Consider the following 70677-nt stretch of genomic DNA (forward strand, 5'->3'; position numbering starts at 1 on the left):
AGAAGGCAGGGTGCACAAAAACTGGAACAGCTGAAAAACCCTAAAAAACTCTCCCCAGCTGGACAGCCTGCCAGCAGGAATGAATTACAGCAAGGGGAGCTGCCATAGAGCTATCAACACAAGGGATTTGGGATCAGCTGACTGGTGTTGACAGGGTCTCCTTGGCCTTAAGCACTGAGGAAAATCCATAAACCACACTTTCCTTACATGTCCACATGCAAAAGAAACAATTCAAAAGAAGAAAGAGCTATGGACATCCTCAGGACAGCATCACACTGGAGCAGGTAAGCAAAGTGTCCAAATGATTTAGGAGCCTTGACCATAACTGCTCTTTCCACAGTGCCCAAGTGAAACACTTGAACCCCACTTCCTCCTTCAGTTCCTCCATCATTTCTAAGCAATAGGTTCACACTGTCATGCTCTGGTTTCCACACGATTTCCAAAGCAAGCCAGGCTTTTGCAAGCTGCCCTGTGGGCTGCAGGTCTCACCTGCTGCTGCACTGCCTGAAACTCCTGGCTGACCTGGACCAAAGTTTACTGACATCTGCCGTAACACAGAAAAACCTGGAAAAAAGCCAGGCAGCTGGGTGGAAAAGAGACATCTAAGAAACATCCCCTGGGAGTGACCATTCTTCAGGAAAGGCCAAGATTGCATCTTACTGAACACCTGGGAAGCCAGGAGAGCAAATTAGGAAGAGAAACAAAACAAAACAAAACAAAACAAAAAACCAACAAAAAAAACCAAAAACAAAAAAAAAAAACCACCTCATGAAGTCTTGGCCCAGGGGAAAGTTTCAATCAGAGCTGGCAATGAAGCACAAGACAAAGCCATTGGAAACCAAGCTCCATTACTTCTACCCCACACAGAACTACTTATTTAAAGCATCTCTTATTTGAAGATCTCAGCAATTTAATTAAGCCAATGGCCCTCAGAGGCAGGTAAGTGTCATGATGCTTATGTTACTGATGGCTTGCACTGAAGCACAGAGCAGTTAACTGAGTTCCCCCTGACCACACAGGAACCCATGAGTCCTGCCTTTCTGGTCTTTTTCTCCAACTAATAAAGGCACTCCACTTGGTTCACATTTGCAGGTCTTTACAGCAGTCCCTCAACACAAGACCCAGGCAGCCCCTTCTGCACAGGAGGCCAGAACACTGCAATGACCCGGCAAGTCCTGACTTCTCCTGAGCCTCTTCCCACTTAGCCCAATCTAAAGACTGCCACACCACTCAGCAGATCTGCTCAGCTGTACCTCTGCTCTGGTTCTGCACAAAGAACCACAGCCATGGCCAGGAGAGGCCTTACAGCTGGGGGCAAGAGCAGCAGGCAATGCTGGGCAACAAGCAGCTCCCACCTGTGCCTGTGAAACCTCTGCCTGCCAGGGGGCTTCAGCCATCCTGGGCACAGGCTCTGGAAACCACCCTGCAGGGCCAGCCCTGTGCCCATGGGCAGCCACTCTGGCCTTGGATGCAGTCCCAGAACTCAGAGCAGATGGAGTTCCTCCTGTAGATGCCCAGGACACTGGTAATAAAAGCTTGTCCATGTTTCCATCAGCTGTCCATAGTAATTAGGATTTAATTTTTGCTTTAAGTAATTCCATCATATCAGGTCTATTTATTGCCAAATTGGGGGTTAGGTTGATTTTTTTTTTTCCCCAGCTTTTAACCTTGGGATTTTTCTTCAGGGACAAAGCACTCAAAGCTGAGACTTACCCAAAGTCAGAGCACTGCTTCCCAGCTGACTAGAGGTAGGCAGATAGCCCCTCTGAGACCAAAAATTAAAATATAAGAGCATGAAAAAAATAAAACAGATCCTCGCATTCCTAACTTTATATCTCCCATTGCTATAAAAGATGTTAAATGTTCATCACAATCTGCTTCTTCCAGCAGCTGGAGAGCTGGATTTTGGTAACTAAAGACATCAGAAATGTCTTGCATGGAATAATTTCAGTTCCCGTGAGAAATCAGAACCCTAGAATGACAAACTCCAGCCTTGAAATCTATCATTCATTAAAACAATACCATTGTAACATCATTATGGCTAAATATGGTTTTAGCAAATAAAACAGCATGAGATACAAACAGCAGAAGGATTAAATCAAAGAAAAGAAAGAGTCTGTGTGCATGGAGTAAATATTTAAGTATGACAAATTATAAAGATTAAACAGAACAAAAACATAACTGGAGAAATATATTTTGATTCTATTAGGCCACAAAAATTTGTCACTGGAAACAGAATCATCTACAGTTGGACCAGGCAAACTATGGGATGTCTGACAGCAGAAAACAGGCTCTTGTTGAGCAGTTTCCATATTTGTGGTCTGTGGGGCCACACAGCCTCTACAGCCCACAGAGAAATTAACTGCTGGGCTCCCACCCTGCACACAGAGCTGGAGCTAGAGAGATGTCCACTCACCCAAAGATAAAGTACGTCAGCTTCATTATCTGGTCCTGTGACAGTCTGCAGGACTCTTCTGATGCTAATGATGCAACTGCAGTATGCCAGTGTTTAAAAAAAGCCCAAAACACATTAAACCCATGCTCAGCTTTGTATGGGTATTTATTTTAATTAAAGCACTACTAACAATTAATTACAAAGTAATAAACCCACAGCTGGATAAGCACTAGTTAACACACCCATGCCACTTTAACTTTACTGAAGTGAAATTTGTTCAGTCTGATACAGCAGTTCAATTAAACTTAAGGAATGCTGATTTTTCTGCAGCTATTCCTCATCTAACTCAGTTTTCCAGAAGTTAAGTGGAAGACTGCTTTGTAACTTCTCAGAGACTGTAAAATTCTAACTGATAAAAGGAAGGAAGCACACAGTGTGTCACTTCCAAGCAATGTCAGTAACTGGTGGATGCAAAGGAGAATTTCTGATGATGCTGAAGGAAACACAAACCACATTGTGCAGCTGCTGTTTCGAACTCTGAGACATCTCCTGGATTATCAAATGTGTTCTAAAAGGCATCCTATTCAAGGGGAGGAAAAGGGGGAAATAGAAAACTCCCTAGACTGGAACTTACTCTGAGCATAACAGCCCTGGGTAAAATGTTTTAAGGGGTGCTTTTTGGTTTTTATTAAACCATGCAAGGTTCAAACAGTGGCAAGCTAAGTGCTCAGAGAAAATAATCATCTTCATCAGGATGCCTGAAGGCAAACTCATCTTCCAACGTGTGAAACACAGGCAAGTGCAGGAACTATTCTCTGCTTATGTTTTGCTTCTTGCAACAAGAGCCAAAATTCTCATCAGGGGCAGGGGTCTGCCTGGCTGGGGAACAGCTCTCTGAGGAGGCACACGGGTCCTGGCAGGCATGGAGCAGGAACATGAGCCCAACCAGTGATCAAGGGAAGGGATTATTCCTTCTCCTCAGCACTTGTTAGACATCACCTACAGTTTTCTGCACTCCCAGTGCAGAGAGCCTTGAATAAAGTGGAGCTTGCTCAGGGCAGCAGTGTCTGGACAGTGGGGAACACCTCTGCAGAAAGCCAACACCAGCAGGCTCTGCTCAGCCTCAAGAGGAGATGGCTTTGAGGGGCTCCAGCGTTGCCAGCCAGAGCCCATCAAGAAGAGGCAGGCTTGTCACAGTGGGCAATGAGAGAGCAGGTGCAAGCTGAAACACAAGGGCCTCAGCGTGGGTGCAAGTGAAAACATTTCCCCTGGGAAAGTCAGGCAGTGGGACAGGCTGCCCAGAGGGGTCACACAGCTTCCAGCTGAAGAAGTTTTCAAGATCCAAGAGGGAATAGCTCAAAGAGCTCTTATCCACCTGACTGGACCTCAAACTATCCCTGCTTTGAGTAGGAGATTGTACTAGAGATGCCCTGAGGTCTCTCCCATTCAGGGTGTTCACATTCAAATGTGTGAGCACAAACACAAAACCCCAGGGGTTTCTCTCAGGACTGGACATGCAGACTGGTGGTTTAACTCATGGACTTCTGGGATGCAGTTTTATTTGCCTGAACATGTGGCATGCATGCATTTGATTCCACACAGCAGGAGGGGAAGCTATTCCATTGATGCTTTTTCCCACAGCAGTGTAGCTGGTACTATGGCAAGTACCCCATGTGTACTGGAGGGCAGGAGTAAGCATTGGAGTAATAAATAACCAAAGTCACATTTTCTCCTTCTAACTTAACTGCTCATAAGTTAACACAGTTCTTCACTTGAGTCTTTTCTCTGCCACAACCAAGCAGCCTGAGGCAAGTCCATCAAGGTCACACTGATGACCTAACACAGGAGGATGGAAAACTGTACTGTATTCCTAGCCTCTTGCTCCTCCTCCACTGCAAGTGTCTGATTTCCATTTCTCAGACTTTCACTGAATGTTGCGAGAGGAAATAAATAAATAAACAAAACACAAAAAGCCATCAGAAGCTTTGTGCAATTCATGTTGATTGTGAAGAACTGACCTCCCTCCAAGAGCTCAGCTGCTCCACAGCTGGGAGCCTGTGCTCCTCCCTGCCTATTTCATTTTGATAGACCAAGACTCCCTGGAGTGTTACTAACAGATTCATCCACTATGTGGGTTATTCCAACAGCCACCAATAAATCTTATTATCTCTCCTCAACAGGTCTTGGATAGCATGAGTGATTGATGCACTAAAACTTGGTAGAAACATGGAGATAAAGACCTGCCATTCCTTTCTGTCCTTGTCTTTACAGCACCAGCAGTTTAGAAGTGACAACCCATTGCTTCCCTTTTAGCACAGCTGTTCTAAAACTGCCTAACCAACAACACAGGCTATGCAGTAATTATCTTTCCTTCCAGGGGGAAATAATGACTTCCCAGAGCTCATCTCCCACCACAGCTCCTCTTCTTAAAGGAAGTACATGGATAGTGGTCTTAAAATTGGGGATGGTAGATGTCTAGCAGCAGCAGCGATAGCAGTGGTACCCAGCTTCTGGTTCCTGGAGACTGGTATGCAGAAGAAGGGTGTACATGAAGCTGTCATGCCTTCCTTGGGAGGAAAGAAAAGACTCACCCAATCAGAGTATGCTATGCTCTGCATTTTTACCTACTGATCAGCAGGGCACGCAGAAACCTGACTCAGAGACTCCGACAGAAACCTACTCATCCCATGGAGAGCTGCTGCCTCAAAGAACTGGCACTGCAAATAGACACCAGTGGAACAAATTGAAAAAGGCTGCCTGTCAGGATTAGCAAACTAGGAACCCAACCAGGTGCCCCAATTCCATCCTCGGTTTCCATTCAAGATGGATCAGTTCCCCAGCGTACAGGCATCTGAAATCCACCACCACTTCATCTGCTAGAATACAAAATATCTACCCGGTAGATAAAAGACCTGAAGGGTGTAATTCAGATTGTTTTCAATCCAAATGCTCCTGTAGATTTTCTTCAACAGCTTCTTAGACCCTGTCCAACCCAGGGCACGGGCAGGACAGAACATCCCTTTCTACTCTCTGAACACTGCAACCCACAGCTCATGCTCAGGAAAAGCTGCAAGTGTACACATACACACAATCCTTCAATGTCCTTTCTCAGCTGACCTTCTTTGGTACATGACAAAAGACACCCGTATATTAAAGGGAATTCAAAGCACAAGAGAGCACATAGTGAGCTGTAAACTCTAGTTTAAGAGACAGGTTATCTTTCTGATAACTCCTTTGTTATTAGTAAAAAGAGTTGGTCAGAAAACCTATGGCTTCCTTTGGCAAGAAAACACATCAGAAAAAAATAATCTTCTCTGAAAACAGTCTGTGATATTTCTGGATTGAACTTTGATTTGATTTCTAGACTGAGGTTTGCTTTGACATTGTTTGTAAAAATAATGTTTCTTTACATTTCATTTCCAAACAGCATTTAAAGCACAGGTGGAGAGCAGAAGAAAAGGGAATAGGGATGACTACTTTCACATTTTCTGTCTCATGTATTTACAGCAGAAAAACTACTAGGGGCCAAAATTAAAAATGAATGACAGAGTTGGGATGATGCTGGATTTTGATTAGAACCAGGAATTAAACACTATTTCCTTCATTTAATTTGGCTAAAACATACAATGCTGTCAAAGCAAACACGTTTTTGCAGTAGATGTTATCTTCACTTCCAAAGAACATTAGCATTTGAAATATTTTGTACTGAAGAATAAAATAATTCCATCTTCTTTAAAACCCTAGAAATAATTAAAACAACAATTGATCAGTTCTGCATGGTTTAAAGGAAAGCAGATGTTCACTATGCCACATTAGTTTATCACACTGGAAAGTGAAACATGAAGCAAATAGGAATTTATTGTACAAGTATTATCACCACAAATTTGTGTCCTCTTTTACCTTGGTAGTAAGTTAATCTCCTCAACTTGGAATATTTAAGGAGCACACAGGAGGGCATGGAAGTAGATTCACTTCAGAATGGCAGGTGATGGTGTTGCATCATGGTGAAATTAATCTCTAATCTTCCTACCATTTTAGGGCCACAAAACCAGGAGGTATTTGTTGTAAGCTAGAGCAACCACCAGAAAAATGCCCCAGGACAGGGAGGGAACATCAGCTCCTTCCTCCACCACAGCTGACATCAGTGACTGTTGCTGAGAAGCCAGCACAAGGCAGTGCTACCCAGCCTATCCCTCAGCATCATCTGTAATAAAACAAAACCAGGCAACACAGAAACTCCACAACCACTTATCTCAAAAACACCACACACAACATTCTCATCCTGAAGTGTTTATTTCTATTTGAATGTCCTTCAGTTTTGCTCAGCTCCTGCCACAAACTCTGGAGCAGCAGGGAGAAAGCACTTAACCTGTCAACCCTGATGTGCTGTGCCACACTCACACCTACGAGAGCCACGGGGTGCTCAGCTTGCTGCCAACCTCAGCAGAAACTAACAGGGCATCTGAGCTGGGTTGAAGGAACTGGTGGCCTAGGGGGCATTTCAGCAAGCTCCACTTGGTTTGCTTTGGCATCTGAAATAAGAGTTTGCCAGGTGCATCCTCTCCCAGAGTAGTAATCGTCCATAGCATTAGCAGAGTTAAACACTTCACTATTCCAGCCCAGCACAGATTTTAGTCTATTAGCTGAAAATGAGATGCCTCCATCCATGCTGTAAGAGCACACACACTCCCCTGCCTACATATATATATAAAGCCCTTTCATTTTATGATCAGTACAATAGCTCCGTGATAGAGAAGGCTATAATATTTTATTATGTTAAACTTGTTCACCTGGGAATCTATACAAATCACTGTAATTTTGCCTCACTAATGTTCATTATCAATCTTCTCAATAAAATGAGAGCAAAATATTGCAGAAGTCTCTCTCACTGAATTTACTATTTTTATTTTCTTTTTTTAAATTATTTCTTTTTCACCCTTCTCTCCCGCTCTTGCCTGGGCTTCTGTCCAAAGTCACAATGAGTTGAGAATGGGATGTTCAGAAAGTATTTTATAATTCTTTAATCACCTAACTTTGGCATACTCTAGTCATTTGGGCTGGAGCTTTTTGAGATAAGCAGATCCCATGTAGCTACAGAATCAGGTCAGCAAGGCAATTAATCATCTCTGCATTTACACTCTCAGCAAAACAATACAAAAACAAAAGAGAGGATAGAGAAGATGGGAGGAGGAACACCGTAACCCAGCTCTGATGGGCAAATAATTGTCTTGGCTTTGCTTCTGCAGCCACAGCAGGAAGGTGCACAGCTCCCATTTATTAATCACTTTTGCAGAACCAGCCTCCAGGAACACACAACAGAACGTGGGAGGCTCAGTGTCCACTGGCATCTCAGCAGCAGGCTGCAGCAATTTCCTGTGCTTAGCTCTTCTTGCACTAATAGGGGCCTAGTATCCTAAAACAAGGAGCTGGATCCCTCAGCTTGTAAATACTATGGAGTGCCTAAGGCTTGATAACTACAATGTTGTGCTTGTGTTGAACTCTGTGGGAGCAGGACCAGTACAGTCGAGCATTTGCTGTTTTATCCACAGCCTGGCTGTGTTCCCACCACCTGCTGCCCCACACATGCCTCTCTGCTTTCCCCTAGACAGGAAACGATCAGTGGCTTTAAAATTCTCCATAATAGTGCCCTTCTAACTATCCTGTTGATCTGTAAGCTCAGAGAAGCACATACCAACAGCTTCCACAATAGCATGAGCAGGCTGCCCAAACTGGCTTATAAATGGTCTTCAAATTGAATCCCAACAATAGAAATACCATTCTCCCCCTTTCCACTCCAGCACCCTTGGGAAAGAGATCTTGCTACATCCAAGAGTAAACTGGGGCACAGAAGGGATAAGGGCATGGAAATTTGAGAATCAAGGAGAATTTTCCTGCTTGCCCACTCAGATGAGCAACACTCTAGAGGCAGAATAAACTCACCAGCACAAAGCTCATGGTGAGACACGTATCTATCTATCTAGGTAGTTCTAAACAGGGTGTGAGCAAGCCACAGGGTGATTATCCCCCTCAATTTGTGGGTATTTTAGCATGCTCAATGCTTCTGGAGTATATAGCCTAGAACAGACATTGAAAGGGAAGGATCATAGGATATGAAGTTTGGGAGTCAGTTCTCACGATGCCTATCTCACAACAGGTTTCCTCAGCCAAACACTTTCAGGTAAGAACTTCCCTCAGACAGTATCCATTTCCTGTACCTACAACACACATTCCTTGACAAGAACCCAAAAATTATCCTTGAAAAACCTCCCAGAGGCCAAATACTCATGAGTTAACTCCTGATTTCAGGGCTCCTTGCTGTGACATCCAGTGGCCTGGATATCCACACGTATCACACACATAGATGTGCAAACTCATAGATTTGAGGACTGGGGGAAAACTCAGAAACCATTTTCCACCACTCCAGGCAGCCATTCAGAAAGTTCAGTGAACACCACCAGACTCCTTCCCTGCATTCCTCTCTTCCAGCCTCACAGACCAAGAAAACCGGCTCTCACCAGTGCCTTCACTGCCCTGGTACAGCCAATAATAAGTTCAATCAGTTAAGAATTACTTACATTGAACCAGGATCAATAAAGCTATAGTGTGGCAAAGGCAGTTCAGGCAGGTTTTGCAGGGGCATAACTAGGAGTGATGGGCTGAAATGAAGCAGAAGGAAAATGCTGGCTGAATAGCAAGAGAAACTTGCTTTGCTAATGGGTCAATCAATTAGACCAAGCACACAGCTCTCAAGGGAAGCATGCAGGGAAACCTGTCACTAGGATCACTTAAAACTGGAGTGAAGGAGCTCCAGAGGTTGCCACTGCATAAGAAATCCTGCAGTATGCATTTCACCAGCACTGCAATTCCGTGTAGCCAATGGCATCAAGGCTGAAACTGCCCAGCTTACACCACCTCCCGAGGCAGGAACAACCTTTGCACAGCTCTCTTTACCCTTCTCTTGTGTTTAATCCTCCCATACTCCCAGAATGGCATTCATTGTCACTGAATTTTGGGGTCTTAATTATCTGAAATCTAGCTATCTTATCAGCTAGCACTGATAGAGCGAGCTAGTAAAACAGGAAGTTTTGATTGAAAGTACTGAGGTCTCTCCAACAGCTATCCAGAGAGTCAGAAATAATAATTATCCAATTCTTTGAAAGCTAAACTTTTACTGAGTTACCTGCTAGACCACAGCTTCTTAAAAACATCAAAATGATTAGCTGCAATCATGTGAATGTAACAAAAAAGACCTTTGCTTGTTTACCAAGCAGAACAGAGGATACAAAACAATAGGACTTTTGTTTCTACTGTGCAAATACCACAGAGTGAAAATTAAAAGACTGTGCTCTGAGAACAGCAAATGGATAAACAAGATCTTAATAAAATTGCACTGAGTATTGAGGAAACATTTTTCAATGGACACATCAGACACTTGAAGTCCTCTCCAACAAATATGGTAGGGCAAACAATTTAGAACCAGCAGTATGGCAGCTCTTGGTCTATCAGTGCAGGGCTACATGTTTCCCACAGCAGCACACATCAGACCTTTTTGACTTAAAAAGACCATGACCTGCTCTGTTCTTGTCGTGTCATTCCTTATCAACAGTCGGATTTGAGCCTTGGCCTGCCAGCATGGTGCTCCCATCAAGACATCAGTCGTTACTGAAGGAGGAGCCAGGGACAACCAAAGCTACAGGACCAGCACAAAACTTCAACAGGCAAGAGCACCAGAGAAACAGAGAGAGGTCCATAATGCAGCACAGGAAGTGAAAGTTAGGAGCTCAACAGGGTCTACATGGACAAGTGACCTGAAACATGGGACAGAGGACACTGCTCTGGTCAGGAGTCACAGCCATCAAATCGTGTTTGTCCTGACACTACTCCAGATCATGAATACTCTCCAGCTTGGAGATGTGCCTTGAAGTCAGTCTTCTGCTAATAACAGTGCTTCCTCTGCTTTTTCTTCAAGTGATATGAGTCTTCCTCATCCTATCAAGATCAAGAAGGTCAAATATCCCATTCTTCACCCAACCTTCTCAGACATGCTAGCCCAGATTGACTCTAGGCTCTAGACAGGCCTATCTTGCCACAGCCAAGGTACCATTTTGACATTTGAATCTTTGCTTGCCCTCTTTTAAATGGCTCACTGCATTTCTTTAAGGTACATTTTGAAACAAGGCACAATCTCCCAAGCACAGACTCCAGGCTGCTGTAAGTTAAAAGACAAGCAGCTTGTCTAGGCACATTCTCACTGCAGATTCAGACCTGTGAAGAAACCAGTATCTCTATTTCTCCCATAGACGGTGCTAAGAATTTCTCTCTCAGATATTCATAAATAAAAAGGTGAGTTTATTTTGTGGCAATGCTACAGTGAGAGCTGTGAAATGGGGCAGAGAAAACAAACTGCAGAGTCCCAGAAGGATCCCTAGGGATTCCCATAATAAAGATGTGAAATGAGAATCCTGGCTCACCCCAGCAGTGCTTTCTCATCTCTTTCCTGTAAGTGTTAAGTTCCTCAAACCTTTCCCGAGTCTTTGCAGCACCCTTTTCCTCGTGTGAGCAAGGATGAAAAGTGTGAAACTGGTAAAGGCTTTTGAGGAAAAGTGAACTGGCTTATCAAGGCAAAACAGTGGGAACAGCAGCTTCCATCTCCTCTCACTCCTCTGGAATGAATACAACACCAGAGTTCTAGCAACAACAGTTGCTTAGCATTTTGGTTATCAATCAACAGCATGTTTTCCCAAAGGACGGCTGGGGTTAAAACCATTTTCCAAATTTCCTTGTTTGTTTTTCCCCCAAATGCATAAACAAAGATCTGCTTAAATATGCCTCAAAGTGTTAGAAATCTACATCAGGGCTTGAGAACTGGGTAATTAAGAAAGAAATTAACTTCTGTAATTCACACAAAAAAAATAAAAAGCAAGAAAACAGAATTTGCAAGTAGAATAAAAATACTGAGAATAATTAAAATTATTATTATATAAAATCATTTGGAATAATTGCAATGTCAACAATTTCAGTTGTTTCAAGAGCTCTTAGGAAAATTATTACCTTGGCTGCATACAACCATCTTATTTTTGTTTTTAGCACACCAGAGCTTTTGCATTTGTCCTACAACTTCTCATCCTAGGCTAGACCATTACCCTACATTCTCTGCACAGTTGGTCACAATCCACATTCCCAAGTGCCTGTCCTAAAACCATAACATTCCTGCTGTATTTTCTCACTTCTGGCTTTGTCAGCCAAAAAGGCTACTCAGATATCCCGGATCCCAAGCAGTGCTGCTTTGAAGCAGACAAGAGGAATGAAAGACAGGGTCAAGTCATTTTTAAGCACTGTGTAGTTTACTTGGCTGCACTGGTTTATGCCTTAGGACTAGAAAGTAATGGGAGACTCAGGCAGTCAGACACGGATATGGTTTTAACAGCAGAGGTGCCATGGTCTGAAATTTAATGTTTTCTTCCAGGAAAGTGAGAGCCGGAATCAGGCAGAAAACATCCCTGTGGAACACAAAGCAAATGAAAACTGCGTCCAGCCAAGCACGTTCCCTGCAGAGGAAGCAGCACTCACGGACAGCGCCCAAGCAATCTGGCCAGAGAGCCTCTGTGCAGAAAACAGACAGCAAGGGAGCAAGAGATGAGACTAAAGTCACCCTCTGCCTGGCATCTCAGAAGGAGCAGTCTGGAGATTCACAGAGAGCAGATCTTCACTGCCCCACATGAATGTGCTGAGCACAAACATACTGAGGGGTAAAAAGGAAGACCAGCAGACCCAGACGGGGTGTGTGCCTTGGTACATGCGGTACCCCTCGTAACACAGTAATTTGTATTTGCACAGCTCAACCTGTGAGGCCCAGGAGATCTTCCCCATCTAACTTTGGATCTTAAGAGGGTATTTTAGTGCACCACAACCTCTGCAGAACCCAAGAACTGATGGATTCCACGAGGAGCAAGGAAAGGATTTTCACGCTCACGCTACGATTCAAGGAACTGAGTTGACATGAGGCACAGAGATTCTCTGCTAAGCACAGGAACTCTGCAGGAGAGGAGGGAGCTGAGATTTCCTGAGCCTCAGCTTAGAACCACAAGCACATGAACTATCCTGCCTCACTTCTGCCTACAGTACAGCTTCCCCAATAAAAAATACATACATCCCTGAGTACAAAATCAGATGCAAATCCCTTGCTCTACAGAACTCTGAAATTAGCATGAGGGAAGAGAAGAATACTCTTGAGCTGCAAGTGAATAGAAATCAAGCTAATGTACAGCATCTATGGCTGATTCTCTCATGCTTGAGTTTAAGCTCTGAAATATTAACCACAGTCAGTATGGAAGGCTCTCTTTTGACAGTGTGTCTTATGGTTCATTTACCAAGAGAAAATGGGTGCAATTTTAGCCAGTGTTAATCTGCTCTTATCAGTGAAAGGAAACTAATCACACTTTACCAGCTCTTTGGCACTCTGAGAGGAAACTAACAGAGACAGAAAAATTTAAATAACCAGGCTTCTTTGCTGAACCTGGGATTCTGTAGCTCTTCACTCATCTAGGTCGAAAGAAATTGTCTCACTTCACCCAGACAAGCAAAATTCCTACGAGGCCAAGTACAGTGCCGACCCTGATCTGTCTCAAATTGGGTGCCTACAAGACTTATAATTTTTTTTCCTTTGGGGAAGGTCAGTTCTCTGAAGCCAGTCAAATCTGTGATATCTGGGAAGAATAAAGGCAGCAGTAACAACCTACTGTACACTCAGTATCATCCACACACAGTGCCCAGAGTCACAGTCACAGCTTTATAAATCCTTTTACACACACTGAGTTCACCCAAACTTCTCTCTAAGCTCTTAAATTGCTCCTCCAGCCCTGCTTAAGGAAGGGACAAAATTCCAACTGTTGCATGTCCCCAAGCCAGAAATGGTTTCCTGGGGAAAGAGGAGAAAGACAGGAGAGCCATGAGGAGGCAAAGTTCTCACATAAGTTCCCACCCCTTCACAGCAGCGTTCTAGCTCATACTGGCTTCAGAGACCAAGCAGATCCCTCTAGATCCTGTCTGTCTTCTTTAGCTTCTTTCTGCATTCAGAAAGTATTTTTCAGTTCTGCTGCTAAACTTTAATCACTTACTCTATAGGTTTAAGTTCTCTATAGATTGTTTCTATTGACAGCAAATCCTAGGAGAATTATTATTTTTTATTAGTATTATTATTTCCCAGTAGTGCACACATGACAATAGCTCTCTAGATGCAGCAGATAGATATGAGGAAATGAAGGGAACCATAACTGCCTCATGTCTTTCCTTTAAGACACACCGAGTTTTAGTCCTTTTGCTCAGAAACAATTCTAACAAGAATTTAGGAGCTGTGTGTTGGGGCTGAAATAAATTAGGTGAATAGCAGGAGAGGGAAGCCTGCTATGACTTCAAAGTACAATCAACACAATGATGGGACTTCATGGAATAAGAAAACTAAGCCTGAATTTAATACAAATGGCTCCATTGCTAGCAAAGGTTCTGTACAACTCTAATGATAATTCAATTGCATTGTTCATTGGGGAGAAGATAGATTAAGATCATTTCATGTTTTATAATTAGCAAAAATATCTCACCCTGGCTACAATTTACCTTCTGTGTGAGGGAACAGGAGGGAACCTGTGTCAAAAGCAGGTTGCAGGTAGCTGTGGCTGTGTGGACAGACCCACGTTCTGCTTAAAGACACACCTGGGCAAGCACTGCTCAGGGGCAGTGGATACCATCAACTGGAAAATTCTTGTCAAAACTTCTACATTGTTCCCCTCATGTTTACCCTTTACATAATGGATGGGAATGCTGGAACATTTTGTTTCTGATGAGGCTGAGCTGAGAATAAGCACTTCTCCCACATACCTTAAAATACTGGTTTTCTATTCCAAAGTGAACACTTCCAATTAATTTAGAAAGTTAGGGGGATGCTGAAGTGGATTAAAAGGCAGGACAAGTTCCAAGCCCCGCCTTGAACAAGACAGCAACCAACCTGAGGAGAGTCACAAGGAAAGCCTGGTATCTCAGCAGGAATGCAGCAGAAGATACCATCCCACGCAACTGCCATGCCTTAACCCTGCTAGAGTGACAGCTCCACCACCTTCACCTTCTGGGAAGGCACTGTGGCATTTCCTTACACAAAGGCTGGCGGTATCCTTTGTCCTGTGGCACCAGCAGCAGCAGTGCTGGTGCAGCAGGTGGGCAGGGGGCAGTGGGGATGCTCTCCCATCATTCACCAACACCAGTGGCCATCCTCTCTGCCTGCACTGCACACACACCAGGGACTAGATCTCACTCAGAACCAGAGTGACTCAAGCACACCCTCAGTGAAACTGCCAAAAGGATCCAAAAGGATCTGAGGGCAGATTTCCTTTCACATCCCACGGCAAATCACGCAGGAAACCCAAAAAACCCTTTTGACCTCAAGGCACACATTTGAAAATGTTTCAAGTAGAACTATGAACTGCAGTGCAAGTTCTACTCTCCAGAAGGAACTATGCACTATGAAGACAGAAGGTCTCCTGCCAAATTGCTGGCTAGAAAGAAGGTATTTGTGGGTTAATGTGGGTGTTGGCAGATCTTCACAAGAAGCAAGTCAAGCTGTGTTTCATTTTCACAAGTTAAAGAAGTTGGAATGAATGGGGGAAAGGAGGGGCAGAAACATTAAAAAAAATCAATTGGAATGGGAGAAATTACCTCTGAAAGAAGCGAGGAGTCAGTCACTGCTAAGTGCTGTTGTAATTCTTGGTCATCCTAGAGACTCCCAGCCCCCTTGAGATGGTAAGTGCAGGATATGAGGTGCTAGAGGTTGCCTCTTTATGCCTCTTATAACACATCAGCCCATTTAAAATCACCCCTTTGCCAGCAGCTGCCAACACCAGCTTAAAAAAAAAAAAAAAAAAAAAAAAAGGAAAACCCAACAAAGAAGCAATGCCATTGTGCAAGATGCTGCAGGGCAGACATGCAAAAGCTTCAGCTGGAAAAAAAAATCTGAAGATTTAAGTGAAACATCTCACACTAACCCAATTTAAAGAGGTAGCAAACATTAGCCCACTTATAGTAACTGTCCACTTGAGAGCTCTTCATCCTGAAGTAGAAAATACACTTTAAAAGTGTAAGCTAAGGTAAGGTAAACACAAGTATTTCAGGTAACCTTCTGCAAACCAAGAGGAGATATGACATTGCTCCTCTTAGCTCAACAGTGACAGCCCACTGCACCTCTGAGCCTCAAATCCAAGCCAGGCTGGAAACATTCTGCTGTGATTGCATCGCCAGCCACAGGAGAGCTCGATCCAAGTCTCCATGCTCAAAAGGAAAAAAATGCACCAATCCTTCCCCAATCTGCACAGGATGATGCCTCATCCATATTAACTTTTATCACAAAGATACAGGAGGGCCTAAAAGCTTTTGTTTTTTCTTTACATCATCCTTTTGAAAACAAAAGCTGTGTCTACAGACTTTTGTTGTCCCCAAGTATTTCACTTCTTTCTGAGCCCAGAGACAGCACCTCTCCTGCTGTAAGAGCTTGTACCTCTTCAAGTAGCAAGGCAATTCTCTGCCAAATTCAAGAAGGTAAACAAAATACATTCCTTCTGGCAAAATGTCTCCACGCCAATTTGTGTAATTGCCCATGTCTCTGAAGAGGGCCTCGTGTGCATATAGCTCTGACTCTGAGCATTGAAACACGATTAAACCAGATGCATCAGACACAACTGACTGGCTGGCTCATGTCAAACCTCCACAGGTAGTGGCTAAGAAAGGTGACTCTCATTCAGACATGCTGAGAAAAAATAGTACAGTGTATGCAGGGAAAGTCAGTGTGGAAAATTAAAGGTAAATTCTTTTATCGATACTTCACCCTCCAGCAGCATCTCTGCCCATTGAGTATGAAATTTCAGCTAACAGTGTTAATATCTGCCAATGTGTTTCCTCATCATCTCCACCAAGCTCTTTTACCATGACATAATCAGGCTGTTTTACTTCTATCCTGGCTCTTATCCTCTGTCTGCATCTCTTGTTACCAGCCAGTGCTTCTACATCAGGCAAGTCCAAAATCCCCAATAAAACAAAACCAACATTTTTTCTCAAAAAGATCATGTTTCTCTCTTTGCATGAAATCAATCCAGCTATTTGCATCTAAAAGAGTGAAATGTTCTTTTTCTTCTAGAGTGACTTTTTAGCCAGTCCTGGATCTTAAACCACTATTAAAACCTATTATTTTGATTGTACTGCCCCAATGCACAAACCTCACCTTCTCCCACATTTCCCCCTGCCTGCTCTTTCATTTCTCTAGGCCATGTCCCAAAAACTTAGCTTTCTAACAGAATCATATTATTCTTCTCCAACAGCAACTTCCATTTGCTGCCCCATCCCTATATTTTCCAATCAACATCTCAGCACACAGTTTTCCAGCCTTATCCTCCTCCAGTTTTACTAGGTCTTCTCTCATTCTCCACTTCACATTGCCCCACAAAGAGAAAAGCTTCCTACCTGGTTAGAACACATTTCTACCCCAGTACTGGTTCTTCAGTGGTAGAAAACATTTCAGACCACAGCAGATTTTCTTTCAATTGAGATAGCTCAACATCAGCTTCTCAAAGCTTACCAACAACCAAGGCTCAGCTTCTCTGCTGCAAGAAACTCAGCAGACTACTTAAAGCTTCACAAACTTCTACAAAAGACCCTCAGCTCTCTACACATCCCTCATATCCCTTCCTGGTCATTAATCACTCCTTCCACCTGAGAGGGCAGGAAATTGCAGACAGATGGGTCCCTTTCAAGGGCCTCTTGACACCCTGAGAGCTTCCCTCATCTTCCTTCAAATTGCCTTCTTCTGCTTCTCCCCATACCCTAAAATCAGTGCTCATCTCCTGTGTTTGTGCCCATCTGTATCTTCTTCAACCTTTTTTTTTTCTTCCTTTCAAAGGTAAATTGTCTAAATCACAAAAAACCTTTACTTGGCTGAATGGAGTGATCGCATAATCAATGGATCTGTAAACCCCGTGTTTCTGCTGCTCCTTATCGCCTGTTCACACCTTTAAAACAGCAGCAAACATCCACCCTACCTCCTCCCTGAGCGGGGCCACTGCAATCCCGTTATCTGACTCCTACATAAAGCACTCCAGAGCATTCCTTGAGACACCTTCTGCCTCCCAGGTCATGGCTGAAACAGTTCTTTAAACCAGGAATCAAACATTTCTCTTTAAAGCATTTCAGTGCTTGATAGAGAAACATCGTACATCGATTGCAATTAACAGGGAGGAGACATCTCCTTGCTCCACACGAAAACGTTGTCAGCCATTAACACCTTCAGGAGGCTCTGCTTGAGTGGAAATAGTGCACCTTGGGATCTCGGCTATCAATCTGCTCAGCAGGGGAAGGGGTCAGAGTGGTGAAAAAACAGCTATTTGGGCTTTCAAAACAGTTTCTCTTGCAATTCATTCTCCCCTTGAGTTTCTGTTCTAGTTAACAAATGGTGAAGCTGCAACACTTCTGAATTTCCACAGAGCTATCCTCAAGTAAAAGCTAAGACCGTTTCAGGAACCAAAAAGCAGTACCTGATATTCGAGTTCCCTTCACCGTACCTTTACAGCAGCCAATAAAGATCATCATATGGCAAAATATTGCCAAGATTAATTTTAAAACCACTTTCCTAGCTACATTCTCCATCTAAATGTGTCAGAAGCCAGCATTTCTGTTCTGAGGAATTCAGACAGGCTTGGTTTCAGTCCCAAGAGGGAAAGACAAGATCCTTACATTTCCCATGAGTATCAGTGAATATTTTTCACCTGATAGTCAATAACACTAAAGCATTTCCTCTCTATAATGTCAGAACATTAAACATTAATTTCAAACATATAGAGAGATGTTGCTTTGGACACTTCAATGATTATCAGTGATAAAATCCCCATAATTGGTTCTGAAAGGAAAACATTTGCGCCTTTGAGACTACCCTGTGCCCTGCCTCCCTGCAGCACCTTCAGTGCCCCAAGAACCTCAGCAAAAATCCTATGGTGATGCCGTCCATGCAACTGAGGAGACTCAGCAAAGAGGAGAGACATGGAACCCAAATCTCTCCAGGACAGAAAAATACCACTTTGAACAGACAGGGCCCAGGAATACACAGGGCCCATTACCAGAAGTGAGGGTCAAAGAGGACAGAGGAACAAGGAACTTTTACACTTCTTGTTCTACATTTGGTATAGAATATGTGTCCACCATGTTGTCATTATCTTGGTGCCAAAGCAAGTCAGTTGGCAAGGTTTCTCATCACAGCCTTTGACACTGTCAGAATGCAGACAATTTTGGTTGATATTTTAGTGTAGAAAATGTCACTGAAAATGACATATCTCCAAGAAACTTTCTGATTTTGACTAACTGTATTTTCTAACAGAAAATTCTTCTGACAACTTTCTTTCCCCCTGACAACTTTCTTTCCCCAAGTGGCTCTAATATTAGTATTTCATGACCTATGTGTCTCAGTAGTGTTTTCAGTTTACTGACGTCATCTGTCCTGTGTAAACTCAACACAGAGGGTGAATATTTATGTGTCATCCATCTTCTTCTGTCCTTATTGCACTACTGCATTCATTCCCCATCCTTCATTATACCATGTATTGCTACAATGAAATATTTTCATCTCCTAGCAGCTGCTACTGCATCATGTATTTCTGGATCATCTAAGTAGCTTGTTAGAAGGAAAATTTACTAATGAGTTAAAATTTAATTTGTCTTGTGTCATCCCAGTTCAGACATCAACCACACAATACCATCTATTTAAGCAGAAGCCCAAAATTACAGACATCCCTTCTCTTCTTTGAACTCTCTCCAGCAACAATCTCCACATATGTCCTTAATTTAACAAAATGATCTCTATATGAAGGATTAAGTGCAGGTTTCCTGAGTGACATTTTGTAATGAGATGCTGATTCTTTTGTACAATATTCTCTGCTCCTCATAAAATTTCTCAAAGGATTTCTTTCCCCTACTTGCTCATAAAGTTTTGTTTCACACCAAAATTCACCTTGCCAAATGCAGGATTTCTCAGAAATTACTCTTTCTGTCTGGCCTTTCAATACCTCAGTGTCAAAAAGGAATAGAGATGGATTCTTCTTCTGCTTGCCTCAAAGCAGTTCTTGGCTTAGATGAATACTGATTTATGTGAGTGGAAAAGGCACAGACTCCACATTTCTCCTCAACTACTTCATCCTGAGAGAGTGCCAGGTGCAATGGAGATAGGAGATATGGGAAGGATAGAGAAAGGCAGGCAATGAAATTTTATGAACTTCCCCCCTTCTTCCATCTAAATCTCCACCTGTTTCCTCAAGCCCCTGCTCCCCCCTCACCCCACATCAGGGGCACCTCAGCACGGCTGCCCTGAGCATGTGCCCCGCATGGCAGCACAGGGGAGTCCAGAGGCAGCTCCAACAGCCAGTGTGCACTCACAAGAGAACACTCCTCCACTGAGGGACACGATGGGAGGTTAAATTAAGTTCTTACACACCCTCTGAAAGGAAGAAATTACATTTTAGGACACATCCTAAAATATCCTGCTCCTTCTGAAAGTACTTTTCTTTCATGTTCCCCAAGGAGAGAAAGTACAGTACTGAGTAAAAGTGTTATTGTGTTACCAGCACTGAGAATTAGGGATTAAGGGGTCTTACATTAACTGTTGTTTGATTTAAGATATAGCCAAAAAAAATTCCAAGTGGCTCAAAAATCATTTTACTGCATCAACTTTTATATACATTGAAAATTCCAAAATACTTACTTTATCACCCAGTGCTGCCATTTGAATTGGAATCAAGGTCCATTTTCATTTAACACAGAAATGTCAATTAGAGCTGAGGGAGTCATTGATTTTTTGGTTTGCTGGCAAGGTAGAAAAAAAATACTTGAGGAAAAAAAGCACCTTGTGTCAGTCTTAATTTTTTTTCCTCATTGGAAATGCAAACCTGAATGCAGCTTTGCATCTGGATGAACAGGATCCAGTACACACAGCTTTTAAGATAACAGCAGTTACCTAAACAGTTTGAGATGCTGTGCAATTCCCATAAAAACAGTTTGAGATGCTGTGCAATTCCCATACCTGGACATCAGGCAGGACACGTTTCCCACAGGAGGCCCTTACTCTGTGAAGCAGCAGCCAGAAGTAATGCCATCTCAGGTGTCCAGCACACTGAATCAAGGTTTTTGTATCACGGGATCATTTTAAAATGTAGAATATAAGAATCGGAAATCCGTTCCAAAAATGTTGCCTGATTCAAAACAAAAAATGTTGCATTTAAACTTTCATGATTTGGGCTTGTTGAGGGCTATTTCTCAGGAGCCTTGGAATCAAAGGAAAATCAATATGAACCTACAAAATGCTCTGGCCAAGCTACAATAGCATTTTCCAGAGAAAGAAGTCTTTAATGGGGCAGTTTCATTCCCCTCGCTGGAGCTCTGCACAACGCGAGCGTTGTATTCACTCAGCTGTGGTATGAAAGGCCCAGAGGGTGTGAGATTGTCCAAGGCCAATGCTGGCTTGCAGCCCTTCATACGTAAAGCTGTGTCACAACTCAATAGGTCTCTAACCCCTCCAGAATGAATTAAGGACTTCTGATCTCCTTGCTTCTCCCTCTGGACTGACTTCACTGTGGTCGCCACATTAGGGAAATACAGACATTTTATCTGAAGTCAGGAGGAAAGGGAGAAACCCATTTTCTTTTACAAAGTACCGTATTAGGAAGATGGAAAGCTATAACCTGTCACCCTGATTTTTTAAGATTTTCTAAAGCCTTCTGAGTTTTCATCCTTGTAGAGAACTTTCTCACTCAACTTTCTGTAAACAACCTATTGTTTTACATTCTTTCATAGAGGCGGAGAAATTTGCTGTACTGGTAGTTTGTCCAGTGTCGTTGGAGAGTTGGCATGTTCTCCCTCCAATCCACTGGCACCTTTTGAGAACTATAAATGATTGGAGCCAGAGGAAATAAATTCGTCTCTTCATGGTGACCAAAGATGTGGTGCGTCATTTTTTTTCCCGGTGTCCTCTGGTGACATCTGGGAGCCGCCGGAGCGTACTACAGCTTAGATTGGGTCAGAGTGTGCTCACCCCCCCTCCTCTTTGGCGTTTTGCCTGCTGTGTTAGTGATGGAAACCTCTATGGGTTTCGGGATGGAATCTCTGATGTTGGATCTCTGGAGGGATGTCCTGGAGAGGAAACGTGATTCCGTCTCCTGGAGTGATTTTGAAAGGCTGTTCTTGTGGGCGAGGCAGCAGGGGTTCTTTTCCAACCCTAGGGAGGCGCTATCCCGAAAGATGTGGTCTCAAGTGGGGGTCAGTCTCATGAACGCTCTGTTTGATGATTGCTCTGTGGACGTCGGGCCATTGCTGGTGCAGTGGAAAATATTAGATGCGGCTTGGCCGGGGTCTGAATTTGGTAGCTCTCGGAGCTCTTTGGGGGGACCGTCCGTCTCGGACGTGGACGACGGGGAATTTGAGTTCATGCAGGATGCAGGCGCTTTCCCTTCTCCCCGAGGCAGTGAGCCGCTGGAGCTGGCACGGCCGCCTCGCCCCGCCCCGCGCCGCAGATGTAGTGAGCCGGGGGAAAAATCGCCCTCTCTTTGTGCCTTCCCGGCGCTCGGGGGCGAAGAGGGGCCCGTGGGTCAGCCCCCGCCTCTGACTGCGTCTGATTCGGTGACAACACTTTGTCCAAACTGCGGTGTTTCCACGACATAGCCCTGGGGGCGGCGGGAGCGGGCTCGCCCGCTCCGACCGCGGGCTCGTCCTGCGGGGCAGCGGCGTCTCCCGTTCCCGAGCCTGCGCAGCCTGCTGGGCGTGCGGCGACAGTGGGAGCCGCCGGAGCCGGGGCGCTGGCCGCTGTTCCGTCGGGCCCCGGCCCAGCAGGCGGGCAGCCCGCCCCGCTCCGCCCGGCGGGGGCGGTGCCCGCTGCGCGGCTCCGCGGCACGGCTCCGCCGCTCCTTGGGCCGTGCCGGGCTCCCTCGTGTCGGCCCGCGGTGCCGCGGCTCCGCACACCGCGTCTCTCTCTGCGCCCCATCCCTGCCCCGCGCCGGGGGCGGGGGGCGCCGCGCCGGGTCTGCGTTCCGCGCCGGCGCCTGTGTCCGCCGCGGTGCCCTCTGCCAGCGCTGCGGCGGGCGGCACCGCCGAGCTGCCGGCTGCTTCGGCCCCGCTCCCCCGCCTGCCGCGGGGGCTGAGGCTGCGGCGGAGCGCGGGGCTGTTTACCTTGAGCGCGGCTGCTGACGCGGCCGGCGGGAGGCCGGTGGGTTCCCGTGGCCGCGGACCCTCCCCGTCGGCTTTGTGGACCCTCCCCGCCTGCCAGGTGACCGTGCGTCCGAGGGACCGCGGGCGGTTTTGGCAGGAGGTCCTGGATAAGGCTGAGGAGATACGCGACTCTGCCTCCTCGCAGCGCCTGCAGGATCGCGGAGGAGGCTCCTCTGGCTCTGCTGATGCTGCGGGGAGCGTGGTGTCAAGTGATGCTGCGCTGCCCCGCAGTCTGGCGGCTGCTGCTGTCCCTGTGGAGCCCACGGGACGGGACACGGCAGGTGATGCGACCTTGCCAGGGGGTCCCCAGGCTTTCCCTGTGCTTAGGGGTGTTACTCACAGCACCCATCAGCCTTTATCGTTTAAGATGGTGAAAGAAATCCGTGACACCGTTGCCCTGCGTGGTGTCAGGTCTGCTGAAGTTATGCGGACGATCCGAATGCTCCTTGCTGAGATGCTGACACCTTCCGACATCCGTTCTTTGGCACGTGCTCTTTTTGACTCTGTGCAGTTTGAGGTTTTTGAGGCCAAGTGGGCTCGTTTGGCAGCCAGCGCAGTGCAAAGGAATGCTGTGCTCGGGCCGCAGGATCCCCTAGTGAGGATGACCTCATGCAACAAGCTCTGTGATGTCACAGCCCAATCTGTGACCTCACACAACCCATGCTGTGCTGTCACACAGCCCCTCTCTGACATCACAGCTGCTCTGTGCCTCCATGACACAGCCACAGAGGTGCTGCTGTCACAGATTGGGCTATGGCATCACAGAGTTTGTTGTGTGAGGTCATCAAGCAGCTAAGGCATGATAGAGGGGACAGTGTGACATCACAGAGCAGGCTGTGACATCATGGCATGGCTGTATGACATCATAGAGCGGGCTGTGAGGTCAAAGTGTGTGCTGTGACATCACAGAGTGGCAGTATGACATCACAGGGAGGGTTTTGTGACATCAGAGAGTGGACTGTGACATCATAGAGTCAGGTATGAGGCCATAGAGCAGATTCTGCTGTCATGGAGGGTGGCTCTGTGACATCAGAGTGTGGGTTGTGACATCACCGGGTGGCTGTGTAACTTCATAGAGCAGGCTGTGACATCAAAGAACAAACAGTGAGATTGCAGGGTGACATGTCAGAGTCTTCTGTGACATCACAGAGCAGCTGTCTGACATCACAGGGTGACATCTCAGAGTTGTCTCTGTGACATCACAGGGGCTGTGTGACATCACAGGAGGTTGTATGACATCGCAGGGGCTGTGTGACATCACAGGGGCTGTGTGAGGTCACTGGGGAGGTGACTCTGCCCCAGCCCCCCCTCCCAGTTCCCCCAGAGAAGTCCAACGCTGCTCGTGCACAGCGGGGTCCCCTGTCCCCCCAGGTCCCCCCGCCCCTGGTGCCGCAGCCTCCCCCAGAGGATGTTCCACGAGATCGAGCCCAGAGCCTGACACAGGGCCATGGGGGGCGGGACAGGGGACAGGGACCCCCCAGCAGCGTCCCCGTGTCCCCCAGGGCCAGAGCCTGGCCCAGGGCTCCTTCACCCTGTTGCCAACGAGGGCTTGAGAGCGCTGAAAAAATCCCCAGCAAGGGAGCAGCAAAAACCAGATTTAATATTGAGCAACAGCACCACAAAGTTCCTTGGCAAGAGTCACTCTGCTCCTGACTGGACACTTCAGGCACACCAAGGAAACAAAGCAACAACAAAACCAAACAGAATCCAGGCAATCAAACCAGAAATGAACCAAGAACTGTCCCTGTGTGAGTGTGAGACACAAGGAAATGAGGGCAAGGATAAAAGGAATGCAGGCCCAAGAGCTTACAGAGCTCAAACTTAACAGAACTTGACTTATACCTTAACCTTAACTTCCACCTTCAACTTCACAATTTAGCAAAAGAACAGCACTTTACAGTATTTAACCTAACTTATAACCTATGACTTTGCAATTTAACTGAGAAATAACATTTAACAATATTCAACTTGGCTTATATTTTAAACCTAAGAACTTAGCAAAGAACAACTCTTAGCACAAATTAACTTAGCTTAGACCTTGTGATTTAACCCTACTGACAGGCCTGACTGGCTCAGCTATCCAAGACACTCAGATCCCTCAGAGAGCAGCATTTCTGCCACATTTCCCGAGCACAGGCACTCCTGTGTGCACACAGACACAAAGAGTCAGTGCAAGGCACCTGTGAGAAATTCCCCTGAGGGCAGGGAAATGCTCCCTGCCGATGCTTTGGCATCTCCCCAGCGGGGGAAGGGTTGAGCCTGGAGGAGTGGGGGGATCGGCCCAGGCTTCCTCGTTGTTGGGGATCCCCGAGTGCAGCAAACGGGAGAGTTCCCGGCTCGGAGAGGCCCCACTCCGAGGGAGTCGCTGGCCCAGGAGAGCTCCAAGGGGCTCCTTTTGGAGCGCTGTCTGTAGGGCCCCAAGAGAGGGGCTTCAGTGCCAGCAATGTTTCATCCTGGCCGCACTTGGCATCCACAGCTTTCTTTGGCAGGGTGAGAACAGGGATGTTGTGCCACCGAGGGAACAAAAACACTTCCCGGGGCTGCTCCTAAAGCAGCCAGGAGCTGGTTGGGCAGCAGCAGTGCCTGGAGCAGACAGTGTTTGTGATGAGCTCCAAGGAGCTGAGCCCAGGGGCTGTTGGCCAAGGCCGAGGCCCAGCGAGCATTTCTCAGCTGGCAGGGCGGCCGGAGAAGGTGGAGGCAGGGGAATAATTCATGCCCTCAGTGTGCTCCCAGTCGCTCCCAGTATTTCCATGTCCGTGCCCCAAGTGCTGCTCCCAGCCCTGATCCCTGGGGATGGGAATGTCCCGCTCCCTTGCCGGGGCAGGGTCACACCTGAGCCAGGTGTGCAGGGCAGGCCCTTGCCCTGACCCCCAGCACTGTCCCAGCTGCAGGATCTGCTTCCCACTGGCCTCTTCCTCCTGCGGCCCCGAGCCCAGCTTGGTGCTGAACAAAGGGGCTGGGCCGGGGCCATCCCCCGGCGGGGGCTGCACACCCCCCTGCCCCTCCCCAAATTCCCTCTGGGGGAGCAGGAGCTGGGGCTGGAGCCCTGTGGGGAGGGACAAGGGGGTGACAATGGGATGGGGGGTGTCACACACGCTCTGGGGGGACACACACGGCCCCGGGGACCCCCCCATATCTTCTGCAGAGCCAGGACGATGAACCCCAACATGGAGCCACTGAGCTCTGGCAGTATCTTGAGGGTGGGGTCTGGTGGCAGCTTTGGGAGTCTGGGGGAGTCACAACCACCCAAAAACGCCCTCCCAGCCCCACAGCCACTCCCAGACTCCTCCAACCACCCCACAGCTCCCAGCCAGGACCCCCCCCCCCCCCCCAACTACTCCCTGCAAGATAAATGACCCCAAGAACCACCAAAACCCGTTTCCATCTCCCCCAGGACCCACCCAAATTCTCTGCAAGCCACACAGCCCTGTCAGGGACCCAAATCTCATAGACCCTGCCAAGCCCCCTCCCAGCACCACAAATGCCCACAGGATTGACAGAAGCCCTTCCCAGTCCCCCCAGGAGCCCCTAAACTCCCACCTCCCATGGCACTGACCAGGAGAGGTTGGTGGACAGGAACATTTACAGCCAGGATCAGCTCGGGTGCTTCAGCAGTGATTTGGGCACTTTGGGGGAACATCCCGGATAGGGAGACCCAGGCCAGGGACTGGAACAGACAATTAGAATTCTTGGAGAACAGGCGGGCTCAGGTGGACACCTTTTGCCGGCTCACCTATGAGATTGTGGACATGTCCCCTGGCTTTGATAGCTTCAGAACACCCAAATCCTCCCAAATATTCTATTGAACCAACCCCAAATTCACCCCCAAATCCTGGTAAATGGTGCAGCTTTAGATCTCTTTGCTCAATTTCTTTATTTTCACCCCAGTTTTGGTTGTTTAGACAGGGTGAGGAAAGAAATTATTGAAATGGAAAAGACCTCCAAGATCATGCAGCACTGCTTGATGCCACCAGAAGAAATAACTGGACAGAGTGGGTGAAATTTTTTGGGGTGTGAAGTCAAGAGATCACTTCCTCCCAATGAATTTCCAGTTTAGATCAGAGTCCTGATGGGTGTTCCTGCCTCTGTATTCACCCAGGTGCCTATGGGGATCCAGGAGGATGTGGAGACCACCTTCCAGGTGTCTTCTCAGCAGGGATCACTGGGAATGTGGGTCACCAGGGCTCTGACCAAAGTGGGTCCTCCCATGGGGGATGGAGTTGGAGCAGGGCACGAAGCTCTTCCCACAGCTGAGGCATTTGCAGGGTTTCCCTTACCGGTGCCTCCGTTGGTGTTGGGTCAAGGTAGAGCTCCTGGAGAAGCTCTTCCTACACTGGGGACACTCGTAGGGCCTCTCCCCAGTGTGGATGCGCTGGTGGGTGACGAGGTGGGACTTTTGTTTGAAGCCCTTCCCACACTTAGGGCAGCGGAAAGGCCTCTCCTCCGTGTGAATCCGCTGGTGCCTGAGGAGGCTGCAGCTGGTCTGAAACCTCTTCTGACACTGGGGACACTCGTAGGGCCTCTCCCCAGTGTGCATGCCTTTGTGGGTGACGAGGTGGGAGCTGCAGCTGAAGCCCTTCCCACACTCCCCACACTCGTAGGGCCATTCCCCGGTGTGGATCATCTGGTGCTGGATCAGGTGGGAGCTCTGCCTGAAGCTCTTCCCACACTCCAAGCACTTGTAGGGCTTCTCCCCATGGTGAACCTGCTCATGGCCCACCAGCTCCGCGCTCTGGCTGAAGCTCTCTCCGCCTTCCTGGCACAGGATGCCAGGGCTTTTTGGGCTCCGGGGGTCCCTTCTCCCCTCCCTCTCTGCTTTGGGCTGCAGGGGCTCCAAGGAGTCCCCCCTGCCCCTCTCCAGGCTATTGAGGGTCCCGCCAATGACGGCACTCCCCCCTCTCTGGGCTCCCCACTTTGGGCTCCTGGGGGACACAGGGCTGTGCTCCTCTAGGCTGCCTCTGCTGTCAGCCGCAACTTGGACCCCCCATTTTCCCCCAAGGGGCCTTTTCCGCTCAGCTTTGCAGTTCTTCATTCTCCAAACATCCCCCCAAAAAACCCAACCCAGGGACCCCCCCAGGATATCTGGGCCAAGCTCCCCATCCCTGGTCACCCATGGGATGGGGGCTGATGGTCCCAGCGGGGCTGTGAATTCAGGAAGGGCTCGACCTCGTGGTTCCTTTTTCTTTTCCTGATCCTCCTTTGTCCCTCCTCTTCCTCTTCGTCCCACTCCTCCTCTTCCATCCCTCCTCCTCCTCCCTAAGCCCACCTCCTTCTCCTACTTCCATCCCTTCTGGCTCTCCTCCTCCATCCCTCTTCTTCCCTCCCTCCTCCTTCTCCCCCAGGAGCAGTGACACCCTTGGTGCCCTGTTCCCCCAGCCCTGACAGCCCGCGGCAGGAGCGGGGATGGAGCCGGGACAGGTCGGGATGGGCAGCACGGGGCTCTCGGCTGCTCCCACCCGCTGGGGATGGGGGGAACCCGGCCTGGGCAAAAGGAGAGGCAAACTGGGAAAACTGGGGGCTGCACATCCAAACTGGGCCTTGCTGGGGACCCTGCCAGGGGACTGCCAGCCCTTGGGGCTCCTCTCGGGAGATCCGGGAAGGGGGAAAGCAGAGAGGGCAGGGGGATCCCAGGAATGGCAGCAGTGGGAGTGACATTTTTATACTGGGATCATACTGGGAGCAGCTGGGCCCATGCTGGGGCAGACTGCGGTCACACCGAGGGAGACTGGGATCATATTGGGATCATACTGGGATCACACTGGGACAGAGTAGGAGCCTGCAGCGGGCAATTGAGACCATGCTGGCGCAAATAGGATACACTGGGAGTGACTGGGATCATTCTGAGTTTGACTGGGAGCAACTGGGAGCAACTGGGATCATGCTATGAGCAAGTGGGAGGAACTGGGAGTCACTGGGTGCATGCTGGGGGTGACTGGAAACAACTGGGCTTCTCCTGGGATCAACTGGGATCATGCTGGAGGTGACAGGGATCATATTGGCAGTGAGTGCAACTACACTGAGGCTGACTGGGAGTGGTTGTGAACAAATGGGATCATGCTGGAAGGAACTGGGAGTGACTGGGAGTATGCTGGAAGGAACTGGGGTACACTGGGAGAGACTGGGAGTGACTGGAACAAAAGTGAGGGTGAAAGGGAGCAACTGGAACCATGTGAGGCACAACTGGTTCATACTGGGAGTGACTGGGAGCACACTGGTCTCATCTCTAGACCATACTGGGAAGGACTGGACTAATACTGGGAGTGTCTGAGACTGACTGGGAACACACCAGGCACATCATCCCCCATACTGGGTGTGACTGGGAGCAACTGGGAACACACTGGATGAAAGTGGGAGCAACAGGGACTGTGCTGGGGCAAATTGTATCATAATGGGGAGTGACTGGCAGCAACTGGGCTCCTGCTGGGAGCAGCCCCTGGCAGCCCCGGGAGCCCCGCACCCCTTTCCCGGCCATGCCGCCCCTCCAGCCCCAGCACCCCCCATTGCCGGGGTGCCGGCACTGCCAGGAGTCCCCCCCTCTCGGGTTCCCCGCTGGGGCTTCTGGGGCTCTCCTCTCTCTGGGCTCCCGCTCAGGGCAGCCACGGCTCTTCCGGGGCTCCCCAAAACCGGTGTCCCCCCGCCGGGGCTCTGCTGCCCTCACCGCCCTCCAGGACCCCCGGAAAACACCTCCCGGGGACCCCCCGATGTCCCCCCAAGGACCAGCTGCGGCTCGGCTTTGGAGCCCTGCCAGCTCCAAACATCCCCCCAAAAAAACCCAAACCCAGGGAGCCCCGGGATATTTGGGCCGAGCTCCCCCTCCCTGGGCACCTGCGGGATGGGGGCGATGCTCTCGGGGTGCTGCGAGCTCAGGCAGCGCCAGGGCCACGCGATTCCTTCTCTCCTCTCCTCCGGCTGCTCCCTGCTGCCGCTGCGCCTCTTCCTCCCTCCCTCCTCCTCCTCCCCCGTTCCCGAAGCCCCCGCAGCCGCGGGAGGGGCGGGGATGGAGCCGGGACAGGTCGGAACGCAGAGAGGGCTGGGGGCGATGCCAGGAGTGGCAGTGCCTGGGCTGTCCTGGGATCATACTGGGAGCGGCTCCTGGGTGACCGAGTTCTACTGGGATCATACTGGGATCGTACTGGGAGTGAGGAGGAGCAGCGCGATGGCTCCAGCGCTGGGGCTGGGGGCACTCCTGGGGCGCCGGGGGGGGGCAGCGAGAGGTGAGGGGGACCCCCGGCACCGGGACTCCTTGGTCGCCCATTCCGGAGCACCGAGGGGCCCCTGAACCCCCATTCCCGGGCACCACCATCCCCCCGCACCTCCATTCCCGGCCGGGATTCCACCCCGCACCCCCTTATCCGGCACCGGCAACCCCCGCACCCCTTTCCCGGCCATGCCGCCTCTCCCAACCCCCAGAGCCCCCTTTTCTTTCACCCAGAGACCCCCTGGACCCCTATTCCTGCCTTTCCCAGCGCCCAGACCCTCCTTTCCTCAACACCGAGGACACCTGGGACCCCCATTCCCAGCCAGCCCGGGTTTTCCCACCTTTTGCAGGGAATGGGGACACCGGGGACCCTTGGAGTCCCCTTTCCTGATGATAGTGACACAATTAAGCTCGCCCAAACTCCTCCTGGATCTCCCCTTAGCCCCCAGTGGGGATTCCTGGGAGTTCCCCTGTGTTCCCCCTTTCCCAGGACTTTGGGGGTCCCCCCGACCTGTCCGTGCACCCCCAGATTTCTTCCACAGCCCCCTGTGATGGTGGGGGTGGGGGCCGAGTGCTGGCGTCCCCCTGCCTGCAGCAGATCCAGCGGGGAGAGGAGTTTGGGGGGGGTCCCTGAGCATTTGGGGTCCCCTGGGTTTTGGGGTGACCTACGGGCCCCCCAGGATCTCCCTGAACACGCTGACGCTGCCCGTGCGCAGTGAGAAGGTTCATACCCGGCACGGGGTCCCAGCTCTGTCACCGGCATTGCCCAGGAACCCCCAAACCCTCCCGGGAACCCCCACATCCCCTGGGACACCCAGACCTCCCCGGGACCCCAGAATCATCCCTGGGCCCTCCAAAAACTCCCCAAGACCACAAAAACCCCACACAGACACCCCCCAAACTATCCCAGGACATCAAAATTCCCACAAGACCTCCCAGCACCCCCAGATGCCCCTGAGAAGGTTCTTACATGGCAGAGGGTCCCCATCTCAGTCACCGGCAGGTACCCCAAACAAGCCTTGTCTTCCCCCTAGGATTGCCCAATCCCCCCCTTTGGGAATCCTGAAAACCCCCCTGGGAACCCCCAAAAATCCACCGCGACCCCAAAAACCCTGGATATAGACAAAACCCCCCCAGGAATTCATCATGAAATTTATACCCAGCAAGGGATCCCCATCACCATCATCGGCATCACCCGGGTACCCCCAGATCCTCTCGGGATCCTGTGCCTGATGCAAATGGAAAGAGAACTGGGGTGTGAAAAATAAAGTTTGTTTATTTTCAGAAAAACAGCAATGAAAACACAGAACACATTTACATTGTAAGAATATTTGTAACAACAACAATCTATAGAACGTATATACCTAAGAACATATGTCATGGTTTGACGCTGGCGCGATGCCAGCGCTCCCATGAAAATGCACTTTTTAAAATAATTGCTGTGAGATGTGATCAGGAACAGAGCAGAGCAGGCTCAAGCTTAATAACAAAGAAAATAACTTTATTAAACTACTACTACTATAAAAACACAGATACTCAATCCTGGACAAAGACCTTCCAAAACACTCTTCCTCCTCCCAACTAATTCCCACCTAATTTCCAAATGGAACCACAGTGAGACACCACCCGGGTCCTGATCAAGTTGCCACCCTTCAGATAATCAAATACTCAATCTTTCAAGGGAGACAGGAGTCTCTCCTGTGCCACAGACTCCCCAGGAAACACAATTGCCACCCTTGTGTTTCCATGTCACACATGGCAACTGCCCAGAGAAAATCTGCCATGGTGACACTCTCCTTTCCATGTCACAGTGCTCTCACCACCGTGCATGGACAGACTGCTCATAGGGCTCCTTTAAGGATGCTTTGCCATGGACCAAAAGAGACAACAGTTCAGTTTCTCATCGCGGGACTACAGTCCCCCCCATTTTCCCCTGGGGCTGAGGGTCCAAGAACAGAGGTCTTCTTCTCCTCTTCTTCTTCCTTGAAGACAGAGTGCTTCTCCCCACCTTTTTCAACTCTCCTCTGTTCTCTCTACTCCTCTGCTGGTAATCCCTGAAACAGGTCTCTTGGCTCACCAAACCACCCCCCTAAGTGCAGCTTCTGTCAGGAGAATTTGGTTCAGTCTATGGCTAACAAGAAAAGTCCAGCCACAAGCCACTCCATCATCTCCTTCCAACTCAAGAATTTCTTCTTCCATCATCTCGGATCCCAGACTGTCTCTCTTCTACTTCAAATCAAGGAGGAGTAATATTTTACAAAGCCTTCATTTCTCAGGAAAGGGTTAAAAGCTCAGACTCCCTGGACGGCTGATATCTCTGCCCAGCAGCCGATTCCCAAGGCCAAGGCTGGGTGCATTGCCCCCCCCCTCCTTCTCCTCCGCGCCAACAAAGTTACAGGTGCTGTCCGCACTTTCTGCCTCTTCCCACTGGGGGGGATGACAAAGACATCTCCACTTCTCTCCACCCTTCTGTCCACAAGAGCTGGCTCGGTTCCAGTCCTTCAGCCCCCTCGGCTCACCTCGACCAGGCCACGTGGCTTCCCCTCCCCCACCCAGCCCCATGGCTGGGCAGGGGAGATCTGCACTGCACCCTGACCGGAACCAAAGAGAGCGAGCTCTTGGGAGTTCCTGCTTTTAACCCCCTGTGTTCTCAGAGGTGTATCCATACCTTTAGTGGCCACTTAAGGTGCCAATATCCAAACTTGACTACTGATTGGTTTGACCCAACTTCCTGAAAGAATTCACTTCCATGTCAAACCACAACAGCATATCCAACAAAAGTCAATGAAACGTATTTACAGAAGACAAAAAGAAGCCCTGAAACCTATGGCCTAAAGACAACAACAAACTCTACAACGTATGTACAAAATGGTGGTGTCTCTGTCCGGGATCTCCATCGGTCCTTGAGGAAAAGCAAGAGGCACAGTCACTCCAATCAGGCAGAGAGGGCTCTTCCATGTGCCCCCAGGCTGGCCCAGCAAGCGCAGCACAGGCTGGGGATGGCCACCAGAACCCAATGCACCGGGTCCCACATCCCTGAGCAGGGACCACCCAGCCCAGTCCCAGCCTGGCAGCAGGGGACCCGCTCTGCCTGTGGGGACCACATGCCTGTCCTGCTGCTGGTATTGCTCTTCATCCCAAGATCATGGCCTCTTCCTCATCTTTCTCATCAATGTCCATGTCCTCAAGGTACTCTTCCATTTCCACGTCCATCTCCTCTTCCACATCTACCTCCATCTCTTCTTCACCAGTCTCCTCTCCATCCACTTCCATCTCCTCCTCCGTATCCATCTGCATGTCCACCTCCATCTCTTCCTCTCCACTCACTTCTCCATCCACTTCCATCTCCTCCTCTGTATCAATCTCCATGTCCACCTCCATCGCATTGTCTCCACTCTCTTCGCCATCCACTTCCATGTCCTCCTCTCTATCAGCCTGCATGTCCACCTCCATCTCGTCCTCTCTCTCGGTGACAGCCTGCAGAGGTAGCAACACCTCAGAGTGGGGTCCCTGTCCCACCCCATCCCCACAGAACTCCAGCCCAGCCGGGCAGCTGGGGGGTGTCCACCTCCATGGAATGGCACCGTACCTTCCTCAGGACAAATGTGAGCATCCTGCAGGGACGGATGACAAAATCCAGGCAACAGAGAGCTTTCAGGACTGATGGGAGTATCAGGGCGCAGGTGACGAGAAGAGTGAAAGGGAACATGGTGAAGGGTGAGCTGGCACGAGGGCTGGCACAGGGTGGGCTGACACAAGGGCCAGTGGTTGTGTTGTGCTCTTTGCTGGACGCTGGAAGTTCCTGCTGGAACATCACATCTGTGACATCACAGTGGATCTAAAGAGCATCTTGTTCCGAGCTGAGCAATCTTCCCCAGCCCATGCTGCTCACAGCCCTGTTGCCAAGGATGGGGCATCCACAGCCTGGGCCAGTGCCTCAGCAGCCTCCGTGTAAAAGAGCAGCTCCCTCAGATCCAACTTCAATCAGCCTCCTGCAGTTGAAAGCCATCCCCCCTTGTCCTGTTGCCACGGGCCCAGCTGAACACTGTCCCCGTCTTTCCTGTGGGACCCTTCCAGTCCTGCAGAGCTGCACTGAGGCCTCCCCAGTGTCTCCTGTTTCCAGGCTGAGCATCCCCAGCCCCACTTGGACGGCAGTCAGGTAGATCAGGGGGAGTCAAGGCTGAAGTCAAACAGCATCAGGAACTGAGAGGTGGAAGCTTTAGGCCCAGGTTTGCCTCTGTAATAACAGTGGAGGGGAAGATGGTGGGACACTGGCTCTGTTCTAACCGGTGAATATTTTCTTTTTTTTTTTTTTTTTCTTTTCTGTCATGCTGATGCAGGTGTTGCTGTTTGTAAAGAAGCTTGGCACATTATCCATTGTCTTCTCCATTTGTGAAACACCGAGCAGAGTCTGGGCAGGCTGATGATGCAGAGCAAAACCTGCAAATACACCGGTGATCCTGAGCCTGGAGGATGCAGCTAAACCCGGCCAAAAATAATTTCTGGAAAGTCAAGCCTGGTTTACATTTTCTTGAGTTTGGCTATTCCTGAACCGGGGGAGGGGGCTTTCTGGGGAGGGGGTACCACAGGGGTTCCCCTCCCCCGTTTTTGGGGGGTCTCCCATGGTGCCCCCTCCCCAAAAAGCTCTGCGGGCCCCCTGAAGCGGCTTCTGTTCCACCGGCCGGTGCCCCCTGATCCAGGACTGCCCCCGGTGAGTCTGGGGCGCTCTGGGGGGATTTTGGGGGGATTTTGGCGGCATTTATGGGCTTTGGGGGATTTTGTTGGGAGATTAGGGGGAATTATTGGATTTTGGAGAGAATTACTGGGTTTGTGGGGTTATGGGGGTTTTGTGGGATTTGATGATTTTGGATTTTGGGGATTTTTTAGCGTTTTGGAGTGGTTATTTCTTGGGGGGTTTATTGAAATTTTTGGGAGGTTTTTTTTTTTTTAATTTTGTTGGGTTCCACTGGGATTTTGTGGGATTCTTTGGTGTTTAGGAGTTTTCAATTGGGATTTTTGGGGGATTTTGGGGGGTTTTAGTGGAATTTTGGGGGGCTTTGGAGTTGTCCCAGGGTGTGGGGAAGGGCTGAGAGGCACCAAAGTCTCCTTTAAACCCCTGAAAGTCCCAATAAACCCCATGAAATAGCAATTAAATTTCACAAATTCCCATTAGAATACCCTCGAATCCCAAAAAAAGCTCACAAAATCCCAATTAAACCCCACAAATCCCCCCCCCAAAATGTCTCCAAAACCACAAGAAGCCCCACAAAATCCTCACGAGACCCAAAGAAATCTTGGCAACACCCAAAACAACCCACAAGCCCCCCCAAATCCCCACTAAAATAACTAAAAAACCCAAATCCCCAAAGAATCCCACTAAATGCCCCCACAATTCCAATAAAATGCCTCCAAATCCCCTAAAAATCCCAATAAAACCCAGAAATAATTCCAGAGGATCCCACAAAATCCCCACAAAATCCCAGTAAAACCTTCCAAACTTCTAAAGAAAACACAAAAAAAAATCAACTCCCAAATACCCCCAGGAAAACAACTTCCCCCTCAAAGCACCAATAAAACCCCTCAAAACCAAACTCCCCAAAATCCCCCAACTGCCTCCAAACCCAATAATTCTCCCCAAAAACCCCAACAATTCCCCATAAACTCCCAACACAATTCCCCAAAGCCCAAAAAAGCCCCAAATGCCCAAACCCCTCCCGAGCCCTCCCTGGTCCCTCCCGGTCCCGCCCAGGCCCGTCCGGGGCCGCGGCCAAAACTGCCCGGAGCGAACGCGGAGGTCCCGGAGCGACCCCGGAGCCGATCCCGGGCTCGGCCTCGGGCTCGGCGCCTTTGGGGGATTTTGGGCCAAACCGGGCAGGTTTAGGGTGGGCTTCAGATCCCTTGCGGGGATCCCGAGCCTTTTTGGGTGGATTTTCAGCCCCTGTGGCTGATTTGAGGCCGAATCTGGTGGGGTTTAGGGGGGATTTCAGACCCCTTTGGATGATTTTAGGCCCATGTGGGTGGGGCTGGGGCCCATTTGGGTGAGTTTAGGAAAAACTGGGCCCATATGGGTGAATCCTAATCCTGTGTGGGTGATTTTAGGTCCCTTTTTTGTGTATTTTGGGTGCATTTAAGTAGGGTTTTTTGCTGCTTTGGGCAATTTTAGGTTGAACCAAGCCTTTTTAGGGTGATTTTAGGTCTTCTTGTGTTGGTGTCAGGGACATTTTGGTGATTTTAGATACCTTTGGATGATTTTAGGCTGGACCAGATACTTTCAGGGTGGATTTTAGTCACATTTGAAAGATTTACGGGTGATCTTAAGCCATTTCTTGAGGGCTATAAAACACTTGGGGCAGTTTTAAGCCCCTTTGGTTGGATTTTAGAGCCCTCTGGATACTTTTAATCCCATTTGGTTGGTGTCAGGCCGAACCATGTGGATGTAGGCTGCATTTGATGCCCTTTTGGGTGATTTTGGGTCAAACCGGGCTTTTTTAGGACAGTGCGTCCCCTTGGCCCCGGCCCTTTCCCCTCACGGTTCCGCCCTTTCCTCGCTCCTTTCCCCTCACGGTTCCGCCCTTTCCTCGCTCCTTTCCCCTCATGGTTCAGGATCCCCGAGCGGGGGAGGAGGAGGAGGGAGGGAGGAAGAGGCGCAGCGGCAGCAGGGAGCAGCCGGAGGAGAGGAGAGAAGGAATCGCGTGGCCCTGGCGCTGCTTGAGCTCGCAGCACCCCGGGAGCATCGCCCCCATCCCGCAGGTGCCCGGGGAGGGGGAGCTCGGCCCAAATATCCCGGGGCTCCCTGGGTATGGGAATTTTTTGGGGGGATGTTTGGAGCTGGCAGGGTTCCAAAGGCGAACCGCAGCTGGTCCTCTGGGGGACATCGGGGGGTCCCCGGGAGGTGTTTTTGGGGGGTCCTGGAGGGCGGTGAGGGCAGCAGAGCCCCGTCGGGGGGACACCGGTTTTGGGGAGCCCCGGAAGAGCCGTGGCTGCCCTGAGCGGGAGCCCAGAGAGAGGAGAGCCCCAGAAGCCCCAGCGGGGACCCTGAGAGGGGGGGACCCCTGGCAGTGCCGGCACCCCGGCAATGGGGGGTGCTGGGGCTGGAGGGGTGGCATGGCCGGGAAAGGGGTGCGGGGCTCCCGGGGCCGCCAGGGGCTGCTCCCAGCAGGAGCCCAGTTGTTCCCAGTCACTCCCCATTATGATACAATTTGCCCCCAGCACTGTTCCCGTTGTTCCCAGTGCCATCCAGTGTGTTCCCAGTTCTCCCACTTGCCCCCAGAATAGTCCCAGTCACTCCCAGTAAGATCCCAGTATGAGTCCAGTATGATCCCAGTCTCTGCCAGCAGGGCCCCAGTCACTCACCCTTGTCCCCAGTTGCCCCCAGCGTGGTCCCAGTTGCCCCCAGCACATTCCCAGTGGCTCCATATGTGTCCCAGTCCTAGTGCAATGATGGGGAATACCAAATGCACTTGAGGCATCACGTACGGTTAACACCAAAGCTGTGGCTATGTTTGTGATGGGGTCATAGGTAAAGTTCACTAGGTTCCACCGGGATTGGAATTCCTTTTCAAAATCAGCGGCACTGTCCCAAACTATTTTCCGAATCTCAGTAGGAAAAGTGCCTTCTTCACCTTCTCTTATAATCGAGGCAGCAACCGACTGCATCCCTAATTGAGCCTGGATACAGCTGAGAGCTAAAGAATGGTTCTTTTGTGTGGCACCGAGTGCATCAATTACCAATTTGTGATCATTTACGCTTGCTTCCTCCCAACTTGGTAATATGTTTGATAGCAAGCACTGATGTCTTCCCAAGGCCAATAAGGACGACTGCAGTGGTTGTTGGAATTTGGTCAAATCTCTAGTGGTGGCAGCCAATGTATTCATTAATACTTCTGAATCAATGCTATTTAGAATTCCCAATCCTGTTCCCACAGCACCGGTTATGTCTCTTAGCATCCGTCTTTTAGAAGGGTTCTGCTGTCGCAACCAGGTCGTCCAGTCCTGAAAAGAAGTTTACAAAAAAGGTGAACAAGCTGGCTGAATTTCTGAGACATTTTTTTGCATCAGCAATTTGACTTGTTTGAGAGACCATGCTGGATTAAAGAATATTTGTTGTTGACCTGTTTTCCTGATTATGTATGGTCCACTTTCAAAACTTTTCAGGCCAAGCGTAACCGGTGGTTGGGTGGTAGGTGTCACAACATTAACATCAAGTTCTCCCCAGGATTTAAATCAATACTTTAAACTTAAAAAAAAAAAAAAAAAGCCGTTCAGTATTTTTAGACCAAAGCCAAAATTCTTCTAGAGTTTGTGTTAATGTGAAATTGTGCCAGTCCTGTACGCTTGGGTGCGTACAAACCTTTTTGTGCTTCAAAAGATCCTTTTACTTTTTTTCTGCATGCTACCACAATTATTTCAGACCACTCAGCTGGTTTCTGGCCATGGGGTTGTGGCAGGATGCAGAAAAGTATCACCAGTTTTATCATGGTTTAGGTGGTCTTCATGTCCCTCAGAGTTCTTCCGTAAAAGTAAACACAACAGAATCCTGCCCCCGAGAGGCAGAAAAGTTAGAATGATGGAATTATCCAGCATGTATTGATGCGATGCTCTTTCCCTAGAGCACCAGAGGCTTCACATGCATATTTATTCAGAGGGGGTGTTAGCACAAGTGGTACTAGCCCTAGAGTAAGGGAGGTCCAGCAGAACAGGTTGGCCAGGGTAATGTGCTGGATTGTTGGGATCATTTGGTGCACAGCAGAGGAGTCAGAGTAGATACAGACAAGAGAGGTATTCTGTGCCACACGCTGGGAAACACTCCAAACTGCTATCAGCTCCCCGGCCTGAGCACTGCTTTCTCCCCCAGTAATAACTAGTTCACCAGAGGAAATGTGGGGGGCTGCTGCCCTGTATCTCCACACCTTCCCCTCTCGTTTGGCAGAGGCATCAGTGAACCAAGAAATTTGCTGATTGTTCAGGGGAGAAAGGAGGGGCTACTTTGATTCCAGAGGCAGGTTTGTCATTGCTGCTATCCAAGCTCTCAGTTGCATCATCAGGAGCACACAGCAGCCTGGAGGGTGAGGAATGCTGGATCTGTACCACTGTGTGCTCATCCTTCACCTTAATGTGGAGCTGCCCCCAAAGTGGCCATGTATCACTTTTACAGTTCTCCTGTTGGCTATATCTTGGAGCAGCTGTTATATGTGTCTTTTCATGGTGATCCTGTGAGAAGCAGCCATTTGCCTGTTGTGATATCCTCACAACTAATACTAACTCCTCATTCTCTTTGGTTTTATTAGGTTTTTTTATCTATTTGTTTGATTGGTTTGCGTGGGTTTGTTTGTTTGGGTTTTTGTCTGTTTTGGTTTGAGCTTTATGTTTGCTTTTTTATGAATGACTGGTGAAGTTGGCATAGCCAAACTCAAGAAAATGTAAACCAGGCTTGACTTTCCAGAAATTATTTTTGGCCGGGTTTAGCTGCATCCTCCAGGCTCAGGATCACCGGTGTATTTGCAGGTTTTGCTCTGCATCATCAGCCTGCCCAGACTCTGCTCGGTGTTTCACAAATGGAGAAGACAATGGATAATGTGCCAAGCTTCCTTGCAAACAGCAACACCTGCATCAGCATGACAGAAAAGAAGGAAAAAAAAAAAAAAAAGGAAATATTCACCGGTTAGAACAGAGCCAGTGTCCCACCATCTTCCCCTCCACTGTTATTATAGAGGCAAACCTGGGCCTAAAGCTTCCACCTCTCAGTTCCTGATGCTATTTGACTTCAGCCTTGACTCCCCCTGATCTACCTGACTGCCGTCCAAGTGGGGCTGGGGATGCTCAGCCTGGAAAGAGGAGACACTGGGGAGGCCTCACTGCAGCTCTGCGGGACTGGAAGGGTCCCACAGGAAAGATGGGGACAGTGTTCAGCCGGGCCTGTGGCAACAGGACAAGGGGGGATGGCTTTCAACTGCAGGAGGCTGACTGAAGTTGGATCTGAGGAAGCTGCTCTTTTACACGGAGGCTGCTGAGGCACTGGCCCAGGCTGTGGATGCCCCATCCTTGGCAACAGGGCTGTGAGCAGCATGGGCTGGGGAAGATTGCTCAGCTCGGAACAAGATGCTCTTTAGATCCACTGTGATGTCACAGATGTGATGTTCCAGATGGAACCTCCAGCGTCCAGCAAAGAGCACAACACAACCACTGGCCCTTGTGTCAGCCCACCCTGTGCCAGCCCTCGTGCCAGCTCACCCTTCACCATGTTCCCTGTCACCCTTCGGGTCACCTGCGCCCTGATGCTCCCATCAGTCCTGAAAGCTCTCTGTTGCCTGGATTTTGTCATCCGTCCCTGCAGGATGCTCACATTTGTCCTGAGGAAGGTACGGTGCCATTCCATGGAGGTGGACACCCCCCAGCTGCCCGGCTGGGCTGGAATTCTGTGGGGATGGGGTGGGACAGGGACCCCACTCTGAGGTGTTGCTACCTCTGCAGGCTGTCACCGAGAGAGAGGACGAGATGGAGGTGGACATGCAGGCTGATAGAGAGGAGGACATGGAAGTGGATGGGGAATAGAGTGGAGACGAAGAGATGGAAGTGGACATGGAGATTGATACCGAGGAGGAGATGGAAGTGGATGGGGAAGAGAGTGGAGACGAAGAGATGGAGGTGGACATGGAGATTGATACTGAGGAGGACATGGAAGTGGATGGAGAAGAGAGTGGAGAGGAAGAGATGGAGGTGGACATGGAGATTGATACTGAGGAGGAGATGGAAGTGGATGGAGAAGAGAGTGGAGAGGAAGAGATGGAGGTGGACATGCAGATGGATACAGAGGAGGAGATGGAAGTGGATGGAGAAGAGAGTGGTGAAGAAGAGATGGAGGTAGATGTGGAAGAGGAGATGGACGTGGAAATGGAAGAGTACCTTGAGGACATGGACATTGATGAGAAAGATGAGGAAGAGGCCATGATCTTGGGATGAAGAGCAATACCAGCAGCAGGACAGGCATGTGGTCCCCACAGGCAGAGCGGGTCCCCTGCTGCCAGGCTGGGACTGGGCTGGGTGGTCCCTGCTCAGGGATGTGGGACCCGGTGCATTGGGTTCTGGTGGCCATCCCCAGCCTGTGCTGCGCTTGCTGGGCCAGCCTGGGGGCACATGGAAGAGCCCTCTCTGCCTGATTGGAGTGACTGTGCCTCTTGCTTTTCCTCAAGGACCGATGGAGATCCCGGACAGAGATGCCACCCTTTTGTACATACGTTGTGGAGTTTGTTGTTGTCTTTAGGCTATAGGTTTTGGGGCTTCTTTTTGGCTTCTGTAAATACGTTTCATAGACTTTTGTTAGATATGTTCTTGGGTATATACGTTCCATAGATAGTTGTTGTTACAAATATTCTTACAATGTAAATGTGTTCTGTGTTTTCTTTGCTGTTTTTCTGAAAATAAACAAGCTTTATTTTTCACACCCCAGTTCTCTTTCCATTTGCTAAAGGCACAGGTTGCATTTGCAAAGTTGTGGTTTCCGCTTGCTCCAGGTTCCCAGGGCTGGAGGTCGGTGGGGGCGCTGGTACAGCCACAACCATGTGCTGCTACCCAAACCAGGGTAAGCTGGACCGCATGGTGTCGCTTAACGAGGTTTCTATAGCAGCACACAAAAATTAGGTTCCTCAAGAACTGTTATTCCCTTTTCCTCTCGATGCCCTCGGGCTGCAGGTTGGGCACCAAAATCTGTCTTGGTTTGAAAAGACAGGTGTCTGCTAAGGAAGGCAGGAGCCTTCCTGGAAATGGAAAATGTAAACCCCCTCCCTCCAAATTATTATAATTTTGAAAGTAAAAGGCTCTCAGGCAAAGATATGGGAATAGGAATAACAGTTCTTTACTAGAAAAACTTAAAAGATAACTGCAATAATACAAACAAACAAAAAAACCAAACTGCTGACAGAGTCAGAACACGACCTGACACCCTGTGGGTCAGGGTGTTGGTAGCAGCACCCCAAACCCAGCTGGGGAAGCGGAGGTTTGGGGGGAACAATTGGAAGGGGGTGGGAGAGGGGGCACAGGGGGAGGTGGGACCCACTGAGGCTCCCCCAGGTCACCCCAGGACCCCCAGGCCCCGTCCCAGGCCCCCCAGTTCCCTCCGCAGCCCCGGCTGAGGGGGGCTCAGCCCAGGAGCCGCCGTCGTTCGGGGCTCCCCCGAGGGCAGCCAACGGGAGAGCTCCCGGCTCAGAGAGGCCCCAGCAGAGGAGGGGATCTTGTCCCTCCTCGAGGGCCCTGAAGGGTCTTCAGGCCCCTCTGAAGAGGAGTTTTTCTCTTTTTAAGGATTTTTGGGGGGACCTCACCATTTCAAGGGTGTTTTTTCCTCCCCATTTTCAGGTGTTTGTGGGGCCACAGCCCCACAAGCCCCTTTTCAGGGGTGATCATGATGGCTTTAAGTGACATTTTTCTGGGGGACTCACTCCAAGCCGCTGTAGGGGATGTTTTGCCCCCCAGGGTGGATTTTTGGGGTTTAAGGGCCCCCGCTCTGGTCGGGTCCCACTCTAACTCCCCTGAAGAGGCGAACACCACTCCTGCTGATTCCGGCAGCGGAGCCCGGGGAGGGTTGGGAGTCCTGGGAGGATTTAGGGGTACCTGGGAGGGTTTGGGGGTCCCAGGAGGGTTTGGGAGTCCCGAGAGGATCTGGGGGTACCCGGGTGATGCCGATGATGGTGATGGGGACCCCGTGCTGAGTATAAACTTCCCTGAAGAATTCCTGGGGGGGTTTTGTCTATATCCAGGGTTTTTCGGGTCCTGGTGGATTTTGGGGGGATTCCCAGGGGGGTTTTAGGGATTCCCAAAGGGGGGGATTGGGCAATCCCAGTGGGAACCCAAGGCTGGTTTGGGGTACCTGCTGGTGACAGAGATGGGGAACCCCTGCCAGGACCGAACCTTCTCAGGGGGGTCTGGGGCGTGCTGGGAGGTCTTGTGGGAATTTTGATGTCCTGGGAGGGTTTTGGGGGGTGTCTGTGTGGGGTTTTTGCGGTCTTGGGGAGTTTTTGGACGGCCCAGGGATGGTTTTGGGGTCCCGGGGAGGTCGAGGTGTCCCGGGGGGTTTGGGGGTCCCAGGAGGGTTTGGGGGTTCCTGGGCGATGCCGGTGACTGAGCTGGGACCCCGTGCCGGGTATGAACCTTCTCACTGCGCACGGGCAGCGTCAGCGTGTTCAGGGAGATCCTGGGGGGCCCGGGGGTCACCCCAAAACCCAGGGGACCCCAAGTGCTCAGGGACCCCCCCAAACTCCCCTCACCGTTGGATCTGCTGCAGGCAGGGGGGCACCAGCACTCGGCCCCCACCCCCACCATCACAGGGGGCTGTGGAAGAAATCTGGGGGTGCACGGACAGGTCAGGGGGACCCCCAAAGTCCTGGGAAAGGGTAAACACAGGGGAACTCCCAGGAATCCCCACTGGGGGCTTAGGGGAGATCCAGGAGGAGTTTGGGCGAGCTTAATTGTGTCACTATCATCAGCAAAGAGGACTGCAAGGGTCCCCGGTGTCCCCATTCCCAGCAAAAGGTGGGAAAACCCAGGCTGGCTGGGAATAGGGGTCTCAGATGTCCTCGGTGTTGAGGAAAGGAGGGGCTGGGCGCTAGGAAAGGCAGGAATAGGGGTCCAGGGGGTCTCTGGGTGAAGGAAAAGGGGGCTCTGGGGCCTGGAGGGCCGGCATGGCCAGGAAAGGGGTGCAGGGCTCCCGGGGCTGCCAGGGGCTGCTCCCAGCAGGAGCCCAGTTGCTGCCAGTCACTCCCCATTATGATACAATTTGCCCCCAGCGCTGTCCCCGTTGTTCCCAGTGCCATCCAGTGTTTTCCCAGTTCTCCCAGTTGCCCCTAAATTAGTCCCAGTCACTCCCAGTACGATCCCTGTATGAGTCCTGTATGATCCCAGTCTCTCCCAGCAGGGCCCCAGTTACTCACCCTTGTCCCCAGTTGCCCCCAGCGTGGTCCCAGTTACCCCCAGCACATTTCCAGTGGCTCCCAGTGTGTCCCAGTCCTAGTGCTTGTTCTGGTGCTTTCCATGAACTGACTGAACTCTTGATTTATGAACCAATGCACTAGATGTGGAATCCTCTACACTGAACTCAGAAACAAATGCCCTCTGTCAGAGCATTTTCATCTTCTAGATCACTTTCAAGATGCCCATGGGGATGTTGCAATGATTATCACACAGCTCTCCATTTCTGGCTGCAGGCTCTGCAGATTCTTTCTCTGCATTCAGTCCGGCTTGCATTCCCTGACAATTCCTGGTACCCCCTCATGGTTTCTTAGGGTAAAACAGTAACAATGAAAACCTTACCAATGGCACAACTGCCCAGCCCACAAGGAAAAGAAAGAACAAGCTGTCAAATCCTTCAAACATTTGCCCTGCTATGCTGCAAGAGTTGAGCTGCACACACGTTGTGGAAAGCCAAGAGAAACTGCAGCTGGTGGCACATCTTGTGACAGAAGCTGCACCTTGTTCTCCAGGAAAGGTTCTTGGAAAGAGCAAACAGGAGTGTGGAGAAGATTCTGGGAAAACTGAAACAGCTTTTAAGAAATGAAATGAAAATGGCAAGAAACAACTGAAGATGTTTTTCTCTGTTTTTTTTATGCTCCTCTTTTCCATCTTGAACTACTGCTCCATCCCCTTAATCCAAATAGATCTCATCTCTAAGATTCATTACTTGGCGAATTTTAGACCCTGTAAAATACCATGAGCTACACACAGTTTCACAGTTTGCCTTCCCCATTTTCGTTTTGTTTTTTTTTGGGGTTTTTTTGGGTTTTTTTTTTTTTGGTTTTTTTGGTTGGTTTTTTTTTTTGTTTTCTTTTGGGTTTTTTTTTGGGGTTTTTTTGTTTTTTTTAATCATTGCTGGAGAGGTAAGTGCAGTGCCTGGGTAAGGTACAAATTCTGCATTCAGGGAATGTGCTCCGATAGGGTTTGATCCTCAGCGGGGACAAGGCACAGCAGCGCTCAAGGTGATACCTATGCCCCTGTGCAGGAGTCCAGACTCTGGGTCTGGGCTGAACAGGGCAAAGTTCCCGTGTTTGGACAGGCTCAGGGGCTGCCCCTGGGGAGCGGGGGGCTGGGCGCGGGGGCGAGCGGGCAACGGAAAAACGGACACGGGGACAAACGGCCCCGGAGCTTCAGTTGCAGCGGCAGCAGCAGTGGCAGCAGCAGCGGCAGCAGCAGCGGCAGCGAAAGCAGATAGTCTATCGACCCCCTCGCACTCCTCTCCCTCTCCCGCAGTCCCGCACCCTCTCCTGCTCTCCCTTTCACGGTGTCCCCTCCTCTCCCAGTCTCCCTCTCCCCTGCTGGCCTGGGCCATGTCCCCAGCCCGTCACCGGCCCCGTCCCCGCCCCAGTTCCCGTCCCCGTCCCCGGCCGTCCCGCCGGGGTCTCGCCTCCGCCTGGCTCTGGGCGTGCTGGCGGTGGCGCTGCTGGGCGGGCATCAGTGCCTGGAGCTCGGGCGGCACCGCCGCCCTCTGGCTCCGCCTGGCCCGAGCCCGGCCCCGGCCCCGACGTGGGCTCCAGTCCCGGCCCCGGCCCCGGCTCCTCCCGGGCCCCGCGGAGGACACACGCGGCGCGGCCGCTCCCGCCGCCCCCGCTGCGGCTTCCCCGGCCCGAGCTCTGCCGCTCGGCACCGCGGCCGCCGGCCCTGAGCCGCCACTGTCCCGTTCCAGGGACAGAACGCCTGGGGAGGGCCGGCCCGGGGCGCTCGGGGGGTGCTCAGGGGCCGCTCCTGGCCCCGGGCCGAGCGCTGACAGCCCCGTCCCGCCCGCAGGGAAGGCGCAGGAGGAGGCCCTGCAGGAGCGGTACCGGCTGGGTTCGCTGCTGGGCAGCGGCGGCTTCGGCAGCGTCTTCGCGGCCACGCAGCTCTCGGACAGCGCCCCGGTGAGCGGCGGGGCCGGCGGCGGGCACAGGAGGAGGGGGCGGAGGAGGAGGAGGAGGAGGAGGTGGAGGAGGAGGGGAAGGAGGGGGAGGAGGAGGGGTAGGAGGGGAAGAAGGAGGAGGAGGAGGTGGAGGAGGAGGGAAGGAGGGGGAGGAGGGGGCTGGGCAGGGCAGGTGGCGAGCTCAGCCCGCTGCTGCTCTTGGCTTGCAGGTGGCCATCAAAAGGGTGCCAAGGAACCGCGTCCGGCACTGGGGCGAGCTGGTGAGTGAGCGGGGCCAGCGGCAGAAGCTGGGCGGGGATGAGCCGAGGCCCGGCAGGCTGGAAGCCACCAGGACACCTCGAGGGAGAGCAGGCGTGGGGCCAGCGCAAGGCGCAGAGCATCCCGGGCCGGGTGAGGGGTTCCCGACCCCCGGCACGGCATCAGCCCCACTGACGGCATCGCGCTCCTCCCGCAGCCCGACGGCACCAGCGCACCCCTGGAGGTCGTGCTGCTGGCCAAGGTGTCCACTGGCTTCCCCGGTGTCGTCCAGCTGCTGGAGTGGAAGGAGCTCCCCAGTGATGTCTTGATGGTGCTGGAACGCCCGGAGAGGTGCCAGGACCTGCACCATTTCATTCAGGAACGGGGGTTCCTGTCTGAGGAGTTGGCGCGGGAGCTGTTCCGCCAGGTGCTGGAGGCCGTGCGGCACTGCACCAGCTGCGGGGTCCTGCACAGAGACATCAAACCAGAGAACATCCTGGTTGACCTGGCCACCGGGCAGGCCAAACTGATTGACTTTGGCTGCGGCACCTACCTGCAAGACACAGCCTACACTCGTTTTGCAGGTGAGCCCACGCAGGGGTGTGCTCTCAGTCCCGTCATCTCAGGGCCCAACACCTCACAGCCCAAGCTGGGTGTGGCAGCGGGGATTCTCCCTTTTGCTGCCCTTCATGGCACTGAGATTTCAGCTGAGTTGCTTTTGAGCAGGGCTGGGTGGGGAGACAGCTTCCAGCCCTGCTGGCAGCCTTTGCCCACCACTCTGCCCAGGACTGGGGCTGGGGCTGGGGCAGCCAGCCTGACAAAACACCCGTGGGTGGGGGTAGCAGAGAGGGGGGCCGGAACCTGTGTCCCAGCCGGTTTGGTGTGCAGGTGACAAAGGGCTTGGACTGCTCCACTCACCTGGTTTGGTTTGGATTCATAATGTTTTTGGGGCAGTGCAGGCAGGGAGGATGAGGGCATGGTTTTCCCAAGCAATGAGTGGGTTTTTTCCCGTCATGGTCGGGCCTTGACAGGACTTCTGCTGCCCTCTTCCAGCACCAGTGGCTTCTTTTCCATCCCCGAATCTGTACACAAGTCCCAGGTGCTGGTGAGAGGGCAGCGGTCACCCCGTGTGCCACTGGGGCAGCCCCCACACACCCAGGGATGCTGGGGCCAGGCTCAGGGAGCAGCAGCGTCCCCCTGATGAACCCCATCTGTATTCCATAGGAACACGGTCATACAGCCCACCAGAATGGACCCAATTTGGCTGGTACTACGGCAAGCCAGCTACCATCTGGTCCCTGGGCATCCTGCTGCACCAGATGGTCTGCGGGGAGCACCCTTTCAGGAGGAGCCAGAACATCAGCTGGGACCATCAACTCTCGCTGCCACAACGGCTCTCTCAAGGTGGATCCTCATCTCTGGCCACGGGGGCAATACCAGTGCTGGGAGACAGCAGCAGCTCGTGAGCATCCCGCTCTGGCAGCTGCTGAGGAGGTGGCACATGTCCTGCTCTCCTGCTCTCCTCCAAAACAGGGAATTGATGGGGACGTTTAGGCCCAGCTCTGAGCACATCCAGCATGGCCTGGGCACGGGAATAGTGGGGCAAAGCCAACAGGAGCCTTCTCCAACTGACCGGCGGTTTCTGGTTTCTCTGCCCAGAGTGCCAAGATCTGATCAGGCGGTGTTTATCCATGCTGGACTGGGACAGGCCCTCTTTAGAAGAGCTGTTCTGTGATCCCTGGCTGCAGGATATTGATCTGCCCTAGAAGAAGGGAGAGAGCCACAGGCACGCTTTGATGCAAGGCCCTGGTAAGTTACAGCTCCACACATGCCTTGGCAATGAGAAGCAAAGGAACCCAGACATTTTGTCCTGCCTGTGTCACTGCCCAGGGGTCATCAGATGGGAACACGCAGCCCTTGTACTGGAGCTCAGCTGCTCTGCCTAGCACTGGTGGCCACCATCCGAGCTGGTTTTGCTTGTCCTGTTTCCCTGACAGCTGGGGCCCTGGGCAGAACCCTGAGAACCTGGGCTCACCCCAGGGAAGGAGAAGGAGCCCCTGGAGAAGCTGTACCAGGTGGGGCTGCTGCTGCTGGGGACACGGAGGATGACATCAAGGATGACAACCTCTTCCTCCACCTGGTCACCGGCAGCTGAGGATGATGGACTTTGATTCTGGCACCTTCTCCAAAGCCAGGCTGCACAGGGAATGTGCAGATGAGTCCACACGCAGGGGGATGCTCCCAGATTTGGGCATTGCACAGCCTGGCCAGGAACCAAAGGTTCCCCCCTTTGCTGGGGCGGATGCAGCTGATCCTTCAGTCCGCTGCCAGGCTGCTTTTGGCAGGGCTGGGGGGATGGGCTGGGGTGCTGATGAAATGGGAGTGGGCTCCTGGCCCTGCCAACAGCCCCAGCACCCACCGTGCCCCGGGCTGGGGCTGGGGCAGCCAGCCCGACACAAAGAAACCCCCATGGTGGGAGCAGAGGTGGGACTCCAGAACCTGTGCAGGGGCTGCTTTGCTTTGCAGGCAAGGAAGGGCTTGGGCTGCTCCACTGCCCCTGTTTGCTTGGGATCACCGTTATTTTGGGGGGCAGTGCAGGGGGGAAGGGAGAAAAGCCTGGGCTTCCCTCACCTGTGGGTGGGTTTTTCCCTGGCATGCAGGGGTTGGGCCTTCCTCAAGCCTCTGACAGAGATAAGATTTTGGACCTTTTTTCTTGTTCCCCTTTTTGTCTGTAATCTATTTTCAATCATTTGTTGTGTGTTTTTCTAGAGGAAGCTTTCCAGGTGGGGTCCAGTCTGGATGGGGAAGTGCTTGGGAGCAGCTGTGGCGTGGATGGGCCGTGCCCTTGGAGAAGGCTGAGGACATCGTTTGGGACCAGCTTTTCTTCCAGCGTGATGTGGGTCTTGTCTGCTTGGCATGGTGGGATCAGAGCTTTGGGGAGATGGCAGCGAGCACAGGAGCATCCTGCTCTGGGCAGCTGCTGAGGGCTGGATGTGCCGTGGCTGGCTGCAGGCTGGGCACATGTCCTGCCCTCCTGCTCTGCTCCCAAAGGCAGCAGGGATGGGCAGCTCTGGGCACAGCTCTGGGCACGGCCAGCACGGCCTGGGCACCGCGGGCGGCTGGGACAAGGGGACAGGAGCCTTCAGCTGACGGGCGCTTTCTGGTTTCTCTCCTTGCAGCCGGGCTCTGCGGGTGCTGAGGCTGCTCTGGGCTCTGCCAGGGCTCTGCTGGAGCTCAGCACCGGGCCGCAATCAGCCAAAGAAGAAATGGGGTGACCTGCAGCACAGACCTGCTGGAGCATTTCAGCAACACAGCTCAAGTGTGCAGAGTGTACACCTCCAAGGACAAACATGACACCACCCAAAAATTAAACTTGTTCAATAACTTCTGAAATGAAATCAATCTGGGATGACCCCAAATGACATTTTGCAGCTTGCTCAAGCTGTAGCTCAGCCCTTCTCTGAACTGTTCTCTCCCCCACCTGCCTTTTACTTCCCAGCTGCTCCCTCTTGTCCCCCAGGGAGTTCCCAGCCCATGGCAGTCTCCATCACACTGTCGCCTTCCTTGGTGCCCCTCACCATGAGGAAGGCCGAGCCCCAGGCTTAGGGACTCATCCTGTCACTGGCTGAGGAGCAGCAATGTCTCAGAGCTCCAGTGGGATTTTAGTGTCATTCAGAGCTGCTCTCCAGCCCTCAGCTCTCCTCACTGCTGAGTTCCCACTCCCTTTTCCTCATCCTTGCAGGAGAATGAGCTCAGTGAATCCCCTTGAGCCTCCCCACTCTTCCCAGCCCACGCACCCACCTAAGTTAGGCTGAAGCTGCAGCTTCTCTGTCTCCTGTGGCACACCAGTCCAGTCCCCTGTGCGGGGAGCCCCAGCCCCAGAGCACAGCACTCAGCAGTGCACTCCGGGCTGGAGCAGCTCCCTGCCAGCCCCAGCCCAGGGACCCCTCCAGCCCCGGGGCTTGGGGCACCGTCAGCACCCGCTGCTCCAGCCACCGCTTCTGCTGGCCCTGACAGCAACACCCAAAGTGGGGCTGATCCCGAGGGAGCAGCAGCAGGGCCTGGATCTGATCCCTGGATCTTCGGCTCGGCTTTGGAGCCCTGCCAGCTCCAAACATCCCCCCAAAAAAATCCCAAACTCAGGCACCCCCCAGGATATTTGGGCCGAGCTCCCCCTCCCCGGGCACCTGCGGGATGGGGGCGATGCTCCCGGGGTGCTGCGAGCTCAGGCAGCGCCAGGGCCACGCGATTCCTTCCCTCCTCTCCTCCGGCTGCTCCCTGCTGCCGCTGCGCTTCTTCCTCCCGCCCTCCTCCACCTCCCCCGCTCCCAGATCCTGAACCGTGAGGGGAAAGGAGCGAGGAAAGGGCAGAACCGTGAGGGGAAAGGAGCGAGGAAAGGGAGGAACCGTGAGGGGAAAGGAACGAGGAAAGGGCGGAACCGTGAGGGGAAAGGAGCGAGGAAAGGGCGGAATCGTGAAGGGAAAGGGCCGGGGCCAAGGGGACGCACTGTCCTAAAAAAGCCCGGTTTGACCCAAAATCACCCAAAAGGGCATCAAATGCAGCCTACATCCACATGGTTCGGCCTGACATCAACCAAATGGGATTAAAAGTATCCAAAGGGCTCTAAAATCCAACCAAAGGGGCTTAAAACTGCCCTAGGTGTTTTATAACCCTCAAGAAATGGCTTAACATCACCCATAAATCTTTCAAATGTGACTAAAATCCACCCTGAAAGTATCTGGTCCAGCCTAAAATCATCCAAAGGTATCTAAAATCACCAAAATGTCCCTGACACCAACACAAGAAGACCTAAAATCACCCTAAAAAGGCTTGGTTCAAACTAAAATTGCCCAAAGAAGCAAAAAACCCTACTTAAATGGGCCCAAAATACACAAAAAAGGGACCTAAAATCACCCACACAGGATTAGGATTCACCCATATGGGCCCCGTTTTTCCTAAACTCACCCAAATGGGCCACAGCCCCACCCCCATGGGCCTAAAATCATCCAAAGGGGTCTGAAATCCCCCCTAAACCCCACCAGATTCGGCCTCAAATCAGCCACAGGGGCTGAAAATCCACCCGAAAAGGCTCGGGATCCCTGCAAGGGATCTGAAGCCCACCCTAAACCTGCCCGGTTCGGCCCAAAATCCCCCAAAGGGGCCGAGCCCGAGGCCGAGCCCGGGATCGGCTCCGGGGTCGCTCCGGGACCTCCGCGTTCGCTCCGGGTAGTTTTGGCCGTGGCCCCGGACGGGCCTGGGCGGGACCGGGAGGGACCAGGGAGGGCTCGGGAGGGGTTTGGGCATCTGGGGCTTTTTTTGGGCTTTTGGGAATTGTGTTGGGAGTTTACAGGGAATTGTTGGGGTTTTTGGGGAGAATTATTGGGTTTGGAGGCAGTTGGGGAATTTTGGGGAGTTTGGATTTTGAGGGGCTTTATTGGTGCTTTGAGTGGGAAGTTGTTTTCCTGGGGGTATTTGGGGGTTAATTGAAATTTTTTGTGTTTTCTTTTGAAGTTTGGAAGGTTTTACTGGGATTTTGTGGGGATTTTGTGGGATCCTCTGGAATTATTTCTGGGGTTTATTGGGATTTTTAGGGGATTTGGAGGCATTTTATTGGAATTGTGGGGGCATTTAGTGGGATTCTTTGGGGATTTGGGTTTTTTAGGAATTTTAGTGGGGATTTGGGGGGGGCTTGTGGGTTGTTTTGGGTGTTGCCAAGATTTCTTTGGGTCTCGTGAGGATTTTGTGGGGCTTCTTGTGGTTTTGGAGACATTTTGGGGGGGGGATTTGTGGGGTTTAATTGGGATTTTGTGAGCTTTTATTGGGATTCGAGGGGGTTCTAATGGGAATTTGTGAAATTTAATTGCGATTTCATGGGGTTTATTGGGACTTTCAGGGGTTTAAAGCAGATTTTGGTGCCTCTCGGCCCTTCCCCACACCCTGGGACAACTCCAAAGCCCCCCAGAATTCCTCTAAAACCCCCCCAAAATCCCCCAAAAATCCCAATTAAAAACTCCTAAACACCAAAGAATCCCACAAAATCCCAGTGGAACACACGAAAATTAAAAAAAAAAAAAAAAAAACCAACTCCCAAAAATTTCAATAAACCCCCCAAAAAATAACCACCCCAAAACCCTAAAAAAATCCCCAAAATCCAAAATCATCAAATCCCACAAAATCCCCATAACCCCACAAACCCAGTAATTCTCTCCAAAATCCAATAATTCCCCCTAATCTCCCAACAAAATCCCCCAAAGCCCATAAATGCCACCAAAATCCCCCCAAAATCCCCCCAGAGCGCCCCAGACTCACCGGGGGCCGTCCTGGATCAGGGGGCACCAGCCGGTGGAACAGGAGCCACTTCAGGGGGCCCGCGGAGCTTTTTGGGGAGGGGGCACCATGGGAGACCCCCCAAAAATGGGGGGGGGGAACCCCTGTGGTACCCCCTCCCCAGAAAGCCCCCTCCCCCGGTTCAGGAATAGCCAAATTCAAGAAAATGTAAACCAGGCTTGACTTTCCAGAAATTATTTTTGGCCGGGTTTAGCTGCATCCTCCAGGCTCAGGATCACCGGTGTATTTGCAGGTTTTGCTCTGCATCATCAGCCTGCCCAGACTCTGCTCGGTGTTTCACAAATGGAGAAGATAATGGACATTGTGCCAAGCTTCCTTGCAAACAGCAACACCTGCATCAGCATGACAGAAAAGAAGGAAAAAAAAAAAAAAAAAGAAAATATTCACCAGTTAGAACAGAGCCAGTGTCCCACCATCTTCCCCTCCACTGTTATTATAGAGGCAAACCTGGGTCTAAAGCTTCCACCTCTCAGTTCCTGATGCTATTTGACTTCAGCCTTGACTCCCCCTGATCTACCTGACTGCTGTCCAAGTGGGGCTGGGGATGCTCAGCCTGGAAAGAGGAGACACTGGGGAGGCCTCAGTGCAGCTCTGCAGGACTGGAAGGGTCCCACAGGAAAGATGGGGACAGTGTTCAGCCGGGGCCCGTGGCAACAGGACAAGGGGGGATGGCTTTCAACTGCAGGAGGCTGACTGAAGTTGGATCTGAGGGAGCTGCTCTTTTACACGGAGGCTGCTGAGGCACTGGCCCAGGCTGTGGATGCCCCATCCTTGGCAACAGGGCTGTGAGCAGCATGGGCTGGGGAAGATTGCTCAGCTCGGAACAAGATGCTCTTTAGATCCACTGTGATGTCACAGATGTGATGTTCCAGCAGGAACTTCCAGCGTCCAGCAAAGAGCACAACACAACCACTGGCCCTTGTGTCAGCCCACCCTGTGCCAGCCCTCGTGCCAGCTCACCCTTCACCATGTTCCCTGTCACTCTTCTCGTCACCTGCGCCCTGATACTCCCATCAGTCCTGAAAGCTCTCTGTTGCCTGGATTTTGTCATCCGTCCCTGCAGGATGCTCACATTTGTCCTGAGGAAGGTACGGTGCCATTCCATGGAGGTGGACACCCCCCAGCTGCCCGGCTGGGCTGGAGTTCTGTGGGGATGGGGTGGGACAGGGACCCCACTCTGAGGTGTTGCTATCTCTGCAGGCTGTCACAGACAGAGAGGACGAGATGGAGGTGGACATGCAGGCTGATAGAGAGGAGGACATGGAAGTGGATGGGGAAGAGAGTGGAGACGAAGAGATGGAGGTGGACATGGAGATTGATACCGAGGAGGAGATGGAAGTGGATGGGGAAGAGAGTGGAGACGAAGAGATGGAGGTGGACATGGAGATTGATACTGAGGAGGAGATGGAAGTGGATGGAGAAGAGAGTGGAGAGGAAGAGATGGAGGTGGACATGCAGATGGATACAGAGGAGGAGATGGAAGTGGATGGAGAAGAGACTGGTGAAGAAGAGATGGAGGTAGATGTGGAAGAGGAGATGGACATGGAAATGGAAGAGTACCTTGAGGACATGGACATTGATGAGAAAGATGAGGAAGAGGCCATGATCTTGGGATGAAGAGCAATACCAGCAGCAGGACAGGCATGTGGTCCCCACAGGCAGAGCGGGTCCCCTGCTGCCAGGCTGGGACTGGGCTGGGTGGTCCCTGCTCAGGGATGTGGGACCCGGTGCATTGGGTTCTGGTGGCCATCCCCAGCCTGTGCTGCGCTTGCTGGGCCAGCCTGGGGGCACATGGAAGAGCCCTCTCTGCCTGATTGGAGTGACTGTGCCTCTTGCTTTTCCTCAAGGATGATGGAGATCCCGGACAGAGATGCCACCCTTTTGTACATACGTTGTGGAGTTTGTTGTTGTCTTTAGGCTATAGGTTTTAGGGCTTCTTTTTGTCTTCTGTAAATACGTTTCATAGACTTTTGTTAGATATGTTCTTAGGTATATACGTTCCATAGATAGTTGTTGTTACAAATATTCTTACAATGTAAATGTGTTCTGTGTTTTCTTTGCTGTTTTTCTGAAAATAAACAAGCTTTATTTTTCACACCCCAGTTCTCTTTCCATTTGCTAAAGGCACAGGTAGCATTTGCAAAGTTGTGGTTTCCGCTTGCTCCAGGTTCCCAGGGCTGGAGGTCGGTGGGGGCGCTGGTACAGCCACAACCTTTTGTTTGGGGGCAATATTGGGAAGGGGGTGGGAGAGGGGGCACAGGGGGAGGTGGGACCCACTGAGGCTCCCCCAGGTCACCCCAGGACCCCCAGGCCCCGTCCCAGGCCCCCCAGTTCCCTCCGCAGCCCCGGCTGAGGGGGGCTCAGCCCAGGAACCGCCGTCGTTCGGGGCTCCCCCGAGGGCAGCCGCCAACGGGAGAGCTCCCGGCTCGGAGAGGCCCCAGCAGAGGAGGGGATCTTGTCCCTCCTCGAGGGCCTGAAGGGTCTTCAGGCCCCTCTGAAGAGGAGTTTTTCTCTTTTTAAGGATTTTTGGGGGGACCTCACCATTTCAAGGGTGTTTTTTCCTCCCCATTTTCAGGTGTTTGTGGGGCCACAGCCCCACAAGCCCCTTTTCAGGGGTGATCATGATGGCTTTAAGTGACATTTTTCTGGGGGACTCACTCCAAGCCGCTGTAGGGGATGTTTTGCCCCCCAGGTGGATTTTTGGGGTTTAAGGGCCCCCGCTCTGGTCGGGTCCCACTCTAACTCCCCTGAAGAGGCGAACACCACTCCTGCTGATTCCGGCAGCGGAGCCCGGGGAGGGTTGGGAGTCCTGGGAGGATTTAGGGGTACCTGGGAGGGTTTGGGGGTCCCAGGAGGGTTTGGGAGTCCCGAGAGGATCTGGGGGTACCCGGGTGATGCCAATGATGGTGATGGGGACCCCGTGCTGAGTATAAACTTCCCTGAAGAATTCCTGGGGGGGTTTTGTCTATCTCCAGGGTTTTTCGGGTCCTGGTGGATTTTGGGGGGATTCCCAGGGGGGTTTTAGGGATTCCCAAAGGGGGGGATTGGGCAATCCCAGGGCAAACCCAAGGCTGGTTTGGGGTACCTGCTGGTGACAGAGATGGGGAACCCCTGCCAGGACCGAACCTTCTCAGGGGCGTCTGGGGCGTGCTGGGAGGTCTTGTGGGAATTTTGATGTCCTGGGAGGGTTTGGGGGGGTGTCTCTGTGGGGTTTTTGCGGTCTTGGGGAGTTTTTGGACGGCCCAGGGATGGTTTTGGGGTCCGGGGAGGTCGAGGTGTCCCGGGGGGTTTGGGGGTCCCAGGAGGGTTTGGGGGGTTCCTGGGCGATGCCGGTGACTGAGCTGGGACCCCGTGCCGGGTATGAACCTTCTCACTGTGCACGGGCAGCGTCAGCGTGTTCAGGGAGATCCTGGGGGGCCCGGGGGTCACCCCAAAACCCAGGGGACCCCAAGTGCTCAGGGACCCCCCCAAACTCCCCTCACCGTTGGATCTGCTGCAGGCAGGGGGGCACCAGCACTCGGCCCCCACCCCCACCATCACAGGGGGCTGTGGAAGAAATCTGGGGGTGCACGGACAGGTCAGGGGGACCCCCAAAGTCCTGGGAAAGGGTAAACACAGGGGAACTCCCAGGAATCCCCACTGGGGGCTTAGGGGAGATCCAGGAGGAGTTTGGGCGAGCTTAATTGTGTCACTATCATCAGCAAAGAGGACTGCAAGGGTCCCCGGTGTCCCCATTCCCAGCAAAAGGTGGGAAAACCCAGGCTGGCTGGGAATAGGGGTCTCAGATGTCCTCGGTGTTGAGGAAAGGAGGGGCTGGGCGCTAGGAAAGGCAGGAATAGGGGTCCAGGGGGTCTCTGGGTGAAGGAAAAGGGGGGCTCTGGGGCCTGGAGGGCCGGCATGGCCAGGAAAGGGGTGCAGGGCTCCCGGGGCTGCCAGGGGCTGCTCCCAGCAGGAGCCCAGTTGCTGCCAGTCACTCCCCATTATGATACAATTTGCCCCAGCGCTGTCCCCGTTGTTCCCAGTGCCATCCAGTGTTTTCCCAGTTCTCCCAGTTGCCCCTAAATTAGTCCCAGTCACTCCCAGTACGATCCCTGTATGAGTCCTGTATGATCCCAGTCTCTCCCAGCAGGGCCCCAGTCACTCACCCTTGTCCCCAGTTGCCCCCAGCGTGGTCCCAGTTACCCCCAGCACATTTCCAGTGGCTCCCAGTGTGTCCCAGTCCTAGTGCTTGTTCTGGTGCTTTCCATGAACTGACTGAACTCTTGATTTATGAACCAATGCACTAGATGTGGAATCCTCTACACTGAACTCAGAAACAAATGCCCTCTGTCAGAGCATTTTCATCTTCTAGATCACTTTCAAGATGCCCATGGGGATGTTGCAATGATTATCACACAGCTCTCCATTTCTGGCTGCAGGCTCTGCAGATTCTTTCTCTGCATTCAGTCCGGCTTGCATTCCCTGACAATTCCTGGTACCCCCTCATGGTTTCTTAGGGTAAAACAGTAACAATGAAAACCTTACCAATGGCACAACTGCCCAGCCCACAAGGAAAAGAAAGAACAAGCTGTCAAATCCTTCAAACATTTGCCCTGCTATGCTGCAAGAGTTGAGCTGCACACACGTTGTGGAAAGCCAAGAGAAACTGCAGCTGGTGGCACATCTTGTGACAGAAGCTGCACCTTGTTCTCCAGGAAAGGTTCTTGGAAAGAGCAAACAGGAGTGTGGAGAAGATTCTGGGAAAACTGAAACAGCTTTTAAGAAATGAAATGAAAATGGCAAGAAACAACTGAAGATGTTTTTCTCTGTTTTTTTTATGCTCCTCTTTTCCATCTTGAACTACTGCTCCATCCCCTTAATCCAAATAGATCTCATCTCTAAGATTCATTACTTGGCGAATTTTAGACCCTGTAAAATACCATGAGCTACACACAGTTTCACAGTTTGCCTTCCCCATTTTCGTTTTGTTTTTTTTTGGGGTTTTTTTGGGTTTTTTTTTTTTTGGTTTTTTTGGTTGGTTTTTTTTTTTGTTTTCTTTTGGGTTTTTTTTGGGGGTTTTTTTGTTTTTTTAATCATTGCTGGAGAGGTAAGTGCAGTGCCTGGGTAAGGTACAAATTCTGCATTCAGGGAATGTGCTCCGATAGGGTTTGATCCTCAGCGGGGACAAGGCACAGCAGCGCTCAAGGGGATTCCTGTTCCCCTGTGTAGGAGTCCAGACTCTGGGTCTGGGCTGACCAGGGCAAAGTTCCCGTGTTTGGACAGGCTCAGGGGCTGCCCCTGGGGAGCGGGGGGCTGGGCGCGGGGGGCGAGCGGGCAACGGAAAAACGGACACGGGGACAAACGGCCCCGGAGCTTCAGTTGCAGCGGCAGCAGCAGCGGCAGCAGCAGCGGCAGCAGCAGCAGCGGCAGCAGCGGCAGCAGCGAAAGCAGATAGTCTATCGACCCCCTCGCACTCCTCTCCCTCTCCCGCAGTCCCGCACCCTCTCCTGCTCTCCCTTTCACGGTGTCCCCTCCTCTCCCAGTCTCCCTCTCCCCTGCTGGCCTGGGCCATGTCCCCAGCCCGTCACCGGCCCCGTCCCCGCCCCGGTTCCCGTCCCCGTCCCCGGCCGTCCCGCCGGGGTCTCGCCTCCGCCCGGCTCTGGCCGTGCTGGCGGTGGCGCTGCTGGGCGGGCATCAGTGCCTGGAGCTCGGGCGGCACCGCCGCCCTCTGGCTCCGCCTGGCCCGAGCCCGGCCCCGGCCCCGACGTGGGCTCCAGTCCCGGCCCCGGCCCCGGCTCCTCCCGGGCCCCGCGGAGGACACACGCGGCGCGGCCGCTCCCGCCGCCCCCGCTGCGGCTTCCCCGGCCCGAGCTCCGCCGCTCGGCACCGCGGCCGTCGGCCCCGAGCCGCCGCTGTCCCATTCCAGGGACAGAACGCCTGGGGAGGGCCGGCCCGGGGCGCTCGGGGAGCGCTCGGGGGCCGCTCCTGGCCCCGGGCCGAGCGCTGACAGCCCCGTCCCGCCCGCAGGGAAGGCGCAGGAGGAGGCCCTGCAGGAGCGGTACCGGCTGGGTTCGCTGCTGGGCAGCGGCGGCTTCGGCAGCGTCTTCGCAGCCACGCGGCTCTCGGACGGCGCCCCGGTGAGCGGCGGGGCCGGCGGCAGGCACAGGAGGAGGGGGCGGAGGAGGAGGAGGAGGAGGAGGTGGAGGAGGAAGGGAAGGAGGGGGAGGAGGAGGAGAAGGAGGAAGGAAAGGAGGAGGAGGAGGAGGGGTAGGAGGGGAAGAAGGAGGAGGAGGAGGTGGAGGAGGAGGGAAGGAGGGGGAGGAGGGGGCTGGGCAGGGCAGGTGGCGAGCTCAGCCCGCTGCTGCTCTTGGCTTGCAGGTGGCCATCAAAAGGGTGCCAAGGAACCGCGTCCGGCACTGGGGCGAGCTGGTGAGTGAGCGGGGCCAGCGGCAGAAGCTGGGCGGGGATGAGCCGAGGCCCGGCAGGCTGGAAGCCACCAGGACACCTCGAGGGAGAGCAGGCGTGGGGCCAGCGCAAGGCGCAGAGCATCCCGGGCCGGGTGAGGGGTTCCCGACCCCCGGCACGGCATCAGCCCCACTGACGGCATCGCGCTCCTCCCGCAGCCCGACGGCACCAGCGCACCCCTGGAGGTCGTGCTGCTGGCCAAGGTGTCCACTGGCTTCCCCGGTGTCGTCCAGCTGCTGGAGTGGAAGGAGCTCCCCAGTGATGTCTTGATGGTGCTGGAACGCCCGGAGAGGTGCCAGGACCTGCACCATTTCATTCAGGAACGGGGGTTCCTGTCTGAGGAGTTGGCGCGGGAGCTGTTCCGCCAGGTGCTGGAGGCCGTGCGGCACTGCACCAGCTGCGGGGTCCTGCACAGAGACATCAAACCAGAGAACATCCTGGTTGACCTGGCCACCGGGCAGGCCAAACTGATTGACTTTGGCTGCGGCACCTACCTGCAAGACACAGCCTACACTCGTTTTGCAGGTGAGCCCACGCAGGGGTGTGCTCTCAGTCCCGTCATCTCAGGGCCCAACACCTCACAGCCCAAGCTGGGTGTGGCAGCGGGGATTCTCCCTTTTGCTGCCCTTCATGGCACTGAGATTTCAGCTGAGTTGCTTTTGAGCAGGGCTGGGTGGGGAGACAGCTTCCAGCCCTGCTGGCAGCCTTTGCCCACCACTCTGCCCAGGACTGGGGCTGGGGCTGGGGCAGCCAGCCTGACAAAACACCCGTGGGTGGGGGTAGCAGAGAGGGGGGCCGGAACCTGTGTCCCAGCCGGTTTGGTGTGCAGGTGACAAAGGGCTTGGACTGCTCCACTCACCTGGTTTGGTTTGGATTCATAATGTTTTTGGGGCAGTGCAGGCAGGGAGGATGAGGGCATGGTTTTCCCAAGCAATGAGTGGGTTTTTTCCCGTCATGGTCGGGCCTTGACAGGACTTCTGCTGCCCTCTTCCAGCACCAGTGGCTTCTTTTCCATCCCCGAATCTGTACACAAGTCCCAGGTGCTGGTGAGAGGGCAGCGGTCACCCCGTGTGCCACTGGGGCAGCCCCCACACACCCAGGGATGCTGGGGCCAGGCTCAGGGAGCAGCAGCGTCCCCCTGATGAACCCCATCTGTATTCCATAGGAACACGGTCATACAGCCCACCAGAATGGACCCAATTTGGCTGGTACTACGGCAAGCCAGCTACCATCTGGTCCCTGGGCATCCTGCTGCACCAGATGGTCTGCGGGGAGCACCCTTTCAGGAGGAGCCAGAACATCAGCTGGGACCATCAACTCTCGCTGCCACAACGGCTCTCTCAAGGTGGATCCTCATCTCTGGCCACGGGGGCAATGGCAGTGCTGGGAGACAGCAGCAGCTCGTGAGCATCCCGCTCTGGCAGCTGCTGAGGAGGTGGCACATGTCCTGCTCTCCTGCTCTCCTCCAAAACAGGGAATTGATGGGGACGTTTAGGCCCAGCTCTGAGCACATCCAGCATGGCCTGGGCACGGGAATAGTGGGGCAAAGCCAACAGGAGCCTTCTCCAACTGACCGGCGGTTTCTGGTTTCTCTGCCCAGAGTGCCAAGATCTGATCAGGCGGTGTTTATCCATGCTGGACTGGGACAGGCCCTCTTTAGAAGAGCTGTTCTGTGATCCCTGGCTGCAGGATATTGATCTGCCCTAGAAGAAGGGAGAGAGCCACAGGCACGCTTTGATGCAAGGCCCTGGTAAGTTACAGCTCCACACATGCCTTGGCAATGAGAAGCAAAGGAACCCAGACATTTTGTCCTGCCTGTGTCACTGCCCAGGGGTCATCAGATGGGAACACGCAGCCCTTGTGCTGGAGCTCAGCTGCTCTGCCTAGCACTGGTGGCCACCATCCGAGCTGGTTTTGCTTGTCCTGGTTCCCTGACAGCTGGGGCCCTGGGCAGAACCCTGACAGCCTGGGCTCACCCCAGGGAAGGAGAAGGAGCCCCTGGAGAAGCTGTACCAGGTGGGGCTGCTGCTGCTGGGGACACGGAGGATGACATCAAGGATGACAACCTCTTCCTCCACCTGGTCACCGGCAGCTGAGGATGATGGACTTTGATTCTGGCACCTTCTCCAAAGCCAGGCTGCACAGGGAATGTGCAGATGAGTCCACACGCAGGGGGATGCTCCCAGATTTGGGCATTGCACAGCCTGGCCAGGAACCAAAGGTTCCCCCCTTTGCTGGGGCGGATGCAGCTGATCCTTCAGTCCGCTGCCAGGCTGCTTTTGGCAGGGCTGGGGGGATGGGCTGGGGTGCTGATGAAATGGGAGTGGGCTCCTGGCCCTGCCAACAGCCCCAGCACCCACCGTGCCCCGGGCTGGGGCTGGGGCAGCCAGCCCGACACAAACAAACCCCCATGGTGGGAGCAGAGGTGGGACTCCAGAACCTGTGCAGGGGCTGCTTTGCTTTGCAGGCAAGGAAGGGCTTGGGCTGCTCCACTGCCCCTGTTTGCTTGGGATCACCGTTATTTTGGGGGGCAGTGCAGGGGGGAAGGGAGAAAAGCCTGGGCTTCCCTCACCTGTGGGTGGGTTTTTCCCTGGCATGCAGGGGTTGGGCCTTCCTCAAGCCTCTGACAGAGATAAGATTTTGGACCTTTTTTCTTGTTCCCCTTTTTGTCTGTAATCTATTTTCAATCATTTGTTGTGTGTTTTTCTAGAGGAAGCTTTCCAGGTGGGGTCCAGTCTGGATGGGGAAGTGCTTGGGAGCAGCTGTGGCGTGGATGGGCCGTGCCCTTGGAGAAGGCTGAGGACATCGTTTGGGACCAGCTTTTCTTCCAGCGTGATGTGGGTCTTGTCTGCTTGGCATGGTGGGATCAGAGCTTTGGGGAGATGGCAGCGAGCACAGGAGCATCCTGCTCTGGGCAGCTGCTGAGGGCTGGATGTGCCGTGGCTGGCTGCAGGCTGGGCACATGTCCTGCCCTCCTGCTCTGCTCCCAAAGGCAGCAGGGATGGGCAGCTCTGGGCACAGCTCTGGGCACGGCCAGCACGGCCTGGGCACCGCGGGCGGCTGGGACAAGGGGACAGGAGCCTTCAGCTGACGGGCGCTTTCTGGTTTCTCTCCTTGCAGCCGGGCTCTGCGGGTGCTGAGGCTGCTCTGGGCTCTGCCAGGGCTCTGCTGGAGCTCAGCACCGGGCCGCAATCAGCCAAAGAAGAAATGGGGTGACCTGCAGCACAGACCTGCTGGAGCATTTCAGCAACACAGCTCAAGTGTGCAGAGTGTACACCTCCAAGGACAAACATGACACCACCCAAAAATTAAACTTGTTCAATAACTTCTGAAATGAAATCAATCTGGGATGACCCCAAATGACATTTTGCAGCTTGCTCAAGCTGTAGCTCAGCCCTTCTCTGAACTGTTCTCTCCCCCACCTGCCTTTTACTTCCCAGCTGCTCCCTCTTGTCCCCCAGGGAGTTCCCAGCCCATGGCAGTCTCCATCACACTGTCGCCTTCCTTGGTGCCCCTCACCATGAGGAAGGCCGAGCCCCAGGCTTAGGGACTCATCCTGTCACTGGCTGAGGAGCAGCAATGTCTCAGAGCTCCAGTGGGATTTTAGTGTCATTCAGAGCTGCTCTCCAGCCCTCAGCTCTCCTCACTGCTGAGTTCCCACTCCCTTTTCCTCATCCTTGCAGGAGAATGAGCTCAGTGAATCCCCTTGAGCCTCCCCACTCTTCCCAGCCCACGCACCCACCTAAGTTAGGCTGAAGCTGCAGCTTCTCTGTCTCCTGTGGCACACCAGTCCAGTCCCCTGTGCGGGGAGCCCCAGCCCCAGAGCACAGCACTCAGCAGTGCACTCCGGGCTGGAGCAGCTCCCTGCCAGCCCCAGCCCAGGGACCCCTCCAGCCCCGGGGCTTGGGGCACCGTCAGCACCCGCTGCTCCAGCCACCGCTTCTGCTGGCCCTGACAGCAACACCCAAAGTGGGGCTGATCCCGAGGGAGCAGCAGCAGGGCCTGGATCTGATCCCTGGATCTTCGGCTCGGCTTTGGAGCCCTGCCAGCTCCAAACATCCCCCCAAAAAAATCCCAAACTCAGGCACCCCCCAGGATATTTGGGCCGAGCTCCCCCTCCCCGGGCACCTGCGGGATGGGGGCGATGCTCCCGGGGTGCTGCGAGCTCAGGCAGCGCCAGGGCCACGCGATTCCTTCCCTCCTCTCCTCCGGCTGCTCCCTGCTGCCGCTGCGCTTCTTCCTCCCGCCCTCCTCCACCTCCCCCGCTCCCAGATCCTGAACCGTGAGGGGAAAGGAGCGAGGAAAGGGCAGAACCGTGAGGGGAAAGGAGCGAGGAAAGGGCGGAACCGTGAGGGGAAAGGAACGAGGAAAGGGCGGAACCGTGAGGGGAAAGGAGCGAGGAAAGGGCGGAATCGTGAAGGGAAAGGGCCGGGGCCAAGGGGACGCACTGTCCTAAAAAAGCCCGGTTTGACCCAAAATCACCCAAAAGGGCATCAAATGCAGCCTACATCCACATGGTTCGGCCTGACATCAACCAAATGGGATTAAAAGTATCCAAAGGGCTCTAAAATCCAACCAAAGGGGCTTAAAACTGCCCTAGGTGTTTTATAACCCTCAAGAAATGGCTTAACATCACCCATAAATCTTTCAAATGTGACTAAAATCCACCCTGAAAGTATCTGGTCCAGCCTAAAATCATCCAAAGGTATCTAAAATCACCAAAATGTCCCTGACACCAACACAAGAAGACCTAAAATCACCCTAAAAAGGCTTGGTTCAAACTAAAATTGCCCAAAGAAGCAAAAAACCCTACTTAAATGGGCCCAAAATACACAAAAAAGGGACCTAAAATCACCCACACAGGATTAGGATTCACCCATATGGGCCCAGTTTTTCCTAAACTCACCCAAATGGGCCCCAGCCCCACCCACATGGGCCTAAAATCATCCAAAGGGGTCTGAAATCCCCCCTAAACCCCACCAGATTCGGCCTCAAATCAGCCACAGGGGCTGAAAATCCACCCGAAAAGGCTCGGGATCCCTGCAAGGGATCTGAAGCCCACCCTAAACCTGCCCGGTTCGGCCCAAAATCCCCCAAAGGGGCCGAGCCCGAGGCCGAGCCCGGGATCGGCTCCGGGGTCACTCCGGGACCTCCGCGTTCGCTCCGGGTAGTTTTGGCCGTGGCCCCGGACGGGCCTGGGTGGGACCGGGAGGGACCAGGGAGGGCTCGGGAGGGTTTGGGCATCTGGGGCTTTTTTGGGCTTTTGGGAATCGTGTTGGGAGTTTACGGGGAATTGTTGGGGTTTTTGGGGAGAGTTATTGGGTTTGGAGGCAGTTGGGGGATTTTGGGGAGTTTGGATTTTGAGGGGTTTTATTGGTGCTTTGAGTGGGAAGTTGTTTTCCTGGGGGTATTTGGGGGTTAATTGAAATTTTTTGTGTTTTCTTTTGAAGTTCGGAAGGTTTTACTGGGATTTTGTGGGGATTTTGTGGGATCCTCTGGAATTATTTCTGGGGTTTATTGGGATTTTTAGGGGATTTGGAGGCATTTTATTGGAATTGTGGGGGCATTTAGTGGGATTCTTTGGGGATTTGGGTTTTTTAGGAATTTTAGTGGGGATTTGGGGGGGGCTTGTGGGTTGTTTTGGGTGTTGCCAAGATTTCTTTGGGTCTCGTGAGGATTTTGTGGGGCTTCTTGTGATTTTGGAGACATTTTGGGGGGGGGATTTGTGGGGTTTAATTGGGATTTTGTGAGCTTTTATTGGGATTCGAGGGGGTTCTAATGGGAATTTGTGAAATTTAATTGCGATTTCATGGGGTTTATTGGGACTTTCAGGGGTTTAAAGCAGATTTTGGTGCCTCTCGGCCCTTCCCCACACCCTGGGACAACTCCAAAGCCCCCCAGAATTCCTCTAAAACCCCCCCAAAATCCCCCAAAAATCCCAATTAAAAACTCCTAAACACCAAAGAATCCCACAAAATCCCAGTGGAACACACCAAAATTAAAAAAAAAAAAAAAAAAACCAACTCCCAAAAATTTCAATAAACCCCCCAAAAAATAACCACCCCAAAACCCTAAAAAAATCCCCAAAATCCAAAATCATCAAATCCCACAAAATCCCCATAACCCCACAAACCCAGTAATTCTCTCCAAAATCCAATAATTCCCCCTAATCTCCCAACAAAATCCCCCAAAGCCCATAAATGCCACCAAAATCCCCCCAAAATCCCCCCTGAGCCCCCCAGACTCACCGGGGGCCGTCCTGGATCAGGGGGCACCAGCCGGTGGAACAGGAGCCACTTCAGGGGGCCCGCGGAGCTTTTTGGGGAGGGGGCACCATGGGAGACCCCCCAAAAACGGGGGAGGGGAACCCCTGTGGTACCCCCTCCCCAGAAAGCCCCCTCCCCCGGTTCAGGAATAGCCAAATTCAAGAAAATGTAAACCAGGCTTGACTTTCCAGAAATTATTTTTGGCCGGGTTTAGCTGCATCCTCCAGGCTCAGGATCACCGGTGTATTTGCAGGTTTTGCTCTGCATCATCAGCCTGCCCAGACTCTGCTCGGTGTTTCACAAATGGAGAAGACAATGGACATTGTGCCAAGCTTCCTTGCAAACAGCAACACCTGCATCAGCATGACAGAAAAGAAGGAAAAAAAAAAAAAAAAAGAAAATAATCAGCGGTTAGAACAGAGCCAGTGTCCCACCATCTTCCCCTCCACTGTTATTACAGAGGCAAACCTGGGCCTAAAGCTTCCACCTCTCAGTTCCTGATGCTGTTTGACTTCAGCCTTGACTCCCCCTGATCTACCTGACTGCTGTCCAAGTGGGGCTGGGGATGCTCAGCCTGGAAAGAGGAGACACTGGGGAGGCCTCAGTGCAGCTCTGCAGGACTGGAAGGGTCCCACAGGAAAGATGGGGACAGTGTTCAGCCGGGCCCGTGGCAACAGGACAAGGGGGGATGGCTTTCAACTGCAGGAGGCTGACTGAAGTTGGATCTGAGGGAGCTGCTCTTTTACACGGAGGCTGCTGAGGCACTGGCCCAGGCTGTGGATGCCCCATCCTTGGCAACAGGGCTGTGAGCAGCATGGGCTGGGGAAGATTGCTCAGCTGGGAACAAGATGCTCTTTAGATCCACTGTGATGTCACAGATGTGATGTTCCAGATGGAACCTCCAGCGTCCAGCAAAGAGCACAACACAACCACTGGCCCTTGTGTCAGCCCACCCTGTGCCAGCCCTCGTGCCAGCTCACCCTTCACCATGTTCCCTGTCACTCTTCTCGTCACCTGTGCCCTGATACTCCCATCAGTCCTGAAAGCTCTCTGTTGCCTGGATTTTGTCATCCGTCCCTGCAGGATGCTCACATTTGTCCTGAGGAAGGTACGGTGCCATTCCATGGAGGTGGACACCCCCCAGCTGCCCGGCTGGGCTGGAGTTCTGTGGGGATGGGGTGGGACAGGGACCCCACTCTGAGGTGTTGCTACCTCTGCAGGCTGTCACAGACAGAGAGGACGAGATGGAGGTGGACATGCAGGCTGATAGAGAGGAGGACATGGAAGTGGATGGGGAAGAGAGTGGAGACGAAGAGATGGAGGTGGACATGGAGATTGATACCGAGGAGGAGATGGAAGTGGATGGGGAAGAGAGTGGAGACGAAGAGATGGAGGTGGACATGGAGATTGATACTGAGGAGGAGATGGAAGTGGATGGAGAAGAGAGTGGAGAGGAAGAGATGGAGGTGGACATGCAGATGGATACAGAGGAGGAGATGGAAGTGGATGGAGAAGAGAGTGGTGAAGAAGAGATGGAGGTAGATGTGGAAGAGGAGATGGACATGGAAATGGAAGAGTACCTTGAGGACATGGACATTGATGAGAAAGATGAGGAAGAGGCCATGATCTTGGGATGAAGAGCAATACCAGCAGCAGGACAGGCATGTGGTCCCCACAGGCAGAGCGGGTCCCCTGCTGCCAGGCTGGGACTGGGCTGGGTGGTCCCTGCTCAGGGATGTGGGACCCGGTGCATTGGGTTCTGGTGGCCATCCCCAGCCTGTGCTGCGCTTGCTGGGCCAGCCTGGGGGCACATGGAAGAGCCCTCTCTGCCTGATTGGAGTGACTGTGCCTCTTGCTTTTCCTCAAGGATGATGGAGATCCCGGACAGAGATGCCACCCTTTTGTACATACGTTGTGGAGTTTGTTGTTGTCTTTAGGCTATAGGTTTTAGGGCTTCTTTTTGGCTTCTGTAAATACGTTTCATAGACTTTTGTTAGATATGTTCTTGGGTATATACGTTCCATAGATAGTTGTTGTTACAAATATTCTTACAATGTAAATGTGTTCTGTGTTTTCTTTGCTGTTTTTCTGAAAATAAACAAGCTTTATTTTTCACACCCCAGTTCTCTTTCCATTTGCTAAAGGCACAGGTAGCATTTGCAAAGTTGTGGTTTCCGCTTGCTCCAGGTTCCCAGGGCTGGAGGTCGGTGGGGGCGCTGGTACAGCCACAACCTTTTGTTTGGGGGCAATATTGGGAAGGGGGTGGGAGAGGGGGCACAGGGGGAGGTGGGACCCACTGAGGCTCCCCCAGGTCACCCCAGGACCCCCAGGCCCCGTCCCAGGCCCCCCAGTTCCCTCCGCAGCCCCGGCTGAGGGGGGCTCAGCCCAGGAGCCGCCGTCGTTCGGGGCTCCCCCGAGGGCAGCCGCCAACGGGAGAGCTCCCGGCTCAGAGAGGCCCCAGCAGAGGAGGGGATCTTGTCCCTCCTCGAGGGCCCTGAAGGGTCTTCAGGCCCCTCTGAAGAGGAGTTTTTCTCTTTTTAAGGATTTTTGGGGGGACCTCACCATTTCAAGGGTGTTTTTTCCTCCCCATTTTCAGGTGTTTGTGGGGCCACAGCCCCACAAGCCCCTTTTCAGGGGTGATCATGATGGCTTTAAGTGACATTTTTCTGGGGGACTCACTCCAAGCCGCGGTAGGGGATGTTTTGCCCCCCAGGGTGGATTTTTGGGGTTTAAGGGCCCCCGCTCTGGTCGGGTCCCACTCTAACTCCCCTGAAGAGGCGAACACCACTCCTGCTGATTCCGGCAGCGGAGCCCGGGGAGGGTTGGGAGTCCTGGGAGGATTTAGGGGTACCTGGGAGGGTTTGGGGGTCCCAGGAGGGTTTGGGAGTCCCGAGAGGATCTGGGGGTACCCGGGTGATGCCAATGATGGTGATGGGGACCCCGTGCTGAGTATAAACTTCCCTGAAGAATTCCTGGGGGGGTTTTGTCTATCTCCAGGGTTTTTCGGGTCCTGGTGGATTTTGGGGGGATTCCCAGGGGGGTTTTAGGGATTCCCAAAGGGGGGGATTGGGCAATCCCAGGGCAAACCCAAGGCTGGTTTGGGGTACCTGCTGGTGACAGAGATGGGGAACCCCTGCCAGGACCGAACCTTCTCAGGGGCGTCTGGGGCGTGCTGGGAGGTCTTGTGGGAATTTTGATGTCCTGGGAGGGTTTGGGGGGTGTCTCTGTGGGGTTTTTGCGGTCTTGGGGAGTTTTTGGACGGCCCAGGGATGGTTTTGGGGTCCCGGGGAGGTCGAGGTGTCCCGGGGGGTTTGGGGGTCCCAGGAGGGTTTGGGGGTTCCTGGGCGATGCCGGTGACTGAGCTGGGACCCCGTGCCGGGTATGAACCTTCTCACTGCGCACGGGCAGCGTCAGCGTGTTCAGGGAGATCCTGGGGGGCCCGGGGGTCACCCCAAAACCCAGGGGACCCCAAGTGCTCAGGGACCCCCCCAAACTCCCCTCACCGTTGGATCTGCTGCAGGCAGGGGGGCACCAGCACTCGGCCCCCACCCCCACCATCACAGGCGGCTGTGGAAGAAATCTGGGGGTGCACGGACAGGTCAGGGGGACCCCCAAAGTCCTGGGAAAGGGTAAACACAGGGGAACTCCCAGGAATCCCCACTGGGGGCTTAGGGGAGATCCAGGAGGAGTTTGGGCGAGCTTAATTGTGTCACTATCATCAGCAAAGAGGACTGCAAGGGTCCCCGGTGTCCCCATTCCCAGCAAAAGGTGGGAAAACCCAGGCTGGCTGGGAATAGGGGTCTCGGATGTCCTCGGTGTTGAGGAAAGGAGGGGCTGGGCGCTAGGAAAGGCAGGAATAGGGGTCCAGGGGGTCTCTGGGTGAAGGAAAAGGGGGCTCTGGGGGCTGGAGGGCCGGCATGGCCAGGAAAGGGGTGCAGGGCTCCCGGGGCTGCCAGGGGCTGCTCCCAGCAGGAGCCCAGTTGCTGCCAGTCACTCCCCATTATGATACAATTTGCCCCCAGCGCTGTCCCCGTTGTTCCCAGTGCCATCCAGTGTTTTCCCAGTTCTCCCAGTTGCCCCTAAATTAGTCCCAGTCACTCCCAGTACGATCCCTGTATGAGTCCTGTATGATCCCAGTCTCTCCCAGCAGGGCCCCAGTCACTCACCCTTGTCCCCAGTTGCCCCCAGCGTGGTCCCAGTTACCCCCAGCACATTTCCAGTGGCTCCCAGTGTGTCCCAGTCCTAGTGCTTGTTCTGGTGCTTTCCATGAACTGACTGAACTCTTGATTTATGAACCAATGCACTAGATGTGGAATCCTCTACACTGAACTCAGAAACAAATGCCCTCTGTCAGAGCATTTTCATCTTCTAGATCACTTTCAAGATGCCCATGGGGATGTTGCAATGATTATCACACAGCTCTCCATTTCTGGCTGCAGGCTCTGCAGATTCTTTCTCTGCATTCAGTCCGGCTTGCATTCCCTGACAATTCCTGGTACCCCCTCATGGTTTCTTAGGGTAAAACAGTAACAATGAAAACCTTACCAATGGCACAACTGCCCAGCCCACAAGGAAAAGAAAGAACAAGCTGTCAAATCCTTCAAACATTTGCCCTGCTATGCTGCAAGAGTTGAGCTGCACACACGTTGTGGAAAGCCAAGAGAAACTGCAGCTGGTGGCACATCTTGTGACAGAAGCTGCACCTCGTTCTCCAGGAAAGGTTCTTGGAAAGAGCAAACAGGAGTGTGGAGAAGATTCTGGGAAAACTGAAACAGCTTTTAAGAAATGAAATGAAAATGGCAAGAAACAACTGAAGATGTTTTTCTCTGTTTTTTTTATGCTCCTCTTTTCCATCTTGAACTACTGCTCCATCCCCTTAATCCAAATAGATCTCATCTCTAAGATTCATTACTTGGCGAATTTTAGACCCTGTAAAATACCATGAGCTACACACAGTTTCACAGTTTGCCTTCCCCATTTTCGTTTTGTTTTTTTTTGGGGTTTTTTTGGGTTTTTTTTTTTTTGGTTTTTTTGGTTGGTTTTTTTTTTGTTTTCTTTTGGGTTTTTTTTTTGGGTTTTTTTTGTTTTTTTAATCATTGCTGGAGAGGTAAGTGCAGTGCCTGGGTAAGGTACAAATTCTGCATTCAGGGAATGTGCTCCGATAGGGTTTGATCCTCAGCGGGGACAAGGCACAGCAGCGCTCAAGGGGATTCCTGTTCCCCTGTGTAGGAGTCCAGACTCTGGGTCTGGGCTGACCAGGGCAAAGTTCCCGTGTTTGGACAGGCTCAGGGGCTGCCCCTGGGGAGCGGGGGGCTGGGCGCGGGGGCGAGCGGGCAACGGAAAAACGGACACGGGGACAAACGGCCCCGGAGCTTCAGTTGCAGCGGCAGCAGCAGCGGCAGCAGCAGCAGCGGCAGCAGCGGCAGCAGCGAAAGCAGATAGTCTATCGACCCCCTCGCACTCCTCTCCCTCTCCCGCAGTCCCGCACCCTCTCCTGCTCTCCCTTTCACGGTGTCCCCTCCTCTCCCAGTCTCCCTCTCCCCTGCTGGCCTGGGCCATGTCCCCAGCCCGTCACCGGCCCCGTCCCCGCCCCGGTTCCCGTCCCCGTCCCCGGCCGTCCCGCCGGGGTCTCGCCTCCGCC

At 52.6% G+C, this 70677-nt stretch overlaps 2 long non-coding RNA genes across 2 annotated transcripts; one reads left to right on the top strand and one right to left on the bottom strand.

Annotated features, from left to right (window-relative positions):
- Positions 1-39021: 39021 nt before the first annotated feature.
- On the bottom strand, positions 39022-39706 carry LOC137467787 (uncharacterized). Its single transcript, XR_010995622.1, has 2 exons — positions 39586-39706; positions 39022-39471 (listed from the first exon to the last, which is right to left on the bottom strand). It is a non-coding gene; the product is annotated as an uncharacterized lncRNA (long non-coding RNA).
- A 20233-nt stretch (positions 39707-59939) lies between these two features.
- On the top strand, positions 59940-60850 carry LOC137467780 (uncharacterized). The gene is made up of 3 exons (XR_010995619.1): positions 59940-60115; positions 60371-60520; positions 60709-60850. It is a non-coding gene; the product is annotated as an uncharacterized lncRNA (long non-coding RNA).
- The last annotated feature ends 9827 nt before the right edge of the window (positions 60851-70677 follow it).

The sequence above is a fragment of the Anomalospiza imberbis genome, unplaced genomic scaffold (genome assembly GCF_031753505.1).
Source record: "Anomalospiza imberbis isolate Cuckoo-Finch-1a 21T00152 unplaced genomic scaffold, ASM3175350v1 scaffold_79, whole genome shotgun sequence".
NCBI classification, from domain to species: Eukaryota; Metazoa; Chordata; class Aves; order Passeriformes; family Viduidae; genus Anomalospiza; species Anomalospiza imberbis.